The 68948-nt window shown below is 54.0% G+C and overlaps 3 protein-coding genes across 3 annotated transcripts; 2 read left to right on the plus strand and 1 right to left on the minus strand.

Annotated features, from left to right (window-relative positions):
- Nucleotides 1-3958: 3958 nt before the first annotated feature.
- CEBPB (CCAAT enhancer binding protein beta) lies at nt 3959-5718 on the minus strand. Its single transcript, XM_066561586.1, has one exon. It carries the CDS (start codon nt 5478-5480, stop codon nt 4506-4508), a length of 975 nt encoding a protein of 324 aa, XP_066417683.1. The 5' UTR covers nt 5481-5718; the 3' UTR covers nt 3959-4505.
- A 6358-nt stretch (nt 5719-12076) lies between these two features.
- On the plus strand, nt 12077-25076 carry PEDS1 (plasmanylethanolamine desaturase 1). The gene is made up of 6 exons (XM_066561295.1): nt 12077-12228; nt 15259-15378; nt 20685-20776; nt 22187-22331; nt 22978-23190; nt 23937-25076. The coding sequence occupies exons 1-6, from the start codon at nt 12102-12104 to the stop codon at nt 24056-24058; spliced, it is 819 nt and encodes a 272-aa protein (XP_066417392.1). The 5' UTR covers nt 12077-12101; the 3' UTR covers nt 24059-25076.
- Nucleotides 25077-27804: 2728 nt separating this feature from the next.
- On the plus strand, nt 27805-39786 carry UBE2V1 (ubiquitin conjugating enzyme E2 V1). The gene is made up of 4 exons (XM_066561296.1): nt 27805-27875; nt 35428-35576; nt 37565-37690; nt 37979-39786. The coding sequence occupies exons 1-4, from the start codon at nt 27854-27856 to the stop codon at nt 38123-38125; spliced, it is 444 nt and encodes a 147-aa protein (XP_066417393.1). The 5' UTR covers nt 27805-27853; the 3' UTR covers nt 38126-39786.
- The last annotated feature ends 29162 nt before the right edge of the window (nt 39787-68948 follow it).

The raw sequence follows: 68948 nt of genomic DNA on the forward strand, positions 1-68948 counted from the left end.
CAGGTGGGGAGGGGAGGCGGCGGGGGAGGCTCGGGGGTTTTGGTGGTTTGGAGTCCTGATTGCTGTCCCTGTCATTTCTAGGCACCAGCAGCGAGCCGCTCACCACAGCCCTAATAACGCTGTTGCAATCCACTGGCAAAGGCCCGGTATTTATAGCAAACAAACAAGTCCGGGTGCGGGCGGGGCCGGGCACTCCCGCCCCTCCTGGCCAGAGCCCGGCTCCTCCGGAGGGGCTGCGCGGAGCCTCGGGGCCAGGGCTGAGCCAGCGCCTCCCCTTCCTCAGCTCCGAGGGGATTTATTCTGCAAATTCTATCAAACTGGGAGACCCAACTAAACCTCTGATTAAATACCCTGAGCTCTGGGAAGGTGCTGTGATCGCTATGGAACGTGTGATGCAGGAATCCCAAAAACAAGGGCCAACGGGACAGGGCAAGGTGAAAACCAGATGTAGATCTCAGTCTTTCTTAATTTTTAATTAGCTCCAAATTTTTATTTGTTATTATTTATTGTTATTATATAAATAATTTCCATAGTAGATATATTTGGGGGGGATAATTCATAATAAATGAGAATTAAATTTGCCACTACTTTGTGAAATCGTGGCACCCAGTTGGAAGGTTTGGAATAAATATGTCCCTGTTGTAAATGCAAATCAATGATCTTAAGCAAGTGTTAACGCACTTCTCCTCATTTTGCATTCCAGCCCCATAGATTCCCACATCCATCCACCAGCACGTCTAGGAGGGGAGAAAAGCTTTTACTCAAAATAAAACATTTGAACCATTGAGCAGGTGGGGAAATGATCACAAAATTTCCAATTCGCAGTAGATCAAATGCAGCACGTGTAGGGAACGAGGGCCCTGCCAGCCCTGGGAGCTGCAGTGCCCGAGCAGCCTGGCTTTCATTTGACAGAGGAGCAGCAGTTAGTACAGAGAGATGCATGAAATTTCCTGCATCTTCTAAGAGTCACCAATGGAAAGCAATGGGAAAAGTGGAAAGCAGCATCACAGTGTCAGAATTGCACTGGGTTGCTCATGCTTTGGGCAGATAACAGAGTGATAATTGAAGAACTACTTTCAAAACTGTAATTGTATTTTTAAATATATATTTTTTTAACTGCTACCTATGATTCGTTTTGCAGAACTAAGCACTACTGAATTCAAACACCTTATAAACCAGTGCTTTGGAAAGGGCGTATCAGTGCCAAGGATTTACAGACTGACTTCCACAGAGAAAAAGCTCGGTCGCTTTAGCAGCAATAAGAAAGACCCATAGAAATTGACCAATGTTAATACATCATTTGAAAAGAAATATAAAAATACAAATAAAAAGCCCAAATGAAACGCTGGTTATAAATTTGATAAAAGCGAGAGCAGCTGCCCGTGCCTGGAGCTCTCAGCATGGTTTGCCTACCACGAGCTGTCCTGGGTGGCTGCAGGAAGAGAAGCTCAGCAAGCCCTGTCCCAGGCCAACTGAGACGTTCCAAGTCCTGCTCTCAGCCAGCAGAATCTTATTTGTCATGGGAAACTAAATCAATATTTGGAGCTGAGACACTGTTTGGACAGGGATTTTCCAATCCCCCCACTGCAATTAGAAAAGGTATTTGGAATCTTTTGTCTACTTTAGTGCTTGGAATTTTCTCAGATTCATTTACAAGCTATTTTTTCCAGACAATTATTTTCTAGGAAATGTTTTAATTACCTGGGTTTTTTCATATGCTGTTTTAGAGGGCAGAGTATTTCATGGCCTCCATGCATTTAATGGCACTACAAAGCTCCTACAATGTAAGTTATGAGGGTAATACAAGATTAAGAATGAAGGACTGGGGAATTCTCTTTCCTAGTCATTCACGGATTCCTTCTGAGATGACTGTAAAATTGGTGTGTTTATGGCTTAATTTTCTTGTCTGTACAAAAAATCATTGCTGGACAAGGGTCCTCCCGAGGTAGAAATCTGTCATCCTAATTCAGAGATACCTTGGAGTACAGCAGTAATTTAAACATCATTCCTTAAATTGCAGCCACGCCGCCCTGGCTCTCCTGCACCGGGGCAGGCAGGGTTTAGGGATGGGGATTAGCTCCTTCATGCCTGGTGGAGCTCAATCTCCAAAACTGGACTAGTATTTAAACAGATATAAATACCTCCAGTACATCTTATCTTTCAATCTACCCTGCCTTCGAACTCTTGTTGGAAACTTTTTTATTTAGAAAGAACGAAAGAGAGAAAGAAAGAAATGTATCTGAGGACACCTCCAGTCCTCCAGCAATTCCACCTTGGGCAGCCCTGGGCTCTGCCTGGGAGCTGTGTGTGAGTTTGGGTGACATTGTGTGGCCTCCAGCAGAACAAGAAAATAGGATCTAAGGATGTGGATAGGTTTCGTAATGATACAAATAGTAGAATAAACAGCCAGGGGAGGCTGGAGTAATCATCGTCACGAGGGACGGCCAAGACAAGATCTAACGTCTGTCCTGCCTGCAAGAACTTGAGTCATGCTGGTGCAGGAGCAAGCTCACCCAAGAAATCTATTTTAGGGGCTCGTAAAAACAACTAAACAACTGAACTGCACTGTACAAAGTAAAAGCAAATGGGGGAAATCTGTGTAGGGCTAACCCTGCCCTGCTCACGGCTGCACAGCCCTGGGGCAAGCAGAGAATGAGCAGCCACTGTCAGGGAGGGCTCCAGCCGATGGACCTGCAGGAGGCTCTGATCCTAAGGGTCAAAAAAAGCAGAGCAGCCCTTTCAGTAGAAAACGTTTTGCTTAAAGAGACACTGGAAATAAGCAACAAGTTTTGGATTTGTCCTGCAGCCCCCGGCTGTTTGTGTGGAATGTATAGGAGCAAACTGAAGGCCGCTGTCTTTGCACTGAAATCCCCTTTTGTGCTCAGCTGTCAGAGCACAGGCAGCAGAGGAGCTTCTTTCCCCAGGCACTGGGAATCTGGATCGAAAAACTTCACGCTTAAATTTGGCCTAACAGGAAAATGGAAAATGCTGACTAAGACCTGATCTTCTGCCCAGCTCCCTCCACGTAACCAGCCCGGGTCTGTTCACTCCTTACAGACCTTAGAGCATGGAGTAACAGCCAGCAGCTCCAGCCAGGCTGGCCTGTCCCAGCAGCAGGCACAGCCTTGGATCCCCCAGAACAAAGTCCTGGCCTGCCCCAAACCTCCTCCCCCTCCTCCTCCTCCTCCTCCTCCTCCTCCTCTGCACCCCCCACTCGTCTGCCTCTTGCCCCAGCCAACACCTCTCATCAGAGGATCTACCTGCAGTTCTTAGGAGTTTTTAGGAGAACATCTCCAAGCAAAGGGAAGGGGGTGGTTCATGAGCCTCTCACCTGGTTGGGTCTCATGGGAGCTTCCTGAGCAATGCCCGAAATTACCGAAATCCAACAGAAATGCTACTTTCTCATGTTTATTCCTGTAAACTACAAACATAAGAAATGCTGAATCGTAAAGAATAGGAACTATGTAAAGAAAAAAAAAAAAAACAAACAAAACCAAACACAAACAAAACCTCATTTCATGCTTCCTCCCTTACTTTTTCTTCCTCCCTCGCACTTCAGACTCGGCGTTATTTGCCAAAGATTGGTCATGGTTTGGATAGCACATCTTGCTCTACACGTTCAAAACAGCATGAAGTGCAGAAAAAAACCCAACACAAACACCTCCTCCCCAAACAACACCCAAGCAGCAGCTAAAGCAGGTGATTAAAGGAAACAAAATGAGGCAACAAGAACCGGCTAAGGCTTCCAGCTCTGCTCTTTGCTGAGTTTCTCTTGGGGGTTTTGGGGTTTGGTTTTGATTATTGTGTTGTGGGTTTTTTTTTTTCCTTTCTCTCAGAGAAAGCTAAAAGACCAACAAAAATCCCTATCCCTGATCACAGCATTGAGCCAGAATCAGCTGGAATTTCAACCCCGTGTTTAATCTAACTTTAAACATGCCTCCAAAATAAAACAAGCTACTTTTTTTTAACCTAGTCATAAAGTTTATTAAAATTGTTCATTAATGCTTCAAATGTAGCAAGAATGCATAGATCCCAAAATATACATATGTATTTTCTTATAGAAATAGATTATTCTTTATAATAAAAAAACTGTAGGAACATCTTTAACAGATTACTCAATCCATGACTGACAGTTACACGAGATTGCATCATGTACACAGCATTCCCAGCCATGCTTAAAGGATTGCATCACTTTGCCCTTGCTCTCCTCTCGCTCTTTTAAATAACCCAGCGCCCAGCAGAGCCCGCCCGGGCCGGGGCCGGGGTCCCTCCGCGCCCCCTCCGCGCCCGCCCCGCTGCAGCCCCGGCCCCGCTCAGACCCCGCGCGGCGGCGGAGCCTTCCGCCAACATGTCGGTAAAGACAAAAAAAACCCAAAAAAATATCCAACAACAACAACAGCACAAATGAAAACCAAACCCGCCCGCCCGCCGCGGGCTCTCGCCCCCCTCGGCCCGGCCCCAGAGCGCGGAGCGGGGCCGGCGGCTCCGCTCGCCCCGGCCGGGGGTCAGCAGCGCGGCGAGGAGGCGAGCAGGGGCTCGGGCAGCTGTTTGAACAAGTTCCTGAGGGTGCTCAGCTCCCGGGAGAGCTGCTCCACCTTCTTCTGCAGCCGCTCGTTCTCGGCCGTGAGTTCCAAGACTTTATGCTGCGTCTCCAGGTTGCGCATTTTGGCTTTGTCGCGGCTCTTGCGCACCGCGATGTTGTTCCTCTCCCGGCGGAGCTTGTACTCGTCGCTGTGCTTGTCCACGCACTTCTTGGGCTTGTTCTTGCCCGCCGGGGCGGCGGAGTAGCCCCCGCCGGCGGCGGCGGACTTGGAGGACTCGGAGGGGTTGGGGGTGCCGGGGGGGCTGGAGGAGGACGAGGTGGACAGGTTCCCGCTGCTGCCGCTCGGCACCGACTGGTAACCCAGGTAGGAGCGCACGGTGCTGCCGTAGGGCGAGGACATGCCCCCCGGTCCCGGCCCCGCGCCCCCTTCTTCCTTACGGGGCCCTTTGCAAGAGTCCAGGGTCTCGAAGACCGGCTCCACTTTGGTTTCCACGATCTGGGGCGGGAAGCAGCCCGGCAGCCCCCCCGGCTTGTGGCTCTGGCTGGCGCAGGGGTGGCTGTGCCGGGCGAGGCTGATGTAGGTGTAGTCGGGCTTCTTGCTGCCGCCGCTGCCTTTATAGTCCTCGGCGAAGAGATCGGAAAGGAAATCTTGGCCGGCGCCGCTGCTGCACGGAGGCTCAAAGTTGCCCCCTGCTGCTGCCGCGGGAGGCGGCGGCTGCGACGCCAAAGGCTCCAGGTACGGGCTGAAGTCGATGGCTCGCTCGTGGTCCCCGACGGTGAGCTCGGTCATGGAGCGGCCCCCGGCCGCCCGCGGGTGCAGCTTGTTGAGAGCAGCCAGACAGTCCGCCTCGTAATAGAAATTAGCCACTTCCATGGATTTAAAGGCGGGCGGCTGGATGGGGAGGCATGCTGCGTCCCAGGCCACCAGGCGTTGCATGAAAGCAAAGGGGGATGCGGGGAGGAGGAAACGACGCAGGGGGCCCCCCCCGGCAGAGGGTCAAGCTGCCGCCGTCGGGGTGGGGGGCTCCAGACCCTGCCGCAGTCTCTGGCCTGGGCACGGCCCCGCGGCGCTGCCCGGCCGGGCTGGATCAGTCCCTGCGGCGCGCCGGGGCTTCACCGCTCCGGCAGCTGCGGCGGGGGCTGGCGCGTCTCCTCCGGACCATCTGGTTCTGGGTCCCGTGTCCTAAAGTCTCTGACTTAGGAAAGTTCCTTTCCTCAGTTATTTATAGGGGCGGTGGATCCCATAGCAACAGGCGCGTCACCGCCTGGCCGCCTGCCACTCCGCACGCTCCGCGCTGCCGGTCCCGGCCCCGGAGGAGGCTCCCGGGGCGGGTGCGCCGGTGCCGTGCCGTGCCCGCCGGGCCGCCCACAACAAACCCGGGCAGGGACGGACGGACGGACGGACGGACGGAGGGAGGGAGGGGCCGGCTCCGGGCCCGCAGGTGCGGGAGGTCGGGGCTGGCCGGGGCGGCAGCGGGCAGCGCTCAGCCCCGGGGCCGCGGGGACAGCGTGTGCCGGGCACTGCCCGTGCTGCCCCGTGCCCGCCCGGGCTCCGCTCGGGCACCGCGGAGATAGATAGGCAGTGCCCGGGGCTGGCAGCGCCGCCGCGGCTGGGCACGGATCGCTCTGGGTCTCGTTTCACCTAGGGGAAATCAAGGCAGGAAAGATTTTTCCAAGTTCCTTTTGGCAAAGCGGGGGGAAGGCTGCAAACCGAAGGATCCCGTTACTCTGCGTGCCGGGCTTGCTTTGGTGAATCCCGCTGGCAAGCAGGAGTGTCCCGAGGGACGCGCCCAGAGCCACTCTGCACAGTGCGGGGCTGGAGCAGGGCACTGCCCCAGCTTCCGCCGGCGGCCGGAGCCCAGCCAAGCCCGCGCTGCCTCCCCAGCGCTGCCAGCACCCCTGGGGGCCTGAGCGTTTGTCTTGGCATATTTGCTTTGCACGATATGGTGCAACTGTCAGGGCACACACGGGAACCGGGAATAGGGAACGGGCGCTGGAGCCAAAGGGGACGGAATGGGGGTCAGAGGAGAGTTAGATTCCTGTGTCAGAACGTGGAATCCAAAAGTTTTGAGATTTGCGGGGTAAGTTTGGGAAGGAAGACTGAATGCCGATGTCCGTTTTAATTAAAGACACCCACCTTGGGAATCAAACTTATATTTTCACTCTCTTACTCCCACATTTACCTGTCTACAAGCTGATGATTCATGCCCAGAATAAAGGACATTAATTTAAAACAAAACATATAATTAAAGGAAGTAGGAGTGTCCTCCCTCAGTAAAGAAGACCTAGCACTGCAGGGAAAATGACACTGCCTCTTAGAATAATGTGAAGCAATCCTGCGGTGTGGGAAATATTGTAACGTTAAGCCAGAGGAACAGGTATTGCATTATATGATTCAAACAGTCAACTGTTCTTAATGTTCAAACCTCAGAACTCTGAAAAGAGGAAGAATTCAAGAATCAGTCAGTGGATCATCAGACTTTTTCTTTCTTTCTTTTTTATTTTTCTTTTCACGTTTTAATAGGGTTTATTGGTTTGTTTCCATAACAAAAGCTCCCTAACAGGTTTTCAGGCTTCAAATATTTCTAGTTCCATCTTTATCTACCAAGTTAATCTTTGGTGAATGCGCTAGAGATTAAATTGGAGCTGGGCCTGGCCAGAGAGCTGGGTCTGGAGATTGTATTTGGAGCCCATACCTTCATAAATACAAACATCTGTATTGGGTGCAAATACTGGCAAGCTGCAGTGAGCCAGGGCTTGTTCTTCTGGCTGTTTACTCCCTCATCCTGTGCCTTTATCCTGCATTCTGATCTGGCAGTTACATCCAGTGGCTGCCCTAACTGGCCCTTCCAACCGAACTCTTGAAAATCAGCCTCGTGTTTCCTACCCCGAACGGTCCCAGGGCCCCAGGGGCAGGAGCCAGGGCAGACCAGCTCCTGCCACCACCCCGGGAGCCCTCCTGGGTGGTGACCTGCTGCAGGCACAGCTGGTCTGCCCTGGCACTGCCCCACAGGTCTCCAGCTTGCCGTGGTCCTCAAGCTGAAGTCAAACGTTAAAGCTGCTTGCTGAAATTCCTGAACAGATTTTCAAGATGTTTTTGGAGATCTGAGTTTGCCCTCTTCAAATTTCTGCCCTATTCTCTGCTGCTCTGCAGCAGAAAGTTGTATTCCTGCCTGGGGTTAATCTTCCCTAACAAAATAAAGTCTGTGCAACTGTCATGTGAACCAGATTCTATCAGGGCTGGCGTGGCCCACACCTGCTCTCCCGGCCAGTGCTGAGTAATCCCGCAGTCACCCCGATCACGTCAGCTGGGGTGGTAATTCAGGTTGGATGCCCGGCTTGTCCCCTCCTTCCCTTCTCCCCCTCACCTCCCTGCTCTACCTGGATCTCTTTCAACTTCCTCCAGCTCACCTCAAATCCCAACATCCACTCTCATGGAGGCGACGTCCGCTCTCAGCTTCTCATGGGAACCTTGTTGGCGGGACTAACCACTTATCCAGCAGCCCAGCGTTCGGCGAGCAGGTTTTGGGCTAACTCTGGTCTCTTTTAAATTATTTCTGCACTTGTCACAACAAATGCGTGGCCAGAAGTGGGGGTTTTGAAATGGGAACAGGTGCAGAGCAAGGCTCACACCACAGGCCTGAGCCGAGGTCTGGGCACACAGGGCTCTGTCCCTGCGAGTGCCTGGCTTGGCCTTGCCAGATGTGCAGAGGCTGCTAATGATTGTCCTGGGAGATGCAGACATTCCTGGTAAAGGGACCCAGGCACTGGCAGCAGCCCTTCAGCTTGTCTCCCAACAGAGCAATTTCCATTAGGAAAGCAGCCCTTCTGTGAAAAGCACCTTCCTTCTAGTGAAAAAAAATCTGATGCAATAGCATCCAGGTTCCTCTACATTCATGTGTGAAACAATCCAGACACAGGGAGGGGAACAGGAGGAGGCCAGCGTGGTGAAAAGGTGGAGGGAAGAGTCTCATCCTCACTGCTCATCTCTGTCATGAATTAAACTGTGCTCTCTCTTGGCACTGTAGAAGCCTCAACTTTGCAGCTCTGGGCTCAGACCTACAGTAAAGCATTGCAGAGGAATTTTCTTCCTGGAAATTGTCTTTTTTTCCAGGATTTCTTGCAAGCTTTCCAGTTCACACTCCAGGTCTACATCAGCTGCCTCTGGAATGACACCAGCTTTGGGGAGATGCTGTGAGTTTAGTGGTGATGGCTCACACACCGCAGTGTTTATCAGAAGGTCTCTGGACCCAGGGTCGTAGCCTAGAAAGAGCCTGGCTGACATTTCTGATGTTTCTTGCTCAGCTTTGTCCCATTTATGATTTCCCTGGCAGTAGCTCTTGGCAGGTCAGTAAGGTCAGAGCTGCATGGCACCGGAGCTGCAGTGTGGAGCAGCAGAGGGGCAGAGCAGGGGCAGCAGGGCAGGAAGGCAGTGCCAGCAGTGCCTGAGATGCTGTGGGTGCTGTTGGAGGTGAGCTGGAGGAGAACAGGAGGGATCCCAGAGCAGAGTCCCTGCCAGCAAGCACGGAAGAGCTCTGGGGGTAGGAGGGGACCTTGCCTAAAACACTGGCCTAAGAAGAGCAATGTTGCAATAAAGACTGTGAAATAGAGAAGTAACATTGAAATTTATTTCTGAGCATGCTGAGCCCTTTTTTTCCCTTCTCCCCAGCCCCAGGTCTCTCTTTATTGAGCTGCACACCATATGCCCACAGCAACTCCCCAGCTGTACCTGGCAGAGCGCAGGTTTGGAACCATTGCTCTCCACTTGCTGTTCTCTGCTGTGAAACAACAGCCCTTGCCAAATGTCAGACAGGGACAATGTCTCAGCTCGAGAGAGGCTGGCTCTCCTTCTGTCTGCCCCGGCTCAGGCCAGGCTCAGACTTGGCTTCACTTTAGCGCAAGAAGGGATTGCCACACGGTGCCCCGCAGCCGGAGGCTGTGCTGGCAGTCCCAGGGGTGGCTGCAGGCTGTGTCTCCTGGCCTCCTTCGCTGCCTTTGTTACAGAGCAGAGTCCTCCCCCCGAGCACTCCCTCACCCCGCTCCCGTGTGACACCGTGATGGGCTGGGACATGGTTTTTGTTGGTCTTCTGCTGATTTTCTGCTCACCTCTGACCCAGCGGGCCTGGCCTTTCAGCGCGCGTTGCTCAATGCCCTTTATCTCCTCGCTGCTCTTTGCCCTACTGGCCGCGCGGAGACGACACCTGGAGACTGACACCAGTGGGACAACATCGGCCAAATTCCCTCCCTGACCCGACGGAAAATTTTCCAGAGCAAATCCGAGGTCAGAGCGCCCACTCTGTGGCTCTGAGAAACAAAGAGAGGAGGAAGAGTCAGAGCACACAAAGGCCCATGGAAGGGAACAGTGACAAAGCAAAGCCACAATCTCCATCCTGCATGGCAGAGAAAGTCCCTGCTGGAGCTGGCTGCCTCGAAGGATGTGGGCTGTCAATCTGAGCAGGGACAGTGAGAGGTGACTGTGTTTTACGAGTAGCCCATTTCCTTGTGCTCCATAAAAATGGCAGAGAAGTTGCTGTCCACTAACTGTCCAAAAGTTCTCTGTAGCTGCCTGACATGTCCTGGGTAATTGCAGCCTCCTGCTTTGATGAATTTGTTACAGATCATGCATTTGTGACCTCTAGTGTATCCAAGCTTTCAAAAGATCTATCAAGGGAAGATGAATTCTGTCCTTCCAGGGAACCCTGTGAAGTGTCAGAGGTTCTTAGTAACAGAACTTGGTAATTCACTTAGGAATTCTAAAAGAGGAGAACTCTTCCAAGGTCCTGAGGCTGTGGGACAGACAGCTTGAACTCCATGGGGTGTATGGCAAGGGGCAACATAAAACAAGGGAAGTCTGAGATGGGGTTACAGGAGAAAGTGCTTAGGTGAAGAAATAGAAGATTTTTTTTCTTTACTGAAAGCGTTAGAAGTCTGTGCTCTAGATGGTACAAATACTTGTTTTCCATCTGCTCTCACCCCGTGTCGAGCACCACAGGGAAAGTGGGGCTGCCAGGGAATCGGTTCGGGCTTGTTGTTTGTGAGTGCTGGCACTGGAACAGCCCCGGGGCCGGTCCGTGTCACCTGGCAGCTGGCTGTGTGGACGGGCTGCCAGGTGGGGTAACCACGGTGTTCTGTCCTCCACACGCCGCTCCTCGGCCCCTGTCATCTCCCCACCTTTGCATTTCGGCTTTGGACGGGAGCCGTGGGAGTGGCTGCTCCAGCTCTGCCACCCACTGACACTTTCCCATGCCAGAGAGAGTCCGGCGAGGAACCGCAGCCAGTTCCTGCTCCCCGGTGCCCCGGGGCTCGGGCGGACCGCGCGGCCCGGCGGAGCGGGCAGGAGCCGGGACGGGGCCGGGTGGCACCCGTGGCACCCGTGGCACCAGTGCTGCTCCCGCCTGCCCGGCGCAGGGTCAGGGAAGGAGTTCAGTGTGTAACGCGATAATCGCCGCTGTCCGGGGCTGAGGCGCAGCAGGGCCGTGTCCGGGGCGCGGGGACCGGCAAGGAGACCCCCGAGCCCCGCCCCGGGCCACATCCCGACCCCGATCCCGATCCCGATCCTGATCCCGATCCCGATCCCGATCCTGATCCTGATCCTGATCCCGATCCCGATCCCGATCCCCATCCCCATCCCCATCCCCATCCCCGCCCGGCAGCAGGCTTGGAGCGCCACCTTGCGGGCCGGGCCGTGCCGTGCCAGGCCGGGCTGTGCCGTGCCGTGCCGTGCCGTGCCCTTGCCGGCGGTCGGGCCGTGCCGTCGTACGGACAGGTGCGGCTCTGGTCCCGCCTATCCTGAGCCATTTTCCAGGGACGTTTGATAGCCCATGCACAGCCAAACTTCGGTAACAACGTGCCGGTGCTTGTTCCTCCCGGCAGCCCTTCGGCCTCGACAAACCAAAATCACCAACACAGCTTGGAGGTGACTTGGGATGCCGGGAACGTGCCTCAGCCACAGCCGCTTACATCCTCCTCTCACTCACACATTCGTACGGGCACGTGTGGCCGCATTGCCCCGCCGTGGCGGGGCGCGGGCAGGGTCACCAAAGCACGGACCGTGGCCTCATTGCCGCCGTTGTGGCGGGGCGCGGGCACGGGCGGGCGCTGCCGCGGGAACAGCGCCCCGCGCCGGCAGAGGGCGCGCGAGCAACCGGGCGGAGGGGGCGGTGCGAACGGGAACACCCGGGACCGCCCGACCCCTCCCGGGGCCCGTTTCCGCCCCCATCCCGGACTGGACCGGGCCGCGCCCGCCGCCCCACCCCGACCCGCCCCGCCCGGCCCCGCCCGGTCCCGCCCCGGCTCCGCCCCGGCCCCGCCCCGGTCCCGCGCCCGGCCCGGCCCGGCCGCCCCCGCCCCGCACTGCGCCGCCGGCCGTGCCGCCGTGCCATTGGCCGCTGCGCGCCGGGCGGCGCTGCCCATTGGCCGGGCGGGCTCGCGGCGGCGGCGGCGATTGGCGGGAGGCGCAGGGGGCGGGGCCCGGCGCGCCCGCCCCCCGCCGCAGCGCGGCCCGTTCCCGTCGCTGCCGGGCGGGTCCGCGGGCCCTGCGCGCCCATCCCGGCCGGACATGGCCGAGAGCGGCCCGGGGGCGGCCGCGCCGCGGGACGAGGCCGCCGAGGAGCCCGAGGGCGGCGGGCGGCGCTGGGGCGCCCAGCACGCCGGGGCCCGCGAGCTGGCCGAGCTCTACTCGCCAGGTGAGGCGGCGCGGACGGGCGGGGCCCGCGGGCCGGGTGCTCGCGGTGGCTCCCCCAGGACCCGTTCCCCTCGAGCCCCCTTCTTGCCGGGCCCGGTTCTCCCGTGGCCGGCTCCCCTCGGGCCCGGCTGTTCCCGGCCCGGCTCCGGGCGCCCCGGAAGAGCGGGAAGGGCCGGGGCTGGCGGCCCTGGGCTCGGAGCGGGGCTGCGGCACGGGCCGGGTGCGGGCGGCAGCGCTCGCAGCCACAAACTGCCCGGGAGGGACGTTCTGCCCTCTGAAGCCGGCGGACAAAAGCGAGCCTTCCCCTCGAGCGCAGGTGGGCAGGTGTGGCCGCAGCACGAGGTTGGAGCCGCAGCTCTGCCCTCGGAGCCTCTGCGGGCCTGGCACCGCACAACCGGCACGGGGATGCTTCAATCCCTGCTCCGCTCTTCCTGCAGCTTGGAACTCCTCATCAAGCCTTAGTTTGTTATTTGGGTGCTCAGTAAATGGCTGTTTGACTATGCTGGGGAAATAATTGCAAACTCCTTGTAAAAAAAACATAATTTGTTTTTAGGTCACTGCTCAGTGTCAGCAGTGCTGGGTATTCCTCCCATTCCTAGAGAATCTATTCTCTGGTGAAGAATTAGGGAAGGGAAGATGTATTTTGAGTGTCTTGTGATTTCCAGCAGATCAGCTGAGCCCAGCTTGCATATCCAAGGCAATTCCTGCACAAGTAGGTGCTCTTACTCACACAGAGCCAAGTGATGATAAGAAATCCAAGGCCTTTGTTCGCTTGTGTGACTGGGGCAAGTCTGCCTGTTTCAGTTTCTTTTGCTCTCCACGAGCTTGCCTTGAGCAGGTCCTTTGTGACACCTTTCAGCCACCGGGACTGATTCCTGTGCTTTACACAAAAGCACTCACTGACTTAACCACTGCTCTGGCTCATAAGGAAAAGGTTTTCCTCCCCGAAGAGCTTGCTGCCCTTCTCGCTGGCTGTAGCGCACGTACAGTGACATATCAGGGAGCTGAGGGTGTATTAGATATGCAGGTTTCTTCTGGAATTACATAAATAATTTACATAAGCAATGCCAGAATATGTATTATGGCTGAAGTGTATCATGTTCAGATTCTGAATCCATAAGAATGGGGCTTGCATTGAATTGTGCAGTGTGAACGTGACTGGAATATTTCCCTGATTTCTTTAAGCACATACTTTGTGGCTTTGGCAATTCATTCCTTCACAGACTTTGGGGTTTGAGTGCCCTTTAAATACAAGTTATCAGTGCTGACTCAGTTCCTTGATTTGCCTTCCCAGTGCAGAGCTGAGGCTGTGCTTTTGAACCTGGATATCTCGACAGCCATGCTGGATCCCTGTGTTCAGACTACAGAGGTGTTTGCACACACTGAGCTCAGGGGACTTGCCAGCCTCCTTTCCAGCACTCAGCTAATTGTTCCATGTGGATCTACCCACTTATCTCCTCTAATCAGGGTGTGGTTTTCTTATGAAGGAAGTGAATGTTAATTAACTCTTACTTTCATTACTCCAGGGACCTCTTTATAGAATCACCCACGTTGTGACCTGATGCTGCTGTCAAATATGGCTGTTCTTGTGTCTTAATTTAATTCTACTATTCTCTCCTCTGCTACTGCAGAGAGTGTTAATTTATATACCCATGGCCCTTCTAGAACGTCTAAAACTGACCTGTCAAAGTCTTTTGTTCACACTTTCAAATGTTGCCTTGTAGGCACGTTGGAGATAAGACTGATCCTGCGTTTCTGTTCCTCCTTTCCCTGCTCATTGCGTGGTACAGTGAGAAGAGGACTTGATTTAGCATTTAGGAGGAGAAATTTGATCAGGCATTAGGTCAGCAGAGAGGAGGAGTAGGACAGAAGCTGAACACATGCCAGGCCTGAGTGTGCCTCTGCTCCTGGGAGAGCATGTGCCCCTGTCTGGAGCCCTCCCTGAGCCTTCCTTGTGCTCTGCTTTGCCAGAGGGACTGGGGCTGGGGGGTAACTGCCCCAGGGAGCCCTGGCAAGGGGAGGCTGTGCTGGCTGACCCCCAGAACAGGCTGGGACTGGCCTGGCAGCTCCTGAGGGCATTAAGAGCTGCCTTCAGCCCAGGCCCTTCTGGTGACAACTCAGATCTTCTTGGCCTTGGGTATTAAAGGTCTGTTTCTGTGCCCTAATCCTGCAGGTTTCACCCTGAGTGTTCCCTGTGCTCTGCCTCAGAGCCTCGTGGGGATGCAGCAGTGAAGAGCAGGGAGCAGCCTTCTGTGCTAACCTGATAGTGCAAGTGTTACCATACTCTGATGTGCCTGCTCCCTTTTTATAGGCAGTAAATGATTTTTTCATAGAGGTACAAAGTGGTACAGCAAGGTGCAGGAGAGAATTTGTGCCAGTTCTTTCTCTTTTCTTGTTCTGTCCCTTGTCATCTCAGAGTTGCTGAGAGTTGCCAGCCTTTGCCTGGGAGCAGGAAGGCACAGACAAGACAGCAGTTCAGGGAGAAGCTTCAGGAGAGTACTTGTGACGTTAGACAAGCCATTCCAGGGCCACCAAAATACAGAATGGTGAGAACAGTGCTTTCTCCTGTTAGTACAACAGCTTTATTCAAAATCTCAGAGCTTGTAAATATTACAGATCACAAGGTGATTTAAATATGTTTGAGGCCAGAAATTTGTTCCCAGATTCAGCCCTTCCAGCAACACTGAATATTGGATGAAATGCAAATTGAGAAAAGATGTGACGTGGAGGAACTTTATGCCAGCAATCTCAGGGAGAGGGAAACTAGGACAGTGTGAGATGGTGTCTGATTTGGCCCTGTTAATTGGACAAGAGCAGAGGGAAGAGGGTAGTAGTGGCTCAGGGAAGAGGGCTGTCATTTAAGAAAATGTGTGCACCTCCCATAGATGAATAAGTTTCTGTTTCAGTTCCGTGTCAGGCAAATGGAGCAAGTCATCCAGGCAGTAGAATGGTCTCTCTCTGTTATTTCAGGCTTCACATTTTCCTCTCTGATAAAAGTAAAACGTGCTTTCTCCCTCGTTATTTCCAACAGGAAAGAGACTACAAGAATGGATCTCTGTCATCTTATGCTTCTCTCTGATCTGCTTCAATTTTTACAATCTCCTCTTGTACCTGCGGCTGGAGCACACGCCCTCGGTCCTCGTTGGGATATGTAAGTAGGAGCTGTTTGCTGCTGCTCCAGGCAAGACTCCCTTCATGTGGGATCCTTCAGGCTTGACTTGCTATTGGAAAGGGAGAGGGACATCTGTGTGTGAGCCTCTGAAACTGAGGCCCTCTGCAAAATGTGGTGCTGCTTTGTCTTTACGTTTCAGTGGCTTCTCAGCCTCTCAGAGGGGAAGTTCTGATGTAGCTGAGTAAGTTTGGTGTTCCTGTGTAGTCACTGCAAGAGTAGGGACTATTGAGAAGGAAAAGAGCTGTCAAAATGGTCAGGGTTGGGAACAAAATACATTGCTCGACAAAAGTGTTCACAAGAACTTTCCAGAACGCAAAAGCTCAAGGGAAATGTCACAATTGGTGCTTGAGGCATCAAACTGGCTTTGTTTCTGGGGACTGCAGACTGAACACAAGAATTCTGGAGAATTGTGCTTTCATGTCAGGATGTGATGTTTGGCCTTTATCATCCTGAATGATGACTTTTTCCAGGAGTATAAGAAAAGTTGATTCCACCTCTTCTGTGGAGGAGAGGAAGAACCAGTGAAGGATTCTGATAGAATGTTCAGAACAGAACAGTACTTGTTCATCATCAGTGCTGGGCATTGCTAATGAGTTCAAACAAAACAAACCCCACCCCAAACACTGCACCGGGTTCAAGCAGTGGTACACAGCAGAAGCTCTGAATTCCTGCCAAAGCTGGGACTGGGGGTTCCTGGTGTCTGTGGAGAGGTTGTTGGGGCTGGGGGGAGCAGTGTCCTCACTGTGAATCACAGCAGCTCTCCTGGCTTAATTCAGTCTTGCCTGCTCTCAGCTGATGAGCTGGAGGTGTTGGGAGGAATGGAGGGAACATGGCATGGGAATGGGAACTGCTGCTTAGGGGTGAGGGCAGAGCCAGACAAGAGAATCAGCAATGATGGTTAACCTGTGGTGCAATCTGTTTGCAGCTGGCTTTCATCTCAAAGTTAATATTGATAAAAGCTGGAGTTCTCTGATATCCTGGTTACCAGTTTAACTGATAAAGCAGCCAATTCACTGATAGTATTATTTAAGTAGTAGTGAATGATTAAAGTAGCAGAATCTGGATTCTGTGTAAATAAAGTGGTGTGGAAATAATTGATAGTGTGTACAAAAATGAGTGCCATAAAATAGTAAGTGCTTCAGGCTATCTTGTTTTGCTGCCTTCAATACATTATTTCTCCAGCTGAAGTGTGAATGATGTCTGTAATTCACACTGAGTATTAGGTTTTATTGCATATTGTGCAAGTCATATCCATAAAAGTCCTGATTCCTAAATACGTGAGGAGCTCCACGGGCACAGTTGGGAATCCTGAGTCACCCACAGGGTGAGGTGTGCTCCATTGACAGCTTCCCTCAGGCTTCTTTGGAATATTGACCTTGAGCTGAAGTCATAAAACAAACATTCTGCTAATAAAGACAGAGCTCTAGGCCCAGTTCCTGCCAGGTCTTTGTCAGTCTGTTCCAGGGGCTGGATCTGTCCTGCTGCACAGACCTGTTCACTGCACAGGGACCCTCTGTGTGCTCTTATATAAATACATACTTTCCTTTAGGAAATGAAGCACTTTGAATACTCTGCACCATTCCACTGAGCCTAAACCCTATGTGTGTAATTACAGGCCATGTCACAGCTTCTTTCTTTGTGCCTTTAGGGGCACATGCAATTGTAACAGGGGCAATACTGTAAATGCCTTAACCTGGACATTCCTGGGACAGCAGAGATGTGCCCCTGCTGTGGCTGGCAGTGGGGCAGCCGTCCCTCCCCAGAGTGTCCCCTCCCTCCGTGCTGTGGCAGGGGGCACGCAGGTGCCCTGGCCCTGCCGAGTCACTGGGGCCCGCAGGGGAGCGCAGCTCTGAGGACACCTCGGTGGCCTTGCCTCAGAGCAGCTCAGGCTGTGTCATGTCCTGCTGACTAAAGATGAGCGTGCTGGACAGGAAGAGCCACGGGACTCTCTTGCCTTCCAGGCTGGTTTAGCAGAGATGAGACAATTTCCTTCCCTCCTCACGGAAAGAAAAAAAGAAAAAGAGTGGGCAGAGGATGGATTTCTGCTGTGGCTTGTGCTCACTCCAGTCATGCCCTGTTCTGGATATCCTCAGCTGCTGGGCAGCCATGGAGCTGTTCCTCTTTCTGCAAGTCTGAGTTTGGTGTTTTATTTGCATGCACACAAGCACCCAGTTGGGTCAGGCAGCCCTGGCTGGGAATGGGGCTCTGGGGGAGCTTGAACACCCCCGTGTTTCCCACTGCAGCAGGACAACATCCCAGCAGTGCCACAGAGCCAGAGCAGCCTCTGCCACTGTAATTGAAGGTTGGTAGTGCCGGGGACAAGGCTGGCAAAGGGATTATTGTGTGGCAAGCAGAAAAGCCTCACCAAGACATGTAATATCAGTCTTGAAAGTCCTCATACCTTCAGGGGAGCTTGTGGCGTCCAGCCTATTCAATATACACGAGCTGAGTATATAGTTCATATATTAAAAACATCTAGATAAAAAGTTTGGCAAGTTACAGCATGAATCTTGGTTTTCATTTTCCTCTCCTTCCTCCTATTTTTGTATAGGGTTTTAAGCCCCTTTTTTCCAAGTTGGTTGACCTGTTTCAGGCATGTGACTGTTATCTGCAGCCACACTGGTTCATGACAGGCACTGTTCATTGCAGTCTTACAAAAAAAGAAGAGTTAACTTTGTGTTGTAACCTGTTTGTATTCCTAGGAACTGCCCCACATAGAGCAGATATCTTTAGGAACATCTTGTGACATGATACAAGTTACAATTAATTACTGCTCTCTTGAAAGATGGGAAGCTGATTTTTTTAACCCATTTGAGGCGCATGTTTCAGTATTGCAGAGGTTGTGGGTCAGCCAGAGAGAGCACACAGGAGGAAATCACTTAGTGCAGTTTCAGAATAAAAACTGGATCTCATCAAGGCCCAGAAGCTCTTTGTTTCAAGCTCCAGCAGCTCTGCAGGGCTGCCCTTGGTCAGCTGCATTGCAGAGCCAGACATGAGTGTGTAACACACGAAAGCTGTGGCACATGCTGGAGAAAGAACACTCCAGAGACATCAGTGCTGGCTGAAGTGAGTGCTGGGCACGTTGCTCAGGTGTCCATGTCCTGCTGCCTCACAGCTCCAAGGATGCCACTCGTGGGCACTCTCAGGTCCAGGTCTGACTGAAAGTTCCTCAGCTTTATTAGCCAAATTTATGAACTCTTCTTTTTTCTCTTTCAAGCTGCTGCAGTTTATATTTATTGAAATGACCAGGGATTATAATCTTAGCTTCATAATTTGCCATAATATCAAACCCCTGCCTTCTCTGTACTGAAAGTCACTAAATGGGGACTCCAGGTGACTAAGGCACTTTATTTTCATAAGCATATAAGTGACAAGCAACTGGTACTTTGGCATATTGATATTTAGCCAACAAGATTTTTTCTGTGTGAAGTTAGCCATGCAGACCATTTAATGCTGTTCAACCAGTTCATGCAGCCACCGATTAAACACGGCTCTACTTCCCAGTGATGTTACACAATAGCATCAAGTTATTTAATAACATCGTATCCTGCTTGCTTTCTCTCCAGAGACTCTAACTGAATTTTTACAGTGATTATGAAACTTTGTATACTTTGATATAAGACTTCCAGGTTACAATTTGATCATTTGACCTATGCAAAGCCAAGCTTACTCAGCTCATACAATTTCGGTGAAGTGCAGCTTTTAATGGTAAATGTGCCCAGCAGTTTTGTGTCTCGAAGCTCTTGTGGGGCCTCCTCTGTCTGCAGGCCCCGGGAGCAGCCTGGCCACGGGAAGTGGTTTGAGAGTCACCCACAAGAGCAGAGCTTGCAGGTTGTCTCTCAGTTTGACTGAAGCACTGAGGAGGTGGAGAGGGGCCTTTCCTGGGTCACAAACCCTGCACATTCCCTGGTTTCTGAGCTGGACACGAGCAGGACAGAGGTGCCCTGTGTCCATGTGTGTTGGGGTGGTGTGCCTGGGAGGTGCCCACACAGAGGATCACGGGTGTGGGGGAATGGGACAGAGCAGCATTTCCAGCAAATATGTGTGGCAGTCGAGTGTTTGCTTGGATACCGGCTGGAGTCCATTGGTGCACCTTTGGGTTCCCTGTGTGCTGGGCTGCCTTCCTTCCTCCTTATTCTGCAGTCTGCTTGCATACCAAGAATTCCCAGTGTTCTGAGCAAGTCCTGCAGCTCCTGTGCCTTGGCCTTGCCATGCTCAGGGAAGGCAGTGCTGGGTGTGTGAGGCTGCTGGGCCCAGCTCATCAGTGGGATGTGCCCTCTGAGCCCAGGGACAGGACACACACCAAGTGTCACCGTGCTGGTTCTGTGGAACCTCAGCACAGCTCCTGCTCTTTTATTGTGACTCACCCTCCACAGAGGAGCATAGAGGACAGAGCACACCCTGCTGCAGTACAGCTGGAACAAGACTGCTGGTAGTTAGGTTGTATCCCAATTGCTTTAGTATAATGCACTGCTTCAGGCACCCTCCATTCTTCCCTTTACCAGCTGACATCAAAGCAACACGAGGAGCATCTATTGAGCTGTTGGTATTTTGCCTCAATTTGCGTTGCTGTTCCTGCAGTTATTTCACTGGGATGATGCAGCAGCTGGAGGCAAGGCAGACTAATGGGGGCATTACCTCAGCGAGAATGGCATTTGAGTCTTGCAAAGAGAAGTGTTGTTTGGATATCTTCCCCTGAGCCCAGGCTGCTTGCCCTTTCAGCTGCTGGGAGCAGATCTAAACGCTATTGTGTCCCACCCGGCCTTGCTGTGGCCTGTGTGTGTGGTCTGAAACAAGAACAAATGCACAGAATCTGCTGCTTAGAAAATAAGCTGTCTTCAGTGTAATAAGGGGTAGATAAAGAATGAAGAGTCTCCTGCTGCATTTAAGAGTTTGGGCCAACTGGATAATGGATTCAACATCAGGGGCTGAATTATAATAGGAGAAGAGCTTTTTTATTTCTTCTCCCTCTCTGAAAATGAAAGGTGAGGGGAAGGACTGCAGAGGTGAGGGGTCAGCTGAGCAAAAGGTACCCACTAGGAAGGTATTTCTGTTCTGTAGGAGATGGGCTAAACACAAATACAGATTTAATGAAGATTGCTGCTGTCCAAATGGTGTCTTGCTCCTTTTCCTAATTGCCTGACCGTGTGTTTATTCAGACTGCGTAGATCTCACGTGGTTGTAAATATCTAAGTTAGAGGCAGATAAACAAGTAAACTTCTGAAATAAGAATAAGATGTGACTGAATCAGTAAAAATGCTGTGTTTGTCTGACTCTCATTCCAGTTGCAGGAGTTATTACGGCCGACTTCCTCTCAGGACTGTTCCACTGGGGAGCAGACACCTGGGGATCCGTGGAGCTACCCATCGTTGGAAAGGTTTGACATTGTTACTCTCTGAAGCGCCTTTTGCAGCAGTGCCAGCGCTCCCAGCTGGGCTGGGCTCTGTGCCACACCCAGCCCAGGGCACAGCCTGGGCTCTGCTGGGCAGGGCTGTGCTTGCACCTGGCCTGGGGGACACTGTGGGGTGGCACTGCTCCATTCTGTCACCTGCCTGAGGCTGGCAGCGTTTGCAGACCCTGCAGGCTCTGTGGGAACAGCCTGTGGCAGCACAAGTGTTGGACCCTGGCTGGGCTCTGTGCATGCTCAGGAGGTCAGGAACACAGATTTGGAGAGTTGTCCCTGCAGCTGAACTCCTAAAAATTTGTGAAACATGAGGCTGCTCCAGGAAGAATCTTCCCTGTTCCCTTTTCTATGGGCCCCTGTTGTAACACAGTAATATTAGAATGGTGGTGACTGAAGATTTAATTTGATGTGTATTATACACCTGCAGCTACAAATGTCAGCTGCTTAGTGGAAGGTGCACTGGCTTCTGTAGTAGGCAACAATCTGTTTTCTTAATTAAATTTCTTAACAGCTACCATTAATTACTCCTCACAGTGCAATATCAGAAGGATCATTATTTATATAAAAAAGTGGGCTATTCCTTGTTAGTATCCAGAGTTACACGAACTACAACAGCAGAATTAAAACTGTTGAGTTTGGCTTTTTTGTTCAGCTTCAATAGACTTAGTAGTCTTGAACCCCTGTATCTCTGGACCACAGTTAAAATAACTTTTAAAAACCCTACTGCTAGAGACTCTGCACTAAACCATGAGCTGAGGCTGCTCAGGACACCTTTGCACAGGCTGGACACGCTGCAAGTGTTAAAGGCAAATCAGTAACTGTGTCCCACACAGTAAAACAATTGCTCTGTGTGTTCAGATGTGATTTCTGCTCCTAGAGGTGACTTCTGTATAGTCTGTCTTCCACTGCTTTGTCCAGTCACTTAATTGGCATTTAGTCTGTTAGTGCTGGCATCTGTAGCCCATAAATATGGTAGGCTGAATCCTAATTTTTTAGTGGTTTTTTTTTCCTTGGTTGATTCTGCTTAGCACGTGAATTTCACAGGCTCATTTTGCCTGTGAAATTAGGGTGCTGATGCTTGTTTTTAAGATTACATACTAAAAGTCCTAAGTGAAAATTTAGAAGAAGAAAACTGAAAAACAAAGAAAACTTGGATTTGTGTGGGGGAACTGAATTGATTTGCACATGTAAATCACATGATCTGAAGTGTCCTCATGACAAATGTTTGAATCCTATTTACATGTTTTGTACTGTGGAATTCTCTTCAACTCAATCATCAGATTTGAGTGTAAGAGAGTTTGTTTGGGTTATTTTTTTGTAATATTTTTCTTTTCCAAGACCATTATTGAGTGTGGTATTGTGTTTATCCAATTGTTTTCCCAGGCTTTCATCAGACCCTTTAGGGAACACCATATTGACCCCACAGCAATCACCAGGCATGATTTCATAGAGACCAATGGAGACAACTGCTTCATGACACTGGTCCCCTTGGCCAACATGGCATACAAATTTGTGTCTTTTTCCCCAGGTAAGCTGCTACTTCTGACTGCTGTGGATTTAGTGTTCTTGTTGCTATTGAGTGAACATTTGTCCATGAGAAGTTTGGAGGAACCCATGGATGTGATATGACAAGAAAGAGCTGCTGGAAGCCTGGTGCTCCTGGCAGGAGGGAGGGAAACTTTCTTTCCTTTGAGGTGTGGTGACAAAAGGTGGCACAGTGAGGTTCTCTAGCTCAGCAGAGAATCTGGGGCTGGAGAGTTGTGCAAGGAAGATTAGAAGTTATGCTAAATGCTTTTTTTATAAGAGGGACCAAGCTGTGAACATCTGGGGAAACTCATTGTGCCAAAGTGTGTAACACAGAAGAATGCTTCATCTCTGTGCACAAGTGCCTTATGTGCAAAGCAGAAGTTAAGAACTAAAGGGTCAAATTAATTTTATAGATAGTAAACTCAGTTTGACTTCCTGTTTATGGTGTGCTGACAGATTCTGGCACTTCCCAGCCTGTCTTGTGACATTTGGGAATTGCTTATGGCTCACTGGCTCTTGTGACACTTGTGCCAGAGCAGCTTTGGTGAGGCCTCTGTCAGCTCCTGCAGCAGCAGGCAGCCCTGGCTGGGCAGGAGGCTGTCCTGGCACAAGCGTGCCCTGCCATAGCTGCTGGTGGTGTTTTGCAGAGGCCCTGTGTGAGACCTGTCCCTGGGAGTGCTACGTCTTTGCCCTCATCATCTTCATAACCATGACCAACCAGATCCACAAGTGGTCCCACACGTACTTTGGCCTTCCCCGCTGGGTCGTGTTCCTGCAGGACTGGCACATCATCCTGCCCCGCAAGCACCACAGGATCCACCACGTGTCCCCCCACGAGACCTACTTCTGCATCACCACGGGTATGGCCCCTGCCCAGCGCAGCTGGCACACCTGCAGCCTGTGCATTAATGCTCCCAGAGCTCCTGGGAGAGCTGCAGCTGGGGTCTGCATAGACCTTCCTTTGTGGGGGAAGGTTTGTGATCAGCTGCAGGAGCTCAGAGCCTGAGGGAGCAGTCAGTGGTGCTGAGATCCGATTGCCTGGGGTCTTGGTGAGCTCAGGCCACTAATGGGGTTTGTTCACCAAAGCTGCTGTTCCTTCTAAAGAGCAGAATGTCTGCAGCTGCTCTGGAATGCTCATTTCTACAAGCCAGGCTTCTGGATTTTCAGCATCCAGGTTTGCAGAAAGCTTTAGCTTCCTTTTATATCTGTACAGGTGGGAATGCTCAGTCACTAGTGTTGCACAATCCTAAATAAGTTATCAAGTTAATCAGACAGCTGGAAATTAACCACTCTGGTTCTTCATTCTGTCATTGGCGTCGACAAACGGTTCATGTGGGTTTTGAAACCTCTGCCAAGAAAAAAATCTAATTCTCATTAGCAGAATGTCATGTAGAAACATGGTACAATTAAGAAGCCTGACTTGACAGATGGTAGCAAAAATCTTGCCACCCAAAGAGCTATTTTTAATTCCTACTATGTCCTGAGAGTTTAAGCCTGACCATTATTAGCAGTATTGGGTGGGTTGCTTTTTTTTCTCATTAAAAAAAAACACTGAACTTTGGATGCTATGACAAACTAATCCTCTTTTTCCTTTGCAATCCCTTAGGTTGGCTGAATTATCCGTTAGAGAAGATAAGATTTTGGAGATGTTTGGAGAACATCATCCAAGGACTTACTGGGGAGAAGCCAAGAGCAGATGATATGAAATGGGCTCAGAAAATCAAGTAACTTCTGCCAGCCTTCTGCAATCCTTAACTTGTTGCCAATGTTGTTTTTAAAAGAAAAAAGAAAATAAAGCCATCAGCCAAATTCAAGACCTGCAAAGAAATAACAGACTCTAAAGCACAAACTAAAAAGTGCTAACACAGACTACAATGAAAAGAACTAATTCTTAAAACAATACTTGAAATGAAGATGATTACTCTCACTGAGCACCTTTTTGTGTAGCCATGTCTGCTTACACCTTAGAACTTGCTTCGTCGCTGTATCCGTGAGGTACGGGCACGCCACAGGCACTGCAGGGGCACTGGGGGAGCAGGAAGCGTGTGTTGTATCAACATTTCTGAACACTTCCCAAGCAGCTCGTTGCCTAAGACCTGCAGGGAGAGGTGACAGCTTTGTCACTGGGTGTTGGAGTGCGAGGGCACTGCTGGAGCAGTGGGGGAGCAATGGAAGCCTATAAATCATGCCTGCTCAATGCACTCGGTGATCGATCCACGTTCAGCTCTGTCTTCACTATCATGTTCAGCCTGATTGATGTCATGTGCAACAGACCGGAGAATCCCGCTCCTCCAGGGGCCACCAATCCTCAAGTGTCTTCAGTTTCCCTTAAAACAAAATTGTTCTACTCTCCACATGGAATTGAGCAGTTTCTGCATAAGCCTTCAACTTCAGGAGCCTCTGAGGAGAGGGAGGGCACCCTACAACACATGTGTCTGTTCGTGTGGAGTGCTCACTGCTGAGTCTTCTATTAAGTGTTTCCTACCCTGACAATAAATGTTTGAAATAGTTCTAGCATTGGGCACACTGCAAATAGCTGTATTCAAGAGCTCAAGGTATCAAACTTGTAATGGTAGAAGGGAAATGTCAATGACTGGTGTTTTGTTCTTTTTATTTTTTTAAGGTGCTTGCTTGTTTCTGTAAATAATATAAAGCCTTAATCTCTTCTGGTGTAATGGAATAATATTTTAATGTGATGTTTGAATGTATATAATATATTTATAACAAAGCAGTTGGATAATACTAATCATGTTCAAGTCTTGTTGCTGTTTTTCATTGCTGCGCTGGCAGCACGTAGTGCAAGAGCTGGATCAGTGGTTGCACACCACCTCGTGCAGTCCCACACCTGAGACACCTGGCAGCCTGTCACAGCTTGTCTGGGTTGGAGTGATCACCTGCCAGCATTTTAGGAGCCTGGCACCATGTTAGACCAGACTTCTGCAGAAGTGTAAGTAATTCATTCTGCTCTGGATGCAAAGGAGTAACCCCATTTGGATTGGGGTGAAGAAGTTTCTCTAAAAACATCCAACAGGCACTTTATCAAGTTAATGTGATTTGGATCTTGTTTGGTTCTTGCCTGACTGAAAGCTTAGTGATGGTCAAGGTATGTTCCCTCCTCTAGCTGTAAATGGTGTTAAATTCAAACTGCCTCTTCCTGAAGCGCAGGGTAAGATGGGTTTGAGTCATAGGTTTAGACTGACCTTGATCTCCACTCCTTCAGATGTGGTGGATGCATTCTGAATGAGCTGGGACCTGGCAACTCTCCTTCAGTGCAGTGCTGAATTCAGGAGCTTCTGAGCTGGCTTCTGCACATTAAAATCACAGTTGGTACTTTGGTCACAAAATACTTCATCTAAGTGTTCAGACCCTTGGAGAACTGAATGCCATTGCATGGAACTCTTTGTTCCCATTGCCACAGTCACTACCAGGTCTCCGTGCAGCTTTGACATTAAAGAATTCTTCCACTTCAGCAGGAGTCCCAGACTGCCTTCAGCTGATTCTGGAGAGCTCTGGACAGAACTGGGTGGAGGTTCAGGGCTCAACCTGAAGCACTGGCGCCTCTGAGAGCTCTTTTCACCACAGGTTTACATGCCAAGTGAACTGCAGTGGTGCAGTGGATGGAACAAATGGATTTGGGACACAGAAATCGCCAGAATTTGTACTTCCAAAGTGCTGTTTAAACATTGCTGCTGCCTTACTGGAAACAAATCTGAGCTACTCATACTGGTGGCTGCTGGGACTATTTATCTGTTAATCTTACTTAATTATGAGAAACTGGGACAGAGTTAATCTCCAGCTGCATTTTCCACGAGGATGCTGTGCTGGGCTCCTGGGGCAGCCCTGGCTCTGTGACCCCACACCTGACGCGGCTGTGGCTCCTGAGGTCCCTGTTCCACCCCTTCAGAGACGTGGATGCTCCCACAAAATCAGTATGGCAATTCTGGAGCAAAAGGCTGCGTGGATCCTTCTTAACAGCTGTAAATCTGGCTTAAGAAAATTTGTCTTAAGTTGATTAGGAACAGATTAGAGCTGAGGCAGAATAAGGCACTCCTGTTGAACTCCTCAGGGATGGATTGCCTGCATTTTATAATGCTTGTAAATGCTTTTAAAAGCTCTGATTTCAGTCTCACCTCCACGGAGAACTCTTGTCAGGCTCCTGCTCTCAGAAGGACTCTCAGGCCTCCAGCTTTTGCCAGGGCTGCAGTTGCCCTCCTTGAGTGGATCTTGTGGTCAGGAGGACCTTGGAGGAACAGCTGTGATGTCTCACATGAATCCCAGGAGCAGGAGAGGTTCCCTCTGTGCATCCCAGGAGCAGGAGAGGTTCCCTGCCCACATCCCAGGAGCAGGAGAGGTTCCCTGCCCACATCCCAGGAGCAGGAGAGGTTCCCTGCACACATCCCAGGAGCAGGAGAGGTTCCCTCTGTGCATCCCAGGAGCAGGAGAGGTTCCCTGCCCACATCCCAGGAGCAGGAGAGGTTCCCTGCCCACATCCCAGGAGCAGGAGAGGTTCCCTGCACACATCCCAGGAGCAGGAGAGGTTCCCTGCACACATCCCAGGAGCAGGGCTGATCTGCACTGCAGAAGCCTCCCAGACAGAGCAGTCTGGGGGCACTGTGCTGTAGTAAACTGAGGAATATTATTGCAGAGTGCCTCAAAATCCCAGTGGAGGTGTTGGCTCAGGTGTGCTGCCTGTCTCTGCGGTCCTCCTGCCTGAGCAGTGTGGAAGCTGAGGGGAGTGCTGCTTGGCAGGCTGTGCAATGAGTCCCCACCATGCACTGCTGGGGCACTGGGCTCTGCGGTGCTGCCCACGCTGGGCTCTCGGCCCATCTGGCTGCTTCTCCTGCTGCCTTTTCCTCTTTCCTTCCCGCTGCCTGTCCCTGCTGCTTTGTCCTGCCTCTTCCTGCTGCCTTTCCTTTCCTTCCTGCTGCCCTCGGCCGGGCCGCGGCTGCAGTGAAGTGTGCCTGGGTAAATAAAAGCAGCGAGAGCAGCGTTGCTGTTTTACAGCAGCTTCCAGGAACAATCGATGGCTCCCGTCCCTGCTCGAGGCTGGGGCTGGGAGGGCTCACTGCAGAACGGGGCTGGAGCTGCCGTGGGTCTCCAGAACGTTTTGCTTCGTGATTATTCTGGCTGTTCTCACAGGCTCTTTTGGGGCTCAGTTTTCTGAGCGTGTGGTGCAAAGCGAAGTGAAGCAGAACTCATTTCCTTCCCGTTTCTTTTAACTTTTTTTTCGTATTATGCCGGAAGGGAGCGGGCTGGGGGAAGCTGGGCCGGAGTGAAAGGGGTGTGACACGCCCGCCATGGTGTCGGTGCCCCGGGGCCGGTGGCCGGGGCTGTACCGAGCGGCGATAACGCCCGCCCGCGCCGCGGAGCCGCGGGAGCGCCGCCCGTGCACCACAGAGCTCCGCGCGCGCGCCCGCCCCGCCCCGCCGCGAGCTCCCCTTAGCGCGCCCGCCCGCGCCCCTGGCCGCAGTTCCCGCGTTGCGGTGACGTCAGGCGGGGCGGGGCCGGCGGCGGCGGCGCAAGATGGCGGCGACCACGGGCGCGGGTGAGCGGGGCCGGGCCGGGCCGGGCCGGGCGGCGGGGCCGCGCCGGGGCCACCTCGCCCCAGGACACCCGCGGGGCCACGGCCGGGGACGGCGGGGCGGGAGGCGCCCGGCGGAGGGGCGGCCGCGGCCGGGGGGAGGGGGCGGCGGCGCGGCCCGAGCGGGGCCCGGTGGGGCGGGGGTGGAGCCGGAGCCGTCCCCGCTCCCGTCCGCGGGTCCCGGCGGGCCCGTCCGCGCCTCCCGGGGGCTGCCGAGGGCTCGCGGTGGGAGCGGCCCTGGTGCGGCTCCGGACGTTGCAGGGCCGCTCGGGCCCTGCCGGACTCGTGTCCCGGCGCGCCGGAACCGGGCCGGGCGGGCCGCAGCCCGTGGCGGAGCCGGGCCCCGGAGCCCTGGCCGCCGTTCGGGCTCTTCTCCTGCCCTGCTCCTCTCCTGGCCCGGTCCGTGTGGCCAGGGCTGGCCCCGGCGCTCTCCTGCCGGCAGTCCCCAGGCTGTGGCCGCCGTTCCGTGGCTGAAATGGGCGCTTTAGGAGCCTTTTTGGCCACTGGCCTCTCTGTGTTCCGCGGGAAGTGTGCAGCTCCCGTGGCAGGACGTGTGTGCTCCGAGGAGCGCTGAATTGTCAATTCCCTTCAAACCTGCTCCACGCCAGCTTTGAGTAGTTACACACACTCTCCCTTTGCATTTGTCATTACATATTAAACAAAAATACTGCAACTAGATTTGGAGTGAGGTTTTTTTCTGTTGACGTCCTCTAGTGAATTTCAGCAGATCCAGTAAAGCGGAGTCACTTCTGTTGAGGCAGTTTCATTTTCCTGTTTTCCCAGTCCATGGATGGTTTCACATGTGCCCCTGTAGTGCTTGTTTCCAAATTACACCCTCCAAAGTTGGGCTGTGCTCACCAGAATGTGACTGGTGGGGATATAATAGAAATATTTTGGAGTTCTTTTTGTACAGATAGTTCTCTGTCAATGACCACTCATTGGATTTTAAGGATAACCATCACAATGCACATAATTCATATTAATCAATTAATAAAAACTCGATTAAGTGCAGTGGTTGCTGTCCTGAGAGTTGTGTTGCAGGTCTGTGTTTGAACGTGTGAGGTGTTGAGTAAAGACACAGGAGCTGTAGCTTGGAGGAAGGGACCCCTCTTCCCCTGTTAGGTCACGTTCTCCTGCCTGCCCTGCATTCTCTGTGATCCTTTCAAGCTGCTGACATTGCACTTTGTGTTTGGCTGGAAGAAGGCAGATGCTTTCCTTTTCAAGGCAGGACAGCTCTGTGAGTGAGCTGTTAGGTGCTCGTGGAGGGGCACGTGTGGGAAGGGGCTGGGCTGCAGGGACAGGCCTTTGGCACAGGCTGCTGTTACCCGGCACCTGCTGGCCACCTTGTGCCTGCTGCACTGTTCCCTTGTCCCCTGGGTTTGTGGCAGGGGACAGGATTTTGTTGCCAGCTGTCTCGTGTCCCCAGTGCTGGCAGCAGGGCCACAGTGTGGGCACGCAGCTCTCTGGGGTGGCTTACAGAGCCGTGCTGCAGGAGCACCGCGTGTCCGCAGCAGACCCAGCCCTCAGTCTGGTGGCTCCGTGGGTGGGAGTGGAGCTGGAGCTCAGGGGCTGCCCTCAGAGCACTCTGCAGTGCTGGGGAAGGACACACAGCCTCCCGTGCTGGTGGCAAGGGCAGCCTGTGCCCGGGAGCTGGCAGTGGCACTGCAGTGCAGCTGTGTGGGACCCTGCTGTCCCTGCAGGGCCTGTCACAGGCAGGGCGCTGCAGGTGAGCCCTCCCTGGGGGCTTGGGAACATGCCTCGGTGCTGCCTTCTCTCATCTGGGAAGCACAGTTTGCTAAAACTTGATTTGTGGAGTCCTAATGTGTTTGTATTTGTCTGTAAAGCAGCTGGAATATTTGTGATATCTTGAGTTCATGGTGGTTTAGCAGCGGAGCTTAAACACATATTGAAGTTGGAAAATGCTCATCTGTCTTCCAAAGCAGCTACTGACCCACAGGAAGAAGAGGTAACAAATGTCCCTGTAACCTAAATAAGTCATAGGGCTGGTCCTGGCAATTAGACAGGTAGGTAGATTAGATATTTGTATCTATTAAGCAGGTAGGAATTATTAACAGGGGAAAACCCAACCCTCAGCTTGGAAGGAATGTTAGGATGTGGGGTCCATCTGTACCACTGACAGAGGGGAATCCTGTGTTGCTGATGGTGTGGGTTTCCCACACACCCCATCACTATATGAATAAAAAGAAAGGTTGGCTTGAATGGTTTTAATGAGGCTGTTGGCAGGAGACTCCACTCTGTGTTTGTCCATCCCACAGACTGAGGTGCCCTGCAGGAATGCTCAGCTGCCAGAGGTGATCCAGTAGGAATCCAGGGGTTGCTCAGGGGTTCTGCACACGACAGACCCTGCACCACGCTGCTGTCCTGCAGTTTTGGGTTTTACAGGGAGTCAAACCCAGCTGTGCTGGCTGGGGGATGGTGTTTCTGTAACTCACCCTGGGAAAGCTGTAATGACCTCACTTAACCACTTTCTCTCACAGTTCAGTGTAGGGGGTCTCTTGCAGGGCTGTGTTTACCAACAGCCTGGGAGTGCTGAGTGGTAAAATGGTTTGCCCAGATCTAAGTTTTTCCAAGTCTGAGGAAGGTGGAGAACTGCACAAGACCCACTCCTTGGGTGTATGGCTGTGGCAGTGCTGGTACGTGTGCCTTAATGCTCCTGACAGGGGAGAGCAGACACTGGAGTTAGTGCAGTGTATTAAAAGGTCTGTTTGTAACCCTGAGACGCTGGGGTTAGTGCAGTGTATTAAAAGGTCTGTTTGTAACCCTGAAACGTCCCTGTGCACTCCGAGGGATGCTCGTGAGAAGCACAGGAGAGGGGCAGTGGCAGTGTTGTACAATACAGGTGCCCCTCGGTGGCTCCTTGGAGTGACAGCAGTCATCCTCATCTCACAGGAAGCATTGCCAGGGCCAAGGGCTCTCTGGGACTGTAAGTGAAAGACTCAAGAGTAGGGGAAAAGTAACTGAAGAGAAAATATCTTGAAACCTGTCTGCATCATCAGAGTGGAAATTGTGACTGTAAAGACAATGCAAGAAATCCCAGGTTCCTTTCTCCTGAAAGCTTTTGTGACAATTGCTGAAAGCCTTTTATTTGGTTTTAAGTATTCCATCACTTCAACAACTTTATATACCATTGTGACAAGGAATGGTTTGTGTATTTGTTACTGTCCCAGTGCTGCAAGGATAAGCTGTCCAATTCATTAGCTGCAGTCAATGCAAAGACATGAAACACAGGCTGGAAAGGATGTAATTAAGGCTGAGTATCAAATACACAGAAACAAGCAACAGAAAGCATTTTAATGTATTGAGCAATAGAGGTGTTTAAAGCTGTTGGATTTCAGCTCCCTTGAGTTACAGTAAATCAGGAACTAGTATAGAAAGCAGAGTTTAAATTGTCCAGAAAGGCTGGTTTGATAAATTGCTTGTTACAGTGAAGATGTGGGAAAACCTTCAATAAAAGACAGCTCCTCTCCTCGGAGCCCCATTTTCTGGGTGCTTTGCTGAGGTGTGCTGTGCCCCGTGCCTATGCTTTAGTCCTGAAGAGAAATGCTTGTAATTTGATCTCACTTTAGAAAGGAGAGGGAAACAGGTTGTTGAAGTTTTTGAGAGGTGTATTTTTTGTTCTGCTGCCACTGATCAGAAGGATTGGAGGAGAGGATCTCCCCCAAAGGCACATGGCCTGCCTGGTTTCACAGTGCTGTTCTCAGCTTCACAGGGTGTCTGGATGTGAAGTTGCTTTGGCTATGTAACCGAGGAAAATGGAGATGGAAGAGTGAGTAAAATGAGAAAAATCTCAGCCTGATAAGATCACTCTTAAACTGGTTGCAAGACACACTCAGTTGTGTACCTTTAGTAGTGCTGATTATTTTTTAATTGCCTCTCACTTTATGTAGGCTTTCTTGTGTTAAATGAAGAGCTCTTAGAAAAACAGGTTGGTTTGGTTACTGCCAAGGAAGCCTCCATTGCTACACTGAGAGGGTTATGCAAGGTATTTATTGGGGGGTGGGAGGAGGAAACCCCGGCACTCCTGGTGCTGTCAGGGGCACAGGACATCTCCTGACTGCAGCTGCCATGCCTCAGCATGGACTTCATTTGGCAAATACTGTGTGTGCCTAGGACAGATCTGGCCACTTTCTAGGAATCTTGGTGGACAGCAAGCCCGGTGATGATGTGTTTGTGTTATCACAAGTGATAAAGTTGTGTGAGGTTTGGGTCCCAGCAGGATGTGGTAGCAGACCATGAGTGCTCCAGGCCCCTGCAATGAGGAGGAGATGGGGTTGCCTTAATGGCCTGGTGCATCTTTCCAGACTGACCAGGAGGGTGAATCTGGTCTTTATTCTGCCTTGCCTAAGAGAAGTTTATTTATATAAAGCATTTATGGTCATATAGGCATAATATTTTATATTAATATGTGTGATTCTCTTTCTGTTGAATGAATTTCCTGAGAATGTGTCAGGGAGGGAGCTGAATTGGCACTTTCTGTGGTAGCTGAGGTGATGGTCCTTCAGTTCACACCCTGAGCTTTAGAATAGGGGTAAAACATGTTAAGAAAGCAGCAATGCTGTGTGACAGGGTCCTCTCTTGTAAAATTACCAGTTATCTGCCATGATCATTTTATTTTCCATGCAGTGCGTAAAACTCAAATCTGTGTCCTTCCCTGTGGGCACCCCGTTGCCACGATGCCCCTGCTCGTGGGGAGCAGTTCCTGTGGAGTGAGCACTCACTGCTGTGAGCCATTTCCGTGAGGCAGGAGCCCTGCTCAGTGTGACTCGCCAGCTCTCAGGAGACTTCACACTTCCCAAGAGCTCTGAAATCCTGTGTGACTCTTTTATGGCTCTGATTCATGCTGGATTCATGCTGAATCAGAGCAGCTGTATCTGGGGAGAGCTCAGCAATTAAGTTGCCTTCTCTTCCCGTAAGGTTGTAAAAGCCAAGCCCAGCTCTGGGTAGCAAATGTCAGAACTAAGGCTGCCTTTCTGCCTTGGTTGTGGCTGCTCAAATACGTACGTGGTGATGTCATTTTTAATTACACGCTCACTTAAAGATTCCTGCTTGGCTCAGTGAACAGGGTGTGATGCTCAGAGGGATCACTCACAGTTGATGCTCAGAGGAAGGGTGGACGGGCAATACCTTTTGTTTTCTTCTTTGTTGTGTGGCCTGTGTCTGCCCTAAAGCTGACTCCTCCTGGATTATTTAGCTTGGTGTCAGTAAGTACCTGTAAATTGTCTTTGCATCACTGATAACTATGAAATGATGCTATTAAGGAGCGAGGCACAGACTGAGATGATGCTTGTTAAGTATTGTGATGTTGTGGTGTGGAAGTGAGAGCATTTTTTGGCATTAACGTGACTCCAGGTGTGTCTTCCCCTGGCTCCAGCTGATGGCTGCTCTGGCTGGTGTTCTGATAACAGCCTCAGGGTTTTCTCTGTGGCATCCCCTGCCTGAGGAAGAGCTGCTGGGCTCCCTCCAGAAGGACCTTCTGTTTGCCCTTCTCCCCTGGCCCTTTTTGCCCAGGGCACAGCAGGCAGGGCTGGAGCCCAGACAGCAGCTTAGCTGTGAGTCATTCCCCATCAGCAGCTCTCCCGTGCATCCACTGCAGCAAAAATAGGGAAATAGGCGAGGTGTGTGCAAGCAGAGGTTGCACCTTGTCCTTCAACTCGTGCTCTGTGGCTTGTGTCCCCCAGCTCTCTTATCCCAGGTGGTGGAGCTGGGCTGCTCTGCCTCCCCAAACCACAGCACACAGACATTGGGATGGAATTACAAACGGGTGTCTCTCTGTCATGGCTCAGGTGTGACTGGCAGACTTGAGCCCTCGTGTCTGGGGCACACAGGATACACACTTCACAACTTAAAGATTTTGTGGGAGAGTTTGTGCTGGAGTTTGTTGTGCAGGGACGTGGCAGTGGTGCCCAGGAGGTCCTATTGCCACCCAGGGTCTGGGGCTCGGGCAGTCTCATGGCAAAGGCTTTACTGGCCCTAGCTGACTCATTTCCTTTCACAGCCCAAGAGTTGTGTTGCTCAGCAGCCACGGAAGCAGCGGGGTCTGGCTGGGAGGGGATTTGGCAGGGAGCTGTGCTCAGCAGCCCCCGGGTGGGAGGTCTGGTTCTGCCAGCACAGGTCTGGTGTGTGCTGGCACCGCTCTGCTGGATGAGTTCCTGTGCTGCTGCTGCAGCTGGGACTGAGCCCTGCTGCCCAGGATGTTCTTGGATGTGATCACCTTAGATGTCTATCCACTTCCTTCAGTCATTTGCTGGTTTGGTTTCTTTGATGCATGCTTTGTAGTGAATGAAATTTGGACACCTCTGATTATGCAGCAAAATCATCTCTGCCATTAAGTTTCCTTAGGTCACTAATATATTTAAAGGAGAATTTAAAACTACTAAATGCTCTGTATTTAGTCCATGGCCAAGGAGTGCTCCATGGGCTGCAGATGCATCTGTGCTTCCTCAGGGCTTCCCCAGGGGCATCTCTGCCCATCCTTCACTGGCCTTGGTGTCTGCACAGCTGTTCCACTGGCACAGTCTCACTCCTCTCTCCAGCTGCTCCCGTGCAGTAACTTTGTCCCTTCCCAAACACTTTATCCCAGCAGTGCTGATGTCCTGGGCCTTGGCCAGCAGTGGATCCATCCTGGAGCTGCCCAGGATTGGCTCCAACACACAAGGGGGGAGCTTCCAGCAGCTTCTGACAGGAGCCAGCCCTGTAGCCCCACCACCAAAAGCTGGGGCACAGAGCCCAGGCTGAGGAGCAGCAGTGGGCTCGGGTGCAGTTCTCTGGGCTGCCTCGAAGAGCAGTGAGACCCACTGTGGCCTGAGTTCAGGGTCCTCCTTCACCACAGGCTTGGTGTGAGACCTTGGCTCTATCACCAAAGCTCTTTGTGCCATTGTTTTCCATTAATGTAATGGGGAGAAGGAAATCTCCCTGGTTTGCTGTCTGTTTTGAGGAGAAATGTGCCACAAAGTGCAGAAATTCCTTGGTGGTGGAGGTCACGAGTACAAAGGATGCTATTGCTGCTGACAAAGCCCACTTCAATTAACTTCAGATTAACCTACTAATGTTATGAAAGAGTTTTATTTGCTTTGAAAGGTATTTTTAAAGGTCTGAGTGAGTCAACTGCTGTCAAGCCTCTCATGGTGTCATTTTGTAGAAACTTCTAAATTTTTATAGTATAAATCATATAGACAAGTGCTAATTAGAGCTCCACAATACTGGGTCTACCTTTGAGGGAACAGAGATTTCCTTTCATTTTACTGCCTGCTGTAACATGTGGCTGTCAGCCTTCTGGAATGTTTATTTGGGGATACCTTGATTCTGCTTGTAAAATCCAAGCTAAATATGGGAATAGCTTTTTTGTAACATTGAAATATTGTCATTCAAAAAGTGATATTTTCATGGTTTTGCCCAAAATGTGAACTGTAGAGTGACCAAAAGTATCAAGGAAATTACTCTAGCTTCTTATCTTTACAAGATTTCTCAACTGAAAATATTTATCTGATTGTTTCAGGAGTAAAAGTTCCTCGTAATTTTCGTCTTTTGGAAGAACTTGAAGAAGGTCAGAAGGGAGTCGGGGATGGAACAGTTAGCTGGGGCCTTGAAGATGATGAAGATATGACACTTACGAGATGGACAGGAATGATTATTGGACCTCCAAGAGTAAGTATCCTTGAATACTAAAATAGTACTGTTAAAATAGTACTGTTACATTTTTTTCCCCTTCTCCTAACCTCACCACTGAAGTTGAAAATAAACGAAAGGCAAATGAGCGAAAAAGCACTTTAGGAAGTGATTTATGTTGAAGTTCTTTATACTAATGGGTTTCATGTGTCTGTAGGGCTTTTTGCTTATAATTTGAAACATTTTGGTGCCTTTCCCTGGTCAGTTCTGTTACTTGTCTGCTTTATATTTGCAGATTTGGTAAGACATAACTTTCGAGATCCCAGAATTCTAACATGCTTGTCCCCTTGAATCCAGCAAGGTTCAGAATCCCTCAGCTAGTGAGGTTACAAAGGGAGCTGCTGCAGGTGCCAGGGATGCTTTGTGCTGGTTTTTCTGCTGCTCCTGTTCAGTTTATGGGATGCTGTTTATTGCAGCAGTACCGACGAGCTCTTGTAGAATTTCAGCTGACTGAGGAAACTCAAATTTTAGTGTTTTCAGTCTCTTCTCTGGATGTCCTCTCCCAAAGCAGCATCTAATAATGCAGCTGGTCTTTGTTTGAGTATTGTTGTGTTCCCAGCCCCACTAAACTGTGGGTTTACAGTCTAGTAGTGAACTTGAGGACTTCATTGTGTGTTGAATGTGTGCTGGTGTTCTAAAACCAGAACTTGTCTGTTGTCTCCAGTTTCACTGTTCTGTTTCCTTAATATCCTTTGATGGGGTGCAGGTAGCCAATTCTCCTTCCTGCAGTAGCAGATGTCTTCTCCAACTGGCCTCAGTATCATTTCTCAGTGATTCCAGGGGTCATTATATGAAAATCTTTACAGACCTTTAATCATGTTCCTGCTCTCTGTTCCCATTCTGTCAGTTGCCTCTTTTGACACACAGTGAGGTTGTACAAGAACATGTATTATGAAGGCATTATACATGCAGTGTTTTCTGTCTCACCCAGAAGTGTTTACTTGTTGTCTGCCTTTGCTAATCTCTCCCCAGTCACAAGCATTTCATTTGTTTATGATGTACCCAAATTGTTTTCTAGAACAGCATTTGATTTTAGAACATTAGGAAAGTGCTAATGAGCCTGCATTAAGGCTGTGAAGAAAGCTCACTGTGTGCCTAGGGTTTATGGAAAATTTAAACAACCTTGAAATCTAATTTAGAAAATTAAATAGGAATTGAAATGTGCAGACAGGAGCGTGCAGCCTTGCCAGCAGTGATGGAAGTTTGCAGATCTTGTCATGCTGCAGACCAAGGACCATCACAGCAGAAGAGTCAGCTCTGCCTCTCCTGTTTTTCTGACACACTTAGGAATACAGATCTTCTTGCCAGATACCTTGGGACTTCTTTTGAGCTTCTTGCTTGAAAGCATCAATTGTATTGGGAGAGATCCTGTGGACTTGCAGCCATTCCTGTTTGCTGTCCTCCTTTTAACACTGCTCAGATTCAGTTATTACCATTTTGGTTCTCAGCAGGATGTGGAAATACTGGCTGGGACAAAGGCTAAGTCCTGTTTGCCTCTGGGTGAAAGCAGTAGCAGATGGGAGGGTGTTGTGCTGGATTCCAGTGGGAAAAAGGAGCAGCTGAGCAGAGCTGAGTTCCTGGGTGCTGCTGCCCTGCAGGGGTGTGGCACTGCCAGGCTGTGAGTGGTGTCCCACAGGCAGGAGTCCCCTCGTTGCCAGTGGCAGTGTCAGAGCTGCACCTGACTGCCCTGCTGTGTGCACAGCTCCCTTTGTGCCTGCCCCACACACCCCACAGCCCTGCCTGCAGCTCGGGGCTGCTCCCTGCACCAAACCTGCCGAGCTCTTACCCTGCAGGAACATCTGATACTCTGAACATGGTAAAATGAGCTCCAGAAAAGGAGCCAGCATAGTACCCACGTGGCTGCCCACACTTTGGGTAGTTCCCATGTTCCTAAAGTAGCCACTGCTTTAAACAAATGCTTATTGAACTGCCTGATGTAATTGTTTCCCCCTTTCTTTTCCCCTCAGACAATTTATGAAAACAGAATATACAGCCTTAAAATAGAATGTGGGCCTAAGTATCCAGAAGCACCTCCATTTGTAAGATTTGTAACAAAAATTAATATGAATGGAGTAAATAGTTCTAATGGAGTGGTAAGTTTTTTGCTTTTATTCATTTTAATCATTTTTTTTGTGCAGCTCCAATGCTTTGTTTATACTTGTGGCTTGCTTAGCTCCTCATTGCTTGTGATGCCCTTTGTTGGAGAAGGAAAGGGGGTAGAAGGGAAGTGGACAAGAGGAGATTTATTATGCTTTTAGGAAAACGCTTGCTTTTGATTTGTCCCACTCAGATTTCATGTGGGATCTTTAGTTGGGGGTGGGGGGAGTTACGTGTAACCAGTGCACCAATTCTGACAGGAATGGTCTTTTTGTCTGTTTTAGGTGGACCCCAGAGCCATATCAGTCCTAGCAAAATGGCAGAATTCTTATAGTATCAAAGTTGTTCTGCAAGAGCTTCGGCGTCTAATGATGTCTAAAGAAAATATGAAACTTCCTCAGCCACCTGAAGGACAATGTTACAGCAATTAATTAAAAAAAAAAACCAACATGCCCCCCCTTATTCAATTTAAGCTGTCTTCATTTTCCACAGTAGTAAATTTTCTAGATGCATCTTGTAGACCTCAAAATACTGGAAAGGAAGTTCCCATTCAAAGGAGGTTTTTCTTGAGATACTGTAAATGATACTAATTTTTTTTTTTTTTCATTTGAAATATAAGTTGTGCTATAACAAATAATCCTGTCGTGTAACCACTGTCCACATAGCTGAACTTCTGGTATCAGGAAAAGTCTATTTAAATTTATTACTGTCAAGACCAGTGTGGCACATCCAACTTAACTGTGAAAGGATCCATCCCACAATCACCTTGCTGTGTGTCTGGCCTGGGTTATTTTTTTCTTTCTCTGTCTTTTGCAATAGAGTCGAAGCTCAGGGCTATTTATTAGAGTAGACACAAAGGTTTTTGCTTCCAGTACTACACTGGGCTGTATGGACTACTACTGGGGATGTGTGCTAACCTCAGTCATCCCTCCCTTTGTGCTCGCTCTAGTAAAGGCTGAATGTGACTGTGGTCGTTTTTGGGTTTTTATTGTTTTTTTTTTAATGCCCTGATAATCTGGGGCAAGCTTTCCTTCTTTCCTTTGGCCAAGGCATAGATTGTATTTCTCTCCCTGGTCTCCCTCACCAGTGATGTGAGCTTTGGGTGAGGGATTCAGGGTTCTTTTTATCTCTTCCCTCTTCCCCTCTTTTTAGTGGGGGTGCTGCTTTCTTTTTGCCCCTCTTGGTGACTCTTCTCACCCCTGGCCCAGGGGTGAGCGTTGGGGCAATAACTTGACCTGTTCCCTCCTGCTTACCATTTTGGTTTTGCAACAAATTTAGTCTTCACCAGCCTGGGAAACAAGAGTATCTGTTCTGCTGGCAAGCGTGGGTTTTCCCTTCCCTCCAGCACTGCTGCCACACCGCCAAGCTGGCCACGGCCACGCTCTTAGATAGGCTTTGACGTGGGGAAAAGAGCAGTAATTTACCAGGATTGCCCAAACCTTCTGCTGCCAAACCTCAGTGGGAGAGACTCTGCACCTGGAGATTCTGAACACGCTCCAGGTACCCTCGAATCACTGTGCTTTGGTGCTTTGGATTGACCCAAGAATGTTCATTAACAAAACGTTGCACTTGCGTTTGCCCCTTCTAAAGATGTAACAACCACAGACAAATCAAATCCGGGTGGTAGATTTTATTAGGGTTCTGTAAGTCTTAGAAATCTCTTCAGTGAAGATTTTGGGGAAGCGGTGGCACAGCAGATTAAGGACCTTGATTGGCTTTGCATCCTGGCAAATCACTGCCTTTTCTGGTTTACTCTTCCGGACCACTAACTGCTGCAATGTGGATGCAAGCTTACAGGAAACCAACCTAGTGTGTCCTAAGTTTTATGAAAAATTCAGTGTTTGTGTAAAAAAAAAAAAGAAAAAAAAAAGGAAAAAAGAAAAGATTAAAAATAAACACATTTTAAAGCAGCAGCTGTCAAGTCAATGAACAATTGATGTTTCCATTAACTTCTGAGGAAAATATTAGTTGTAAGGATTTAACATCCTCTGTACTGAAAGTTTAACATAACAGTATTCCATAAGCAGCCTTTTTATTGTATCAGACCATTGCCTGATTTTAATATAATAAAAAGTGTGCATTAATATTAGAAGGCTTTAATTGTATTTATGTTTAGAATTTTGATCCCTTATGGAATTCTTGATTTGTTGGAAGTATCTTCCTACAGATCACGTGTAGCTGACAGACTGTAAACTGGTGGTGAAAGGCAATTGTCTCTATCCAGCTGCTGCTGCTGCTGTGCCAAGGAGCATCTGTAATTTTGGTTTAAGTCTCAGGCTGCCCCTCAGGCCGTTGGTAGCATCAGGTGAGGCCCAGGGGCTGCCAGGGGGTTCCCGGTGCTGTGCTGGAGTCCCGAGGAACTGGAATCCCTCTGCAGCTGCATGTTACACTGTCTGTCAAGGTCGAGGAGTATTTCACAACCTGAAATTCTCAGTGTTTTCCTCGGATAGTGAAGAGTATCTGCCTGCAACATGCCGTGCCACAAGCTGAGCTTTCCTCCCAGTCTGGGTGAAAACAAGGCTGTGGAATGTTGGCCTTTTCCCAGTGTGAAGTGGCTGGAGATTGCTGGAAGGTCCTGATGCGTTCACGGCAGAGACGGGCTGAAACAAGGTTCTTCCTGGGCTGGGAATGAAACAGGGAATGGCCTTGTGATGCTTTGTGACACTTGCTGCCGGTTTCTGGGCTGGAATGAATACTGCTGGCTCCTGGGGCGGCCCGAGGGTGTCTAAAGACAATGGGACTAAAACTGTGTCAAATACCTTGGTGTCAGAGGTGGTAAACGGGCATTGGAACAACGTGATAATTACAGTGGGCTGCTTGATTGTCTCTTTTTCAGAGTGCCCATGCCCTCCTTGGGAGGTTGTGGTTGGTGCATGTTTGGGACCTCCCTGAACCTTCTTACTTCAAGTAATGGTTTTAAAGCCGTGAAATCGTCGGGTTTGCTTTGCAAGCTGTACAGGTGAGAGTGTCCCACCCTGGCTGGGAGCTGTGCGGGCAGGAGCCACCTGCTCACAGCCTCAGACAAAGTTGGATGCTGCTTTAAAGAAAAGGGTTCACTGTGACTGTTCTCCCCCAGGAGTTGCACTCTCTGGACACCTCAGAGCTCCGCTGCTGTTCCCACAACCAAGTAAGGGCGGTGTGGAATAAAAACTGCTTGGGAGTCAGCTGCCATTGGAGCTGCATGGTGGCTCTGTCAGTGTGTGTCACCTGTGAGGGGAAGGGACCCTTCACCCCAGGCTGCTGCTTGTTGGTGCTTCGGAAATGAGGTGTGGAAACAAAGCCTGTCACACCTGTGCTTACCCAGACTCTGGCAGCGCCCAGCAAAGTGCTCAGGTGATCCCTGCCAGCCCTCAGGCTGTGTCCCCAACCACTGCCTCTTCAGAGAAAGCTGTGAAGGGATAGTTAATAAAACAAGGGGATTGGCCATGAAACAAACGTGCTTGGAGGTGGAGGTGGCTGAGCAGTGCTTGGAGGAGGCTGCTCTGAGCCAGACCTACCTGCCCTGTGCCTGCTGTGCAGAGAGTCCCTGTGCCCACAGAGAGACCCTGGTCTGCTCTGTGCCCACAGAGAGTCCCTGTTCCCACAGAGGGTCCCTGAGCCCACAGAGGGTCCCTGCTCTGCCCTGTGCTCACAGAGGGTCCCTGTGCCCACAGAGAGACCCTGGTCTGCTCTGTGCCCACAGAGAGACCCTGAGCCTGCCCTGTGCCCACAGAGAGTCCCTGGTCTCTGCTCTGTGCCCGCTGTGCAGAGGGTCCCTGTTCCCGCAGAGGGTCCCTGAGCCCACAGAGGGTCCCTGATCGTGCCCTGTGCTCACAGAGGGTCCCTGATCATGCCCTGTGCCCACAGAGGGTCCCTGCTCTGCCCTGTGCTCACAGAGGGTCCCTGATCGTGCCCTGTGCCCACAGAGGGTCCCCGCTCTGCCCTGTGCCCACAGAGGGTCCCTGAGCCCACAGAGGGTCCCCGCTCTGCCCTGTGCTCACAGAGGGTCCCCGCTCTGCCCTGTGCCCACAGAGGGTCCCCGCTCTGCCCTGTGCTCACAGAGGGTCCCTGAGCCCACAGAGGGTCCCCGCTCTGCCCTGTGCCCACAGAGGGTCCCCGCTCTGCCCTGTGCTCACAGAGGGTCCCTGAGCCCACAGAGGGTCCCCGCTCTGCCCTGTGCCCACAGAGGGTCCCTGATCGTGCCCTGTGCCCACAGAGGGTCCCCGCTCTGCCCTGTGCTCACAGAGGGTCCCTGATCGTGCCCTGTGCCCACAGAGGGTCCCCGCTCTGCCCTGTGCTCACAGAGGGTCCCTGATCGTGCCCTGTGCTCACAGAGGGTCCCTGCTCTGCCCTGAGCCCACAGAGGGTCCCCGCTCTGCCCTGTGCTCACAGAGGGTCCCCGCTCTGCCCTGTGCTCACAGAGGGTCCCTGTGCCCACAGAGGGTCTCCGCTCTGCCCTGTGCCCACAGAGGGTCCCCGCTCTGCCCCGTGCCAGCGCAGCCCCCGCCGCCCTCTCGGGCCGGGGCAGAGCAGGACGGCAGAGGGAGCCCCAAGGCTGCCCAAGGCTTTCCGCGCTGCTCGGGTTACTCGGTACGGCCTCCTGTGAGAACCGCTTCTGTTTATCCAGAACCGCTTCGGTTCGAGAGCCTGTGTGCCGTGACTGTCCCACTGACAGGCATTCATCTGCTGGGGGAGCACCAGCACCCAGTGAGACCTGAATTGTTAATAAAGACTAATGGTTGGTTGCTTCTTGGTGTGCTGGAATTAAGCTCTCTGTGTAGGGAGTATGTGCTTAAATGTGCCCTTTCTGCTCTCTTACAACCCTGTGCAGTGCTTTATATTTGAAATTTCAGTTTCTCCCACTGTCATTATAGTAACAATTCTGAAGCCAGGCTGTGTCTTCATCCTCTCTGTGAGACACTGGTGTTGTCAGTGGCTCATGCCAGTGTGGGACAAGGACACGGAGCAGGAGGAGCAGCCATGCCCCTTGGCCCTGGCAGACCCTGCCCAAGGGCAGCTCTGGGGCTCCATCACAGAGCCCTGAGCCCCGTGGGGCTGCAGGGTGGGTGTGAGCAGGGCAGAGCCCCGAGCTGTGGCACTGAACCCCCAGGCTGGGCAGGGCGTGTGCTCCTGCTCCCTTGCCAGAGCACTGCCAGGGCTGTGGGAGCTGTTGGTGGCTGGTGGGAATTGGCCATTCAGCTTCTGAGGTGGGTGCTTTTCCTGCAGGGCAGTGTTTGCTACACAAGGAACAGCACAGTGAGTTCAATGTGTTTGTTCAAGCTGGCCCCGACATGCCCTGTCACAGGGGAGTTCCAGTTCTGCAGGTACCTGTAAATGTGTCTGCATCGGGCTCTACCTACCTTGAGCTGAAAGAAGCTGAGGAGAAATTGATACTGATCATCTTAATATCTAAACTTTTTTACTTATTATTTTCTGTTTAAGGAGGTTTTTCTGATGGCTAAGGGTTTTCCTGTCAGTGGAATTGCCGTGTTGCATTAATCTTGGCTAATGTGCTCTCCCAACACTCTCTAACCTGGCTGCTGACTGAGGTTCAGGTCCCTTAATAGCTCCTCGTTTTCCCTGGTCATGCTGTACACATTGCTGGAGAATGTGCTGAAGCCTGCAAGGAGCCCCAGTAAAGGCAAATTTAATTCAGGCACATGCTTAAGTGCTTTGTTGGACCAGAGCCAGCATGCTCAGCCTCTGCTAGGAAAGAGGCTTTTTTAGCCCTTGTTGAGCATCTTCTTCCTTGTCCTCCCTTCTTGGTGCTACATCCCTGGTGCTTGTGCCTTTACCTTTTCCCTGATTTCTCCCACATTTGTTGTCACAAAAATGTAAAGAGCAGAAGATGTTGAGGATAGTGTGATAAGCTGAATGCTCATCATTTTATATCTGTCAAGCATCTTGTCACCTTTTTTCATCCTTATCTCCTTTTAAATAAAGCCTACAAAGGGTTTTCAGAAATGTGGGTCCTGTCCTATTTTTCTGCCTCTTGAGCCAGGTTGTTGGTGGCTTTGCCCTGACATGCCTAGAAAGCCCTGCAGAACCTTGATGGGTGATAGGAGGAGAGAGTAAATGTCAAATGGTCTAAAAGTCTCTTCCCCCTCTCTATTGCTCAGCATCTATTCTTTTATGTTGTCTTACTTTTTATCTGTCCACTTGCCAAAGGACGTTTCAGGATAGCCAAAGCTGAAGATTCTTTGGGAGGAAAAAGCAAACCAAGCAGGAGTTTTGAGAAGAAAAGTGATGCAGACTTTTGAGCCATCTTCATCAAAAACAATGGGGCCATTTCCCCTCCCACTCGCTCTGCTTTAAGACCACGTGTTCCTAATTGTCTTGATCACGGTCTGCAGATCTTTAGAGAAAAGGATTTTTGTTTGCCTGGTGCTGGGAACTTCCTGGGACTGATTTGCTGTAAGTGAGGCAGAGGGAGGACAAGCCAGGGGAGGCTGGAGAGTCCTGTGCACGTGGGCTGGGGCAGAGAGGTGGAGAAATGCCTGCTTTGGTGAGCTGGCAAGGAGCTGCTGTGAGTCCCCTTGAGACAGGGGAGCAGACAGTGCCACACCTCGGGCAGTGCTCCTGCCACTCCTGGTGCCCAGCTGCAGCTCTGGGCACTCACTGTGCCTGCTGGAGGTGGGGTCTGTGTGGCAGCCAGAGAGAGGAGCAGCCACAGCAGGACAGAGTTCTCAGCAAGGATCTGCCAAACTCCTGTCCCTCTGAAGAGACCTCTTAAATCCCTGGGCTACCAGATTAGAAGCTGTCCAAGGTTAGCAGCCAGATGTTTCTCAGCTGTTTGGACTGGTTTCCAGCTGAGACCAAATGAGTGGCTGCCCAGCATGTACGTATTAATATAAACATTTTAGAGGCCGTGCCTTGAGTGAGCCATTAAAAACTTCCCACGATCCTGCAGCGATGCTGCTCCTTGGAGAGAGCAGAGTCTGTCCCTCGCACTCGAGTGGGTCAGGCTCTGCTGCCACCTGCTCCAAGCTGGGCTGGGCCTCCCCCTGCTCTCAGTGGCGCCAGAGCAGTGTGGTCCCTGGAATTTGATTATTTGTGTTAGCAGATAATTTAGGCCAGAAGGCTGAGAGTGTTCCCTTCCTTCCCTGGATGTCGTCATGCTTCTCAGCAAAACACAGTCCCAGGTCCTGTGTCCCTTCCCCACCCCGTGCCCCAAAAGAGCAACAAAAACCCTTTCAATGTCTCTTCTTGTGCAGGGGCATTGCCCACTCTTTTTAACCTTGGTTTTTGTCTGTGCAGGCCTACACAAGGAGGGGATTTCATTAACTCCACCATGCAGGGTCATGTTTTGAATTATTATATGCATCAAAAAAAGAGTTGGTTTTTGATGTGTGTTTCCTCTAAAATATTCCTAATGCCACCCATGAGCTTTAGTGTTCAAACAAGAGTGACAAAACTGCCTCCTGTGGTCTCCCACTGTCACAAAACAAGACCCTTCTGACACTTTCCACCATTTTCATCAGATTTTAGTGCTTTGGTTCCCCCAGACCTGGCTGTGGAACTGCCCAGGGTGTGGAGTGGGGAATCTCCCAGTGATGTTTTTAATGAGATTATGGGATCAGCTGGGCCCTGCTGACATGTGCCTTGGCCCAGCTGTCCCACCCTCAGCCTTGGGCTGGCACCTGGCTGGTGTCCTCCCACGGCAGAGCCCCGAGGTCTGGCCTGGGGAACAATTGTAATTGCACAAGGGATTTCAGTGTTGTGTGCAGTGACACTCCTGTGCTGGATGTGTGCTGGAACGAGCAGGATGCAGCTTCCCTGATGGCTTTTCAAGGGTTTTTGGGAATGTCAGGTGGCTGAGATGCTCTGAAGGGAGGGGTGTGATGAGGTGGCTTTTCCAGCCCCTGGCTGGGCCCTGTCCGTGTTTGCAGCTCCCACAGTTCAGCCATGCCAAGAGCTCACCTCCCTTTGGGAGTGAACATTTGCCAGCACAGATCCCAGCCAGGGCCAGGAGCCATCAACCCTGGGCTGGGTGTTGGATCTGCTCCTCTCCATTCCCCACAGCTCGGCGTCCCCAGCTGAGAAAGGGATGCAGTTTTCTGAAAAGAAAAATGAGAAGTTATTTTCCCCTCTCTCTAGCACAGAGGCATTCCTGTGAGTGGGAATTGTCAGCCCTGGATGATGAGATGGGTGTTTTAAATCATTCCATTTCCTTGTATTTCTTGCTCATTTTTTACCCATTTTGATTTATTTTTAATGGCCCTGACACCCTTGTTTATAATAATAAACAGCAAACGTGTGGACACAATGAGCCTGTTTCAGGTTCAAGTGTTTTTAATAACCTTGCAGCAAGAAATAGACCCAAGCCCAGATCTGCAGAAACCCGAGGAAGACTCGGTGCTGCTGCAGTGAAATCCGATTTCGGAGCGGCTGCTGTGCAAACAGCCCGGACAGCGCCGCGCTGCCTCCCGGCCAGCCCCAGACAACACTGCCCTTTGTATCGCCCAGCCCTCGCTCCCAGGCAGCGTTTTTGTCTTCCAGACGAGACCTGATTGAAGCAAAGGCAAGGCAAGGGGCAGGTATAGGCATTTTCTGTTGTTATTATTTCTCAGCGCCTCTGCAGCCCCCCGGGCACACGGCCCGTCCGGAGCAGGGCTGGGCGAGTCCTGTCTGGGATGTGGCAGCAGCACGAGGCAAAGGGAAAAAGTGACAGTCAGCATTGTGAGGCCTCGTGCTGCTTAATTGAGTAAAACCTTATTGGCTCTTTTCAGTGGTGTAACAGAGTTGTTGTTTCCAAGGAAAATCCCCGGGTGGGTTTGCCAGCAGCCAAATGGGCTCCGTGTGCCCCCAGTGCCCCACAGAAGTCAGGGGGTGGCTGCTGGAAAACACTGCCCAGGCTGGGAGGTGAGGATCAGCCTTTTGGGAAAACAGGGCTTTGATTGTGGGGAGCACAGGATGGTAACCCTGCCCTGGGACCCCTGGCAGGGCTCTGAGGGGCAGGGTCCGGGTTTGAGGGTCCCTGGGAGCCCTGGGGAGCTGGGACAGGCCCCTGTGTGCCCCCAGCCCAGCAGCTCATGCCCTCTGCCATGTCCACAGGGGAGCTGAGCTGCCCTGCCCGTGCAGGGGAGAGCCAGGGCTCTCCTGCCCACTCAGGGCTGCCCATTTCCCTGGCAGAGAGGTGCCAGGTCCCAAAGAGGTGCCAGGGAGGGACGTGTGGGCATCTGTGGCTCCCTCCATGTGTGCCTGGTGTGCCACGGGGTGGATGGAAAGGGGTGCCCATGGAACCAGGGCCCTGCTGTGCTGGGGATTGCCTGTAAATGACCCTTGCCCGTTAGCAGAGGACATCCAGGACCCCCTGTGCTGGAGCAGGTCCTGCCCAGGCCGGGAGCAGCCCCGCAGTGTGCACCGAGCAGTGCCCATCCTCTGCCAGAGCTGGGAGCGGCTCTGCCGGCCCCTCTGCAGCCCTGCCCGAGCCAGCCCTGCTCAGCCCTTTGTCTGTACAGGGTCTTCTGCCCTATTTATCTTCCCCAAATGTCATCTCCCCTCCCCACTCCATGCAACACCCCCCAAAAAATAATAAACGGCGGCAGGCTCTGTAAACAGAGCCTATCTGCAGAGCTGTTTGAAATGTAGACAGGCTCAAGTGAATTAGTTGAGCGAGGCCTTAATTGCTGCGCTGTCTGTCAGCGTGCAGGGCTGAGGGTTAGCAGGGAGCCTGGCTGAGGGCTGCAGGAGATGGATGGGGCCTGGCCGGGGTGGCAGCCGGGGTCACTGCTCCAGGAACCGCGTCCCGGCCTGACCCCGCACAGATAAGCGGGCCCTGCACCGTCCCCATGGCTGCATCCTGCTGCCCTGACCCTCCCCTGGCCTCCCCCAAACCAGCCCGGAACAAAAACGGTGCGAGAAGGGCCTGGGTTGGCAGAAATGACTTCTTGCCCGTGCCTTGGGCCAGCCTTTTTGGGGCTGGGGGCTGCTGCTCTCCCTGCACGGGGAGGATTGGCTGCTGGTGGCAGGGCCACGTGTGCCCAGAGCACGAGGCACTGCAGGGACATCTCCAGCCCAGGAGAAGGTCCTGCAGGCTGGCCAGGCTCTTCCCCACCTCCCCATAATTAAACAGCAGCCCCTGATGCATGTGGAAAAGGAAGGAGAGAAAGAAAAAAGGATCAGCAAACCCAAGCCCTTAGATTACTGTTTACCCCCTCGAGGAGCACAGAAGTATATTGTCCATTTAATAGAAGCCTATAAATCACTGAAAAACATTTATAAAATAATTGAAGGTAATGGGAACCATTTGTTTAAATAACATCACGTTCATGCCCCAGAGGTGCAATAAAAGTTAGATTAATTGATAGGATTTTATATCTCACTGTGAAAAACTGAGTCACATTCTAGACACCGACAGTTTGGGAAAGTTGCAAATTCATCAGGCACCCAGCTACTATCAAAATAGTCTCTTCCATGTGAAGAGGCACATTTATATGACCCTGAAGGGTTTTGGGATGAGAACTATTTACTTAAACTGTGAAGTGAACTAGCCAGTGTGAGATCCTGACCCAGATTGGGGTTTTTTCCTTCCTCTTCTATCTGCTGTTGCATTTTTTTCCCATTATGATAAAAAGCAAATAAATATCTCTAAACCAGAGGCTCATTCCTAATCCAGGGCTATAGTGTCCTGCATCCATCTGTGCCCATGGGAATGGCACCTCAGAGGCACCAAGGGAGGGGCTGGAGCAGGGATGCAGGGCTGGGGCCACCCCCATGCCGGGCTGCCCCCCCAAAGCTCTCCCAGCCCCTGCCAGGGCTCGCTCTCCTCGGGCTCCTCTGCCTCCAGCCCTGGCCAGCAGCAGCCTGTCCTCAGGCTGGGAACCATCTGGCCCTGCCCTTCTCCCTGTAACTGTGTTTTGTGGTTTATCTGGTACGAGGGCAGAAAAGTGGAACAGAGCAGGAGTCCCTCAGAGCAGAAGGGCCCCGGGCTGGGAGCTGTGGGCAGGGACTCCCCAGCTCTGCCACTGCTCAGCCCTCCCAGAGCTCCCTCACTGCCCACACTCTGCTCTGCTTTTGCCTGGTTTTCCCCAAGCTCCATTTTCACTTCTTTTCTCTCCTTCCATCAACGCTGGTTTGCCTGAGAGCCGAAGTGAGCCTGGGTTCTGCCAGGAGAGGCTGTGGCACTGTCACCCCCTGGTCACCCCCGGGTGCCTGCAGCAGGGACACTGCCCTGCTCCAAACTCTCTGGGGCTCCTCTGCTCAGCAGCTCCATCCCCCCGGGCTGGAGGGGCAGCACAGGTGTCCCCAGAGGCGCCCTCGGGGTGGGTGGCACGGGGGGACCCAGCCCAAGCCCCTCCTGGGAAGGAGCAGCCCCAGCCACCCTTGGCAGCGCCGCCGAGCCTGGGCTGCGCATCGGCTTTTGATAAAGGCTCCCTGTCAAACAAGGGCTGAATAAATCATGATGTGTTACCAAGACGCATTACAGCTTTTAAAACAACCACCATGGCATTCTACCCCACGGACTGATGAGTCTGGGGATGCCAGATCCCTGGCGCTCAGCAGCCTGGCTGGAGCCAGCTCACATCTGGAGTGCAGTAAACGTACCCAGGAGCAAGAAAGCAGCTCTGTAAGGGTCAGGAGTACAGAGAGCGGCTGCTGACTCCAGGCGCCACCCCAAAACCCACATGCATTTCCTTGTGTAAACACATGTGGCCAAAAGGCAGCCATGGTCACCTTTCTCCAACGTGAGCCCTATAAAACCGCCAGCAAAGTGAGGAACAATGTCACTATTATTGTTTTAGAGGAATTCCTCCGGAGCAGAAAGGCATAGCCGCGCTGCCGACAAGGGTGTCTTTAAAAGCAGGGCTGACAATTGACTCCAGAGCCGAGGGGAGGAAAGAATTCCCCCAGGGTTGATCATTTGCAGTTGTTGGGGGCTTCCAGAGCTGCCCAGTAACCTGCTGGGTGCTGCTGCCAGGGCCCTCACACGCTCCTCAGTGCCAAGGCAGCCCACCCCAGGGATGGGTGCTTTGGGGCCAGCCAGGGGAAACCCAGGGTGTCGGATTTGGATGCTGGTGGGAAGCATCCACAGAGCCCCTTCTATCTCAGCAGTGTGCAGGGATGGACGCGCTGAGGGCCAGGCAACTGCTCCCAAAGTTGTGCTGGGTTTATTGCCCCAGAAGAGGATTTGTCCCCCCGCCAGTATCAGCTCTATCTGCAGCCCTGCTGATGCAATCAGAAGTGGCATGCTTTGGCCTGAGAGTTCACTGGACCTAGAAAAAAACCCCACGGGTGCCTTCACGAGGGGCTGACCAGGGCAAACATTTGGGGTCTGGGCCTGCTTTCTCTTGGGGGGTCCATGGATGGAGACCTTGGAGCTGCTTCTCCCTGGGGATTTATTGCCTGTCTGTAAAACCAGACATGGGCTGCCAGAAGCAGCAGGAGCGATAACCTGGAGCCAGACCCTGCTGGTAACAGGGAACCATGGCCTGGAGCTGCCCCAGCTGCAGCCTGTGGGCACTGAGCACAGCCCCCCAGCACTGCCCAGGAGGGCTGGGACCTGGCAGCAGGCACAAGGCTCCTGCCAGCAGGATGCCACCCCCTGTCCAGAGCCCCAGAGGGTCCCTGAGTCCCTGTGGGAGCGCAGGCCTAGAGGGTTTTGGGGACAGGACAGGGAAGGGGCTGTGAATATGTAGGGAGGTGCAGATAGGATGACTCTCCAGGCTTAACACCTGATTGGGATGACCTTGCTCCTGGATCAGGGCTGTCCTCTAATGACCATAGATGAACATTTGAATTTCACTGATAAGCCCATCAAATAGTTGAGTGTGTTAGAGGCTGTATGAATGCACTGCAGAAAGTTTCTCCAGTGAGTCAGGGTCCCAAAACCTTTCTTTGGGTGCTTATCTTATCAGGCAGGGATGCCTCGCTCCCCAGGAAACAGGGCCAGCTCAGCCTGAGTAATGAGGCTCTGAGCAAGAGCATTGCAAAACCAGAGGTGCTTTTTAAAAAGTCTGACACGGCAGAGAGAAGGGTGAGCAGAGAGGAAGAGGAGGCTTAGTCACGTTGGCCATAACCCAACACCCTGGTGCTTCTCCAGGGCAAGGTCTTTAATGTCCTTCCTAGGACAAAGCTGCACATCTGCCTTCCCCTTCCCTGTGAGAGAACCTGGGGGCTGTTCCCAGCCAAATCCGCTCCTAATTCCCTCCATCGGGGCTGGGGCCAGCGAGAGGGAGGGAGGGAGGGAGGGAGGGATGCTGCCGGCCCCGTCCCGGCACGCCGCGCTCCCCTGGGGCCGAACCCAGCCGGGCTGGGGCCGGGGTCCCTCGGTCCCGGGGGCTCCCGGGCACCGCCTGTGCCCTCCCGTGGGAGGATGAGCTGCGGGAGCCGCCGAGACGAGCAGGAGCCGGATCCCGAGCGAAAACAAAACATGCGGGCAGGCAGCGAGCTCCCTGTGCCTCCCTCCCGCCGGAGCTGAGACCAGCCTGAGCCCGAGCCTGAGCCTGAGCCTGAGCCTGAGCCCAGCCTGAGCCTGAGCCTGAGCCTGAGCCTGAGCCTGAGCCTGAGCCTGAGCCCAGCCTGAGCCTGAGCCTGAGCCTGAGACTGAGCCTGAGCCTGAGCCTGAGCCTGAGCCCAGCCTGAGCCGAGCCTGAGCCTGAGCCTGAGCCTGAGCCTGAGCCTGAGCCCAGCCTGAGCCCGGCCTGAGCCCAGCCTGAGCCTGAGCCTGAGCCTGAGCCTGAGCCTGAGCCTGAGCCCAGCCTGAGCCTGAGCCTGAGCCTGAGCCCAGCCTGAGCCGAGCCTGAGCCTGAGCCTGAGCCTGAGCCCAACCTGAGCCCAGCCTGAGCCTGAGCCTGAGCCTGAGCCTGAGCCTGAGCCTGAGCCCAGCCTCAGCCTGAGCCTGAGCCTGAGCCTGAGCCTGAGCCTGAGCCCAGCCTGAGCCTGAGCCTGAGCCTGAGCCTGAGCCCAGCCTGAGCCGAGCCTGAGCCTGAGCCTGAGCCTGAGCCCAACCTGAGCCCAGCCTGAGCCTGAGCCTGAGCCTGAGCCTGAGCCTGAGCCTGAGCCCAGCCTCAGCCTGAGCCTGAGCCTGAGCCTGAGCCTGAGCCTGAGCCCAGCCTGAGCCCAGCCTGAGCCTGAGCCTGAGCCTGAGCCTGAGCCTGAGCCTGAGCCTGAGCCTGAGCCCAGCCTGAGCCGAGCCTGAGCCTGAGCCTGAGCCTGAGCCTGAGCCCAGCCTGAGCCTGAGCCTGAGCCTGAGCCTGAGCCTGAGCCTGAGCCTGAGCCCAGCCTGAGCCTGAGCCCAACCTGAGCCCAGCCTGAGCCTGAGCCTGAGCCTGAGCCTGAGCCTGAGCCCAGTCTGAGCCCAGCCTGAGCCTGAAAAGCCCCTGTGGTCCTTCGAGTCCCCACCACGGGAGCCAGGCGGGTGGGAGCCAAGGCTGGTGTAAATAACGTGCAAATGCCGGCTCAAGCCTTTACCCAGCTAGTGTTCCTGGGAAAGAGCAGCAGCAGCGTCTGGGGAATCCAGAACCTTCCCCAAAAGGAGCAGTATAGGAGTGCACAAGGATGATGCCTCCCCCGCTCCTCCTTTCTCCCTGGGCTGATGGAGATCATGAATTTCCACCTACCCGGGAAGTTCTTCCCAGGGTAAGCGCCAGCATTAAATTAAAACCTCCTTGGAGCCCTCCCCTGAAAGGCAGCGTGTCCCAGCACCATCCCAGTGTGGCCAGTGAGGAGGGGCCCTTTGGGAACTCCTGTGAATGGGCCCTTTAAGCACACGTTGGGCACAATTCCTGGGGCTGGCTGCATGGGAAGCCTCCAAACTGCAGGGAGCCTTTGGCTGCTGTGTGCCTAAGTCCCGGCACATCCACCCACAGGAGATGGAGCAGGACTGAGGGACCGGAGCTGCGGCTGCCAGAGCAGCCTGGCCACGCTCTGCTCGCGGGGAGGGTGACCAGGACCCACCAGCAGTGACACATCCTTGGCACTGAGCAGCTGCTGTGGGACCCCTGGGTGAGGGCTGGGGCACCTGCACCTCCAGAGGCTTTGCAGCACACAGCTCCAGGACGTGTGTGGTTATTATTGTCATTACCTTCATTTTTTGGGTTTCAGACATGTAGTTACCCTTAGGATGGGGATCAGGAGGCGGCTGTGGGGGAGCTGGCAGTGTTTGCTGCTGGGCTCTGTGAAGGGGGAAGAAAAGGAACTTTTTAATATGGATTTTTCATAGTTGATAATAAAATAAGAAGATGGGTCTCTTTTGCCATGGCAGGGGGAAGTGTCACTAGTGATTAATGGCATGGTGAGCTCCTTGTTGAAATAGGGTCAAAGCCATTGTGTAGGAGACATTTGGGGCCAGTTCTGCCACCTGTCCAGTGTTTGCTGGGGCCTGGGTTTGGCACGGAGCTGCTGGGGGTCACAGCCTCATCTCCAGGTGTCCCCCAAGGCTTCTCCTGCTCCCACCAGCTCAGCAGGGGAATTTTGGCAGGCTCCAGTGGTGTCTGTGGGGCTCGGGCCAGCCGTGTGCCCAGTGTCACACCCAGCTCAGGCTCTGCCCTGCAGGGATGGGATTTTGGGAAGGGTTCAAGGGCAGGTCACAGGGAGCCTTGCTCTGCCTTGTGCGCCAGTCTGTCTCTTCTTTAGCACCCTGGGCAGCCCCAGACTCTCCCCACGGCGGCAGACAAGTGCAGAGGACCCGAGGAGCACCTGTAGGGGACAGACACAGTCCAGCTCTGGGTGCCCTGTCCCCAGGCCTGGCCTGGGACACAGCCCCGTCCTGTCACCCCCTCTGCACAGCACCAGGATCCAGCCTGCCTCTCTTTGTAGTGCTATTTTTAAAACACCAAAGGAGAACTCCCACCTCTGTCTGCTGGAAACGTGGCCTGTCCCCCGCAGCCAAGAGCTCTGCTCATTTTCAAACCTGCCCGAGTTAGCCTTAGATATAAAACCAAACAAGCAAACTGAAAGGGGCTTGTTGTGTAAAAAAGTTCCTCCGAATTAGTTCTATCTGGCTTGTGATCCCTTTTTGATTGAATGCTTAATAGCAGCCAGGTGCAGGCAGTGGGGCTGGCTCTGGAGGCAGCCTGGGAGCGGTGGGGCAGCCCACACACCGAGCACCCGTGGGCTGCCCCTGCCTCTCCTCTGCCTCCCGCCCAGCCACAGGCATCCATCCCGGCTGTGCTTCCTCCCCTCGGCGCTCAACCAGCCCGGGAGCTGCACACACACACGTGTGTGAGTGAGAGTGAGTGTGTGTGAGAGTGTGTGTATCTCTGAGTGTGTGTGTCTGTGTGTATGAGTGTGAGTGAGTGTGTGAGTGTGTGTGTGTGGGTGTGTGTCTGTGTGTGTGTCTCTGTGTTATCTCTGTGTGTGTGTGTGGGTGTGTGTCTGTGTGTGTGTCTCTGTGTTATCTCTGTGTGTGTGTGTGTGGGTGTGTGTCTGTGACTGTGTCTGTGCCCACAAACAGAGCTCTGGCTGCCAGCTGTGCATGAGCATGGGCATGGACACAGACATGGACACAGACACGGACACAGACACGGACACAGACACACACATGGACACGGACATGCACATGGACACAGACATGGACACGGATAAAGACACGGACACAGACATGGACACAGACACAGACACACACATGGACACGGACACGGACACAGACACACACATGGACACAGACACGGACACAGACACGGACACAGACACACACATGGACACAGACACGGACACAGACACACACATGGACACAGACATGCACATGGACACAGACATGGACACAGACATGGACACGGATACAGACACGGACACAGACACAGACACACACATGGACAGGGACACGCACATGGACACAGACACGGACACAGACACGGACACAGACACGGACACAGACACACACATGGACACAGACACGCACATGGACACAGACATGGACACGGATACAGACACAGACACGCACATGGACACAGACACGGACACAGACACACACATGGACACAGACACGGACACAGACACGGACACAGACACACACATGGACACAGACACGGACACGGACACAGACACACACATGGACACGGACACGCACATGCACATGGACACAGACACAGACACAGACACAGACACAGACACGGACACGGACACGCACATGGACACAGACACGGACACAGACATGGACACGGACACAGACACACACATGGACACGGACACGCACATGGACACAGACATGGACACAGACATGGACACGGATACAGACACGGACACAGACACGGACACAGACATGGACACGGACACAGACACACACATGGACACGGACACGCACATGCACATGGACACAGACACAGACACAGACACGGACACAGACACGCACATGGACACAGACATGGACACGGACACGCACATGGACACAGACATGGACATGGATACAGACACGGCCATGGACACTGGCAGGGCTGGGCAGGCTCCCTGGGTGCAGCACACATGGATGAGTGTGCAGCCCGTGATGAGCAGTTCTGGGGGCAGCTGACAGCTCTGTGCCATCCCAGCACGGCCCAGGCTGGGAGCCCTCCCTGCTCCTGCAGCAGGACCCTCACCTGGCATCCCAGACCTTTTTCCAAACACGGCTGCTGTGTTTGAGCCCTGTCCCTGCTGGGTGTGTGCAGCTTTAGTGCATTCATTTTAGAAACAAACTGCCTGTGTAGATGATAATAAAAAGTGGATGCCAGAGAGAGACTGTCCAGAAGCTGCCAAGTTAAAGACATGGCTCTTCTGGAGCCTGCCGTGTCCCTGGGAGCACAGGGCTGGTGGGAGTGCTCCTGAAGGCAGGAATATCAACCTGGCCAGTTCTGGGTCAGAGCACAGCAGGGCCATGCTGCTCGCTGGCCCTTGGGCCCTGTCCCCATGCCAGGCTGTGGGAGCAGCTCTGCCAGGCAGCTGAAGGTTCCTGAGCTGTTCCTGGCTTCATGTGGCCTTGGGGTCCTTCTCTATCCAATGTCCCTATTGCCAATACAGTATTTTTTTCCCTTTCCTATCTCCCCCCATTTCTTTTTCCCAAGTGATGCAATTGCCAGCAAACACTGTCCTAGAGAAAGATCTACAGTGTGTCTCTTCCAGCTGGAACTCCTGTAGTGCTGGCTGTAGCCTCTCTGGTTACTGAACTTCCAAATCCTCCAAAGAAACCCAGTGACTTTATACAAACAATTTCCCTGTGCCTGAAAAGACAGGATTTGCCAGAGCTCCTTCTGTGTGTCAGCATCCAGGAGGATGGCAGCAGGAGAAGGAATTGCTGGGGCAAGCACGCTGAGCCCTGCAGAGCCCAAGGGGAGCTGGAGCCACACGTCCCTGGGCTCCAGGGCTCCAGGGCTCTGGGCTGAGGGCCTGGAGGGCTTTGCCACCCTCTGCAGGCAGTGGAGGCTGGGCAAGAGCTGGGCTGGCACCAGTGGGTGGGTATCCACTGTCAAAAAAGCCATCTGGACAAAATTAACCTGTCAAAACATTCTGAGTGCACAACTCTCCCTGTGTGATCGTGCCCAACAGCCTGGCACTGGATCTGCCCTTGGCCCGTGCAGTGACAGTGCTCAGACCAGGCTTCCTCCATCACTGACACACAGCTCCAGTTTTCCACCTGCAAACAGGGCTGATTGCACCTTCAGGCTGTGGAAAGGAAGGTAAGATCCAAGGGAAAAGGTGCCACACTGCAGCCACTTCATTCATTGCTATCCCAAGGTTCCAGGTGTGCACAAATGGCTGCAGAGAAAAATCAGCCTCAGGTCTGTTCCTTCTCCTGGAGGGGAACTGTTTGTAGGATTAGGGCATATTTAGACATGGCAGAAGTGGGATTCCTAAACAAAGGGCTGGGGGAGGTGAGTCCCCGCGCTGCTGCCACCGCTCCCACCACAGAGGGATTCCAGATTCACTGCCTACCTGCCTACGGGAGTAAAACTGTCCAGACCCACTGCCCAGAGCTCCAAACTTCCATTTTAGGAGCTGGCAAAAACAGGATGAGGCCTTTCTAATCCCCTGCTTTCCTAGCAGAGCGGGGAGATGGGCTGGGAGCAGGCTGCGCCTGCGGGGGCAGGAGTGCCCTGGTGCCACAGCCAGGAGCCACTCCCGGTCCTGCAGGGGATCCTCCCTGGAGCAGCACCATGATCCTGCAGGGGATCCTCCCCTGGAGCAGCACCATGATCCTGCAGGGGATCCTCCCTGGAGCAGCACCATGATCCTGCAGAGGATCCTCCCTGGAGCAGCACCATGATCCTGCAGGGGATCCTCCCTGGAGCAGCACCATGATCCTGCAGAGGATCCTCCCTGGAGCAGCACCATGATCCTGCAGGAGATCCTCCCTGGAGCACCATGATCCTGCAGGAGATCCTCCCTGGAGCACCATGATCCTGCAGGGGATCCTCCCCTGGAGCACCATGATCCTGCAGGGGATCCTCCCTGGAGCACCATGATCCTGCAGGGGATCCTCCCCTGGAGCAGCACCATGATCCTGCAGGGGATCCTCCCCTGGAGCAGCACCATGATCCTGCAGGGGATCCTCCCCTGGAGCACCATGATCCTGCAGGGGATCCTCCCTTGGAGCAGCACCATGATCCTGCAGGGGATCCTCCCCTGGAGCACCATGATCCTGCAGGGGATCCTCCCTGGAGCACCATGATCCTGCAGGGGATCCTCCCCTGGAGCAGCACCATGATCCTGCAGGGGATCCTCCCTGGAGCACCAGGCCATGCTGGCCAAAGCTCCAGCACCTTTCCAGGCTGCTTCCCTGCCTGGCTGCATTTCAGCCAGAGCCCTTGGCCTGCCAGTGCTTTGTGCTGGTCATGGGAAGGAGCATCCTCTCCATTAATTGCCATGGAACAAATTAAATGCTGAATTGCAGCATGGCAGGCCTTTGACACAGATTTTCTTTGGGATTGTGCAGTTAGCAAGGGGGACATGCAATCCTTGGAGCTGATGTGCAGGAGCAAATTCCTTCCTATGGAAGGAATCAGGGCTGAAGGAAGGTGTCAGAGCCAGCTGTCACACAGTGACAGGGCTGGGCCAGCCAAGGTTTGGCCTGAGTTTAGGAAATAAAGCTGCATGATGCCAAATTGGTGCTATGGAGTGAGGAAGGGATGCTGCTGAGGTTTTTGGGTGCTGGAGGTGGACAGAGCTGCACCACAGGCACAGAGGGCAGGGTGGGCCCTGTCCCCTTGGCTGTGTGAAACCTCCCTCTGAGCAGAGCCCTCGGAAACGTTCCTGCTCCTCCTCCTCCTCCTCCTCCTCCTGCCGTGGTGCTGAGTGTGCTCAGCTGGGTCCGTGCACGTGCAGGGCTGTGCTCTGTGTGTGGGGCAAGGCACACATGCAGGGAGGGCCCTGTGCTGGCCTTGGCTTGCAGGGCTGCACATGCAGCTCTTTTCTTTACGCCCACAATCAGTTCCGAACCTCTGGCCAAAGCTTCATCCCCTGTATGGGAAGGTTTGGCCTGCAGAGAGACATTAGCACGAGGGCGAGTGGGAGATGTGAAAGAGCTGTCTGTGTGGGACCAGCTCTGCTCACTGCAAGTGCACAGCCGTGGATTTTCCATCCTTTGGGCTCCCAGAGGTCCCCGTGCCACGAGCTCTGCTCTGGTGCTGCCTGTGGCTGGGCAGCTGTGCCCAGTGAGCCACTGGTGCTCCCATTGCTGCAGGGGTGATGGTGACAGAGGGACAGGGGCCGGGACCTGTGCAGTTTGGCTTTTGAGCCCCGGGGCTCTGAGCAGCCATTGGGAAGCGCTGGCACATCCCTCAGCTGGAGGGAATGGAGCTGGCCCTGCTCTGGGTGCTCCTGCTGGATTGGCAGAGTTGGCAAAGCACCAGCTCCAGCAGCCTCAGATGGACCCCGGCCACCCACAGGGCACCTGGGGATGCAGGGCTCCTTCTTGGCCCTGGAAATGAGGGGTGCAGGCAGCATGCTGCCACGATGCCCATTTGGCACTAAATTCCCTTGGGAGTTAATGGAAAAGATTAAAAAAATCATCTCTCTGTAAAACTCAGAATAAAAAAGGGGGAGTGGGGGCATGGAGGAGGCTGGTGGTGTGCCAGTGCTCTGCTGGCCCAGGCAGCCCTCAGAGGGTGCAGGGCAGTGCTGGGCTGCAGAGCTGCCAGCCTGGCCGTGCCTGTGCCACAGCAAGCGGGACCCAGCGCGGAGCTGCCCTGCCCTGGCCCCCCAGCCCGGCAGATGCTGCTCCCACACGTGCACTGAAGGTGTGGGGCCTCAGCTCGCAGCCCGGCACTGCTCCCGCCCCTGCCCCTGCAAAACTTAATTGTTTTCTGCAAAGAAAAAAATCATTTGGGGAATAGATGGGAAGGGGAGATAGCGCCAGGCAGTTATGGCCTGTTCTCCACCTGTTGTTATTTTGGTCTGGCCCAATCAACCTGCTAGCCAGGCTGGAGCCAGAGACCATCTGGAAAAACTGCCGTGTTTATAAAACTGACATGGAGCAGCACCCCAGGGCCCTGACCTCCCACACAAATCTGGAAATGATTAAAATGGCCCTGGCTGCCGCGGCGGCGGAGCTGCCTGCGGAGCAGCCCCCGCCCACCGGCGGAGTTCTCATCATCAGCAGGGCTGCGAGCGCCCGCCCCTGCCCGGGATGTGCCCAGGGGATGTGCCCAGGGATGTGCAGGGGATGTGCCCGGAGGGATGTGCCCAGGGGGATGTGCAGGGGGATGTGCAGGGGATGTACCCAAGGATGTGTCCGGAGGATGTGCAGGGGGATGAGCCCGGGGGGATGAGCCCGGGGGGATGAGCCTGGGGGGATGTGCCCAGGGCGTGTGCCTCTCCCTCCTCTGCAGAGCTGCTCTGCTCTCCCCCCTGGGAGCATCGTGCCCACGATTCCAGCCCCAGTGCCCAGGGCAGCCCGTGTGAGCCCCAGAGAGCTGCTGAGAGCTCCACCAGCTCCTTCTGCAGGCAGTGACCGCCTGCACGGCTCCAGGTCACTGCTGCAGGACTGGGCCACGTCCAGCCCTTCCTCGGGAGCACAAAGGCTCTGGCAGGGCTCTGAGCTGGACTCCAGGTTTGGAGGAACAGTCCCAAAGGCTGCTGCCCTTCCCTCTGTGCTGCCTCAGACCTCCCAGCTCTGGGATCTTGCTCATCAAAGCAGCCCCGTGTCCCCTGTGCAGCAAAGGGTGAGCGACACCACAGCCCAAATTGAAGCCACACTGGACCTTGCTGACCTGCCCTGGCCTGGGGACATGTGGCTGCTCCCAGCCCTGCTGGCCAGCAGCTTAATTAGAGAGGTGTGAATAATGAATTATCCGTGACTCTGAGACATCCATGGAAAATCCAAATCAACCTGCTCTGCGGTTACAGGACGTCAGCAAACTCTCTGCCAAGAGAGAGCAGGGGAGAGCAGAGCCAGCCGTGTCTTGGTGGGGACCAGGGCTGGGTGGAGGTGATGGGCTGTGCAGCAGGGGATGCTCAGCCCTCGGGCTGTGGGCCAGGGCTGGGGCTGCCGGGGCTGTGGGACCGTGCTCCCCACTCCCATTGGCAGGCAGTGCCAGGGTGGGCACAGTGTGAGTGCAGCCGTGGCCAGCAGCTGCAGGGACAGGCAAGTCCCCCCTCATGGGGAGCCACCCTGGGCCCCCTCCAGCTCCAGCAGAGCAGGTGGAGCTCTGTGCTGCCACAGGAAGGAGCCAGGTCCCGCTGGGCTGGGGCCAGCTGGCACAGAGCCGGGCAAGGGCAGGGAGGATCCCAGCCCCATGGCACACTGGGGTGTCACCGCTCCTGTCTGCACTCAGGGCTGCTGGCACTGACAGCAAGGCTCTGGTAAACCCGTGCTTCACCCCAGCACAAGGGGACCTAACCCCTGGAAGGGCCCTGGCCTTGGAGGAGCCCTTTGGCTGTGTTTGGCTTTGTTCCTCCCTGCTTTACCTGTCCAGCCCCCAAGCCCTGCCCTGCTATTGTTCTGTATTATCAGGGGAGGCTGATGGGGACAGGGACAGGAGCAGGGGGCAGCTCGGGCTGCACGGTGGGGCTGGGGACAGCCAGGAGCTTGAACTTGGCACGGCTGGGCAGGATGCTCTGGGCAAAGCTTGTGCTTCCCTCCGGGGGCAGCCCTGCCCTGGCTGGGAGGGGGCAGCTCCTTCCCTCCTCTCCAGCCTGCCCAGAGCTGCTCCTGCTTCCGAGTGCTGGGCAGGGCTGCTGGGACAGACACAGCCCCAGCACCTCCTCCCAAAGCAGGCAGGGGCTCCATGGAAAAATGTGCAAAACTGTTCAGCCTGAATTTCAGATTCCTCAACTGGCTGCTGATCACCAGGGGCAGCCTCATGCTGCTGCCAGGACAAAGGCTTTGAAGCAGAAAAGAGACCTGTCACGTCCTTGTCCCGGGCCAGCTCTGCCCGTTGATCTCTCTATCAGATGAGTAAACCCGTATATATTAACCCAGAGCCAAGGCAAACACGGTCTGAGTGCTGAAGAAGCTCAGGTGAGTCCTTTTGTCCCCCCAGGAAGAGGGAGCTGGAGCCCTGGCTGGGGGCAGCCCTGGCACAGGCTCTCGTGGCTGTGTGTGCCTCAGTTTCCCTGCCTGGGGAGGCCAGGGCAGCCTCCACAGTGGCTCCATCGGGGTCCCCAGCCCAGAGCCCTCTGGGTCCAGCACTCACCTGCCCCGGGGGACGTGGGCACACACCAGCCCTCCTGCCCCAGCCCCCTGTGCTCGCAGAGATTATTAAATCCCTTTTGCAGAGGGCCAGGCCGGCTGATTGCCCGGGAGAAAGGAGGCGATAACAGCAGGGAGATAAAATAAACCCCGTGGCAGCCCCTGCACAGACCCACCTGCGGGACCAGGAGCGACTATCAGCCCCTACTTCACTGTAACCTCTTATTGATGACAATTAAAACCTGACAGGAATGGATTTTGTGAGTAAATCGCCCTCCAGGGAAGTTCAATACTTGGAAACACAAGAAAAACCTGTGGTTGATTCAATCACAGCGATGATAGGTGGGTCTGACCCGGGTTTCTTCTGCCTTGGTACTAAATGAGCATCACCTGAGCTCTGAGGGGAAGGTCTGGGTGCTGGGACCCACCTGCCTGGGCAGTCAGAAGTGAAACACTGCACCAGGACAGGAGAATTTCGGTGCTTTTTCCCTGGGGGAGAGTTGAAATGACTCACGCTAATGGGGGTTTTGGCATGATGAGGTCTGTGCCTGATTGTTTTTAATAAGCTTCAAAGTTTCATTTCCACATGATTGTTTTGGTTTATTTTCCTTCAGTTTTTATACTATGAACTGTGCTAGATACTTCTGCTTCACATTTTCCTTTAGATGATGCGCTAAATACGTTGTGAATGCAATGCATGACATGGATGTGGTCATTTGGATAGCACAAAATCCAATTTGATACAAATGGCAGTGTAGGAATGAGAAGGAGAGAGCATCCCTGTGGTGCCACATGGAGACCTCATCCCCTCATCACTGCCACCCCGGCCAGCCCCAGCTTGAGGAGCTTCACTGGGGACAGGGGAGAGAAGGGAGGTGACTCTGTCACTGCTGGGCTGTGTCACCAGAGGGGCCACCCGTGTCCGGCCAGCGGGCGTGCTGTGCCTGCCCAGCACACAGCCACGGAGAGCAGGGACAGACAGACAGACTGCTGGCCTGGCTGTGCAGAGCAGGGACAGACAGACAGACTGCTGGCCTGGCTGTGCAGAGCAGGGACAGACAGACAGACTGCTGGCCTGGCTGTGCAGAGCAGTGACAGACAGACTGCTGGCCTGGGCTGGCTCTCGGCGAGCAGCACCAGGGCCGGGGTTGGGCTGCACCTTGCAGGGGCTGGGCAGCAGCCAGAGGAAGCTGCAGCAGCTGAGGCCGTGCTGGGAGCAGAGCGGAAACCGGGACAGCCCCAGCCACGACCTTTCCTCCCTCGGGGAATGTGCTGCCTCAGCAGGAAACGCCTGGGGCTCTCCAGGCTCTCCTGGGGGCGGCTGCTGCTCCCCAGGACCAGCTGGGAAGAGGCTCAGAGCATCCCCGGCAGGGCTCTGGGGAACAGGGCTGGCTGTGTCACACCCACACACCCTGTCACAGCATTGCCCACGTGGCTGAGAGAAAGGGACCTGCAGTGAGCCTGGGTGCAGGACTGCCCACCCCGGGGCAGGCTGCTCCCATAGCACCCCGTGGGGATTTCTGCCCTCAGAGTCTCATTCAGTCTTTTTCAAGCGGTAAATGAATTGCCTGGGAAATTAAGACAAGGATGGGAACAGCTGACATTGAATCCTGATTTCTGTTCTCCGTGCACACCGATGTGATCCTGGGGAAGAGCAGCATCCTGCTGAGGCTGTGGAGCTGCCAGCCCCACCACAAGCACCTCAGCACCCCCCAGCCCTGCCCGCTCCCCAGGGAGCTGTGGGCATGGATTACAGGTGGCCGTAGGACAGAGCCTGGCTGGACAGGCAGGGCCCAGCACGGGCAGTGGGATGTCCTGGGTGTGAATGCTGCAGAGCAAAGCTCAGCCCGAGCTGTGGGGATGCACTCTGTAAAACCTCTGTGCCCCTCTCCAGCTGAAAATCAAATTGTTTGCCCCAGGAACAGCCTATCTCACCCAAAACTCAGCCCAGGTAAGTCCCCAGTGGCATCCAGGGACATGGACGTGGCTGGGGGCTGCCAGGAGGATGTCGAGCCAGGCTGGGGCTCAGGTTTGTGACTGAACCCTTCGGGTCTGGGGGCGCTCACAGTGCCTGGGCACAGGCACCGCAGCACAGACGGCCCAGCACAGGCACTCCCTTCCCTCCAGCCGAGGATTAACTTGGAAAGGGCTCTCCTGGCACAGCCCTGGCGCCACAGGGGCTCCACGGCAGCGGGGTCAGCCCCTGTAGGTGAGACACCGAGGAGCACCGGCGTAGGAAACAGGGGCCCGTTCCGGTGAGGAAACCGTGCGAATGCTATTTATTTGCAGAGTTTTGTTTTCCTCAGCTCCAGCATGAGTCAAACCCTTCCTGCCAGCATTCCGCCGGCACGGAGCCTGGCTGGCACGGCTCTGCGGGCCGGGAGCTCGCTGGCGTGGGCGCAGGAAGGTGACGCCGCTGCCCCGGGCAGGTGCCGGTGTCACCGCGGATGTGTCTGACCCCGAGCGCTCCCCGGGGCTTTCCAGGGAGGCTCCGGGAGCCGCATGAATCACGGGCGGCTGGGAAAGGAGGAGAAACGCGGCGATGATGGGGACAGAGGCTGGGGAAGGCTGCAGAGCCCCCGAGGGAGCGGGGCTGTGCTGGGAACATCCCTGCGGGACGGATGGCGCTAATCCAGGGCGGGACCGGGCGGACACCCCGGCTCCGCACGCCGCCGCTGCCACCAGCCCGTATCCTGTCTCCCGCAGCCCCGGGAGCGAGGCGAGGGTAAGAATAGCTCGGCCGTGCTTCCCGGCTTCCCGGCCAGGCATTTCCTGAGCAGGGCGGCGCCGGGGATGCGGCTCCGCTGCCCGCGCCGTGCCCGCAGCCCCGGCCGGGGAACCGCATCCTCCGAGGGCCGGCCGTGAGCAGCTGCAGGTGCCGCCCCGGCCCTTTCCGCGGGAGCCGGAGCACACGGCGGGGTGGGAAGGGGATCCAGGCTGGGCAGCCTTGCCACCGTTCCAAGTCCGAGCCGTTTCAGCTCGGAGAAGGGCTCCTTCAAGATGAGGAAACGGAGACATTCACAGCCAGACTGGTGACAGCCTCAGTCAGAAACACCCTGCCAGGAACACACCATGGTTTCCCAGCCTGTTCACTTTTCCCCAGAGATGCTCCAGCGTGGGTGAAAACAAACCAAAGACAAGTTGGGGGGGGCTTTAACTTCTGCAGCTGAGAGATGCAGCAGCCCCTGCCCTCGCCCTGCCCTTCCCCTGCAGGGACCCCGTGCAATCCCGCCCTGCTGTGCGGAGGAGCGGCTGCTGCAGCCCCGCAGAGCCCCGGAGGTGTTTGTGTGAGCGGGAGCCGCTGCCCCGCCCCGCTGCTGTGACCCACCGCGTCCTGCGGGCCAGGAAACAGGTGGGATAAATATTTGTGCACAGCAGAGTGAGATTTCCCCTGAAGGCCGTGCAATGTGTTTCCCTCGCCGTGGTGTCAGTGGAAGGTAAGGGCAGCACAGCAGCAGGTGCTGCCAGGGCGGTGTGGGACCCGTGCTGCTGCCTTCCCGGGGAAAGCCAGCCCAGTACTCTTACCTCACCCACAGACAGGCTCAGGAAGCTGCTGGGGGCTGCAGGAAAAGCAATCCTGGACAAACCTCGGCATTTAACTGCTGTGGCTCAAACCCAAGGCCCGTGGGAGGGAGCCCTGCAGGGTAGGAGCCAGCACACCCCACCCAGGGGAGCCAGAGGGATCAGCACAACAGCTCCCATGCTGCTGGGACAGAGCCAAGCCTGCTACAGACCCAGTGTGACATTCCCAGAGATCTGTGCCTGCCCTTGGCAGGGCTGGTTCAGAAAACCACGGAGGGCCCCGTGCCCCAACCCAGCCTGTGCCCACCACGGGCCCAGAGCAGAGGGACAGAGGGACAGATGGACAGAGAGACAAAGGGACGTGCTGGCAGCGCCCCAGGGCGGGCAGCATGCAGGAGGTGCTGGCAATGTGGGAGCAGATGTTACCAATTCCTGATGTGGCTGCTCCCCTGGGATGTGCCCTGCCTGCTGGGAGGGACCAGGGGGTGAGAGCACAAGGGAGCACACGGCTCTGGTGCCTCCTGACACCAAAGGGCTGCTGGAAACAATGTGCTGGAGGGGCTGGAGCAGACACAGAAGCTCTTGCTGTCCCCTGGAGAAGGGTGGTCAGGATCTGATCTGCTGAGCCCATCAGCAGCAGTGTGAAGGAGGGGCAAGAGCACTGCAAACCCTCTGTGGTGGGAGCCTGCAGCTACCGAGCCCAGCTGCACTCGGGGAGGAGTAGATTCAGAGTCTATCTTTATCTAGAACCCAAACTGAACAAGCCTGAGGGCTCAAACTTCATCTGGTTCATTTCAGAGTCGGTCAGTGAGAAAGGAGTGGGAATTTTCTCTCTGAACCAGTGGGTGAGGAGAGCAGGGCAGCACAGGATGCAGAGGCCTCTGAGCTAACACGCACTCCTCACAGCCCCAGCATCTGCTCTGTGACCCGGTGAGCTCGGATTGCTGCTGAACGCGCTGTGGCTCCTTCCCCCGGCGGGATTTCCTGCTCCTCCTGCCTGCAGAGCTCCCTGGCCCGGAGCAGGTGGGCACCCGCTCCACCCTCAGCGCTCCAGAGGCTGAGCCCCGTGATCTGGGGGCTGGAGGGTGGGGACAGGCTCTGCAAACCAACAGGTTTCACAATCGTTTGCTCAAGGGCTCGTGACTGAGGGCTCAGGTGCTCCGGGCGGGCGGGAGCAGCCCCGTCCCAGCCGCCCACAGCAGCACAGCCCAGCCTGGCCTGAGGGGCACCGCTGCTCCAGGGACACTGCCGGAGGCTGAGCCCCCGCGTGCCCTCGGCACTGCCCCTCACACCCTGCCAGGCCCCAGGGCAGCTGCTCACCCTGCTGAGAGCGGGCATCCACCGGCACCAACAGCACGGCCAGCTCCATCCTTTCCCCTCCTCTGACTCTCCCCCTTTTTTCCTCCCTCTGCTTCCCCCTTCCCCCAAAAGCTCTTTGTCTGCAGGCTCTGTGGAGGAAGCAGACCTTCTGAAAATAAACTCTCTCTGCTTTGATCTGGTTTATGGGCACGCACTGTTTATAGCTCCGTGTGTACGACTTGACACCTTCCCACCTGCGGCCCCAGCAACTGCTTCTTATCACAGCCACTTTGGATATTAACAGGGCGGCAGGGAGGGGGATCTGGAGGTCCCCAGGGCCCCCCACACCCCACGGCCCCTCCCCAGGCAGGAGGGAGACAGGCTGGTGTCTCCCTGCATGTGATAAATGTGATAATTGCATCAGCCCGTGTTTATTGGGATGTTTATCTCCACCAGCAAAGATGGGAGGGTCCTCATAGGTTGGATCCATCCCCTCCCCACAGGAATTAGCTCCTTTTGACCTGTCCCTCTGCACAGCCCAGGACACCACTGGGTTGCCATGCCTGTGGTCTGACCTGGTGGATTCACCCTTGTGGGCAGTGGGGGCAGGAAGGGCCTGGAAAGCCCCAGATCTGCTCTACTCTGACCTGCTGAGGTGGATACTGAGGCAGGTGTCACTCACCTGGTTGTGGGACTGGGGCCCATGAAGGCACCACAGCCTGGCCGTGGTCAGCACTGGGACACCCAGTGGGGCTGTCACTGTGTGAAGGGGCTGGGGGGACAAGCTCAGGGCATGGGGGGCTTTGCTTCAGTTCACCCCAAACCCAGGGCTGCAGTCAGTGCAGTGGCACAGTGGGGACACCAGGGCCACCAGGGCCAGCCCTGAGCCTGCTGTCAGCCCTGCAGGGAGGGAGGCACCACTGCCTGCTCCACCGAGCCTTCTGCTGCCATACGACTGCCTGGAAAGGGCCCAAGGGGCTGCAATAAAATGTCTGTTAATAAACAATGTCAGGTCTGGGCTGCACTCACAATCGTCTTTTACCCAGGCTGGCCCTCAAAACATCCCAACAGGGCATCTCTGCTGCCAGCACCGGGAGCCCCAGCAGGTCCCTGTGAGCCCCACACTGCTCTGCTCCCTCATCCACCCCAGCAGGGCCTGGGCACTGCCCTCGCCCCGCCTGAGCACCCAGTGCCCCAAGGGACCCCAGTGCCCCAAGGGACCCCAGTGCCCCCTCTCTCCCACCCCCAACTCCCCCACTGACCCCAGGCAGCTGCTGCCCCCAGCCCAGCGCTGCTGAGGTGCCCCACGTGCCACATTCTGGCCCTGACCCATCTGTCCCTGTCACCCCTTCTCTGCATCCCACAGCTGTCTCTGCCCACTCTGCTCAGCCTGGCACCTTCAGAGCAGTACAAGGGACACCAAATTCCCCCTGTAGCACCCAGGTCAGCTGGCTGCACAGAAGAACAGTAGAGGTTTTGAAAATTTCCCCTTCAAAAGTGGAGGAAAATGAAATTTCAAGGTTCATTCCTAAGTCTTGGATTAGATCAGCCTTGGTCAGTTCTTCCACCCTCATTCAGACACTTCTGAAATATTTTGTTTTCACTTTGAACATATAGAATGTTTTTAAGCGCATTTAATTAGCTTATATTTCATGGGGAAAAAAAGATATCATTGGGACTTGGAAAAAAATTGGACTTTTTTACAGAGTTCCAATAGTGGGGCCATATTTTCAAGTAGAGAAATGAATCAAAATCCACTCTTCCCCACCATATTGATTGCAGCTTCCTGTCTAAAGAAACACCATTTCTATGAACCATTCCTGCTAGCTCTAGCAGCAGCGCTCACTCCAGAGCTCCCACTGCACAGCAGGACAGGGCTCCACTCAAAACTCCCATTGAAAGCTGGTGCAGGGCAGTGGGGGCACTCCTTGCCATGAGGAGTTTCTGAGGCCAAGCACTGCAGGAGGCAGGGGATGCTTCTGGGACCCTCGGGGCCCCTGTGCCCATTGGGGCCCCTGTGCCCATTGGGGCCCCCTGTGCCCATTGGGGCCCCCTGTGCCCAGGGAAAGGTCCAGAGCCACGGTCCTGGGGGAGCAGGGAGCCCTCGGGGCTGTGCAGAGCACCTGCTGCAGGGCCAGGCTCAGCCAGGCGCGGGTGTCCTGCACAGGGGCTGTTATCAGCACTGCTGGGGCTGAGGAGGGCCGGGACAGACAGACAGACAGACGGGATTGCTCCTGGCTGCGCAGCTCTCGGGACAGACAGACAGACAGATGGGATTGCTCCTGGCTGTGCAGCTCTCAGGACAGACAGACAGACGGGATTGCTCCTGGCTGTGCAGCTCTCAGGACAGACAGACAGGATTGCTCCTGGCTGCGCAGCTCTCGGGACAGACAGACAGACGGGATTGCTCCTGGCTGCGCAGCTCTCAGGACAGACAGACAGACGGGATTGCTCCTGGCTGTGCGGCTCTCGGGCTGCAGCCAGCGCTGGGGCTGGGAGCAGCCTGGGCAGTCACGGGCGGAGCGAGCTGCCAGCGTCTGCAGCCACGGGAAGGCGCAGGGGGAGGAGAGCGGCCCAGGAACGCCGGGTTTGCCCTGGGGGGGAAGGACAGGACTCTCCCTTGGCATCCCCCCAGCACACGGCTGCGGGCAGGGCATCCCCCAGTGCCTGCACCTGGAGCTGCTGTGAGACACCAGGGCAGGTCTGACCCTGCCACACACCACGGCTCACACGCCGCCGTGCATTTCTCACCTCTCCCGGCTGTGAGCCAGGCCCCAGGGGAGAGTCTGGGCTGAGCAGGGGTCCCTGCCACTCCCTGGGGGCACATTAACCACATCCCTGCCCAGCCCAAGGCCTGCCCTCCGAGGAAACCCCACCATCCTTGCGGGCAGACACTCGCTGAGGCTGCATCA

This window comes from Molothrus aeneus, chromosome 17, assembly GCF_037042795.1.
Source record: "Molothrus aeneus isolate 106 chromosome 17, BPBGC_Maene_1.0, whole genome shotgun sequence".
Taxonomy (NCBI): Eukaryota; Metazoa; Chordata; class Aves; order Passeriformes; family Icteridae; genus Molothrus; species Molothrus aeneus.

What these genes read in the sequence shown, in the direction of transcription:
- CEBPB (XM_066561586.1), bottom strand. Translation starts at nt 5,480, where the DNA reads ATGCAACGCCTGGTGGCCTGGGACGCAGCATGCCTCCCCATCCAGCCG.
- PEDS1 (XM_066561295.1), top strand. Translation starts at nt 12,102, where the DNA reads ATGGCCGAGAGCGGCCCGGGGGCGGCCGCGCCGCGGGACGAGGCCGCC. An exon ending in AGCTACCCATCGTTGGAAAG is followed by an intron (nt 20,777 to 22,186) that starts GTTTGACATTGT and finishes TTGTTTTCCCAG; the next exon opens with GCTTTCATCAGACCCTTTAG. An exon ending in ATTTGTGTCTTTTTCCCCAG is followed by an intron (nt 22,332 to 22,977) that starts GTAAGCTGCTAC and finishes GGTGTTTTGCAG; the next exon opens with AGGCCCTGTGTGAGACCTGT.
- UBE2V1 (XM_066561296.1), top strand. Translation starts at nt 27,854, where the DNA reads ATGGCGGCGACCACGGGCGCGG. An exon ending in GGCGGCGACCACGGGCGCGG is followed by an intron (nt 27,876 to 35,427) that starts GTGAGCGGGGCC and finishes TGATTGTTTCAG; the next exon opens with GAGTAAAAGTTCCTCGTAAT. An exon ending in TGATTATTGGACCTCCAAGA is followed by an intron (nt 35,577 to 37,564) that starts GTAAGTATCCTT and finishes TTTTCCCCTCAG; the next exon opens with ACAATTTATGAAAACAGAAT.